Source organism: Diuraphis noxia, unplaced genomic scaffold (assembly GCF_037042655.1).
Source record: "Diuraphis noxia isolate RWA-SAM2 unplaced genomic scaffold, SU_Dnox_SAM2 contig0005, whole genome shotgun sequence".
Taxonomy (NCBI): domain Eukaryota; kingdom Metazoa; phylum Arthropoda; class Insecta; order Hemiptera; family Aphididae; genus Diuraphis; species Diuraphis noxia.
In genome coordinates this window covers 25,815,198-25,867,929 of record NW_028301715.1, presented here as the reverse complement: position 1 = coordinate 25,867,929, position 52,732 = coordinate 25,815,198, and the positions used below count along the sequence as shown (strand labels likewise).

General features: G+C 30.6%; 1 protein-coding gene across 1 annotated transcript; it reads right to left on the bottom strand.

The window, feature by feature from the left end:
- Nucleotides 1-1,933: 1,933 nt before the first annotated feature.
- Nucleotides 1,934-52,383, bottom strand: LOC149055130 (uncharacterized). The gene is made up of 3 exons (XM_089229301.1): nt 51,221-52,383; nt 14,123-14,360; nt 1,934-5,067 (listed from the first exon to the last, which is right to left on the bottom strand). The coding sequence occupies exons 1-3, from the start codon at nt 51,855-51,857 to the stop codon at nt 4,821-4,823; spliced, it is 1,122 nt and encodes a 373-aa protein (XP_089085427.1). The 5' UTR covers nt 51,858-52,383; the 3' UTR covers nt 1,934-4,820.
- Nucleotides 52,384-52,732: the final 349 nt, after the last annotated feature.

The following is a 52,732-nucleotide window of genomic DNA, read 5'->3' as shown; positions in this document are numbered from 1 at the left end:
GTGGTCGTTGTATTATCCATATTATTCCGCCGCCACTCCTTGTCTTGCCCGCCTGTCGAGCAGAAAATGTCAAAGAATTAAAATACTAAAAAAAAAAAACATATAAAATACACCCGTTTCAAAAATAAGTGTAATAATATTATATGTAGGTATTGCCTAATAGATATTAAGTATGTATTTACGATACTCCTACTACTGTGCGTATATACGGTTTTATATATACGTGTTATGTATTATATATATATATGTGTGTGTGTGTGTGTGTGTATATGATAATTTTTATACCTAATACTTACTATATTTATCGTGAAGACTGAAGGTTGACGATGATTTATCGATCCATTTATGTTGCACCTAAAGTCTAACCGAATATCATTCGATTCGTTAAACCACAACTATATATACATCGAACCGTTTTTATTTTAATCCTTTGTCGTCGTTACTCTGTCTCGGCCGTCATCGACGACGTTCTGCGCTGCTGCACGAATAAGAATTTTTAATATATATATAAATATTTATACTATATAAAATTAAGTTAACTCGATCGTTTATTATAAAATATTATATTATGCTAATATACGTCGCGTCGCAGGATTAACGAAAAATAAGAATGATATTAACAATTCTAATTTTAATAAATAATAATAACGCTTTTAAAAAGATTATATAGAACTTGTCATGTATACTTCAGTATGTATCTGTTTAGTCGGACTTAAGTACGCTAATGTGTTATTACTTATTACAGAATCATCCTGTTTTTCAGTCATATATTATGTGCTTGATGTAGCTGGTGAGTGGTGACTGGTGTCCTGAGGCCTGTCAGTGATTAAAATAATAAGTAGTAAAAACTATACCTATATAATTCATTAAAGTCCTTATAACCCTTAGTTCAGAGTTACTATTACTTCACAATATCAAAGTAATGAGAAGTTATACCGTCCTGTTATTAATATTACATTCGTTTTAAAGCTGTTCATGCAAATTACATATAGTAGAGCGAACATTTCGTGCGTCGAAGAGACTTTAACGTTCAGCCATGCGAGCGGGATCGTAATATTAAAACATATTATACAAATCAAATTAGCCGTAAATGCTTGAAATTGATAAAATATTCAAACGTATAATGATATAGATAAAATATTTATAACTCTTGATTTATTACTCAAACTTAAATTGATAAGGGCATCATTATTGAAGTTTTTTACTTTCGTAGAATATATGATATGTATTTATACTTTTCACCTTGATGTATCATTGCAAACATATTTAAATGTTTGGGATCGTGAATTATGATTGCAAATTGACTAAGAGAATATTTTAATTTATACAAATAAACGTCAATAATGAACCATATACACTGAAATTATAATACTTACAATTTACCATACTTAATACTTACTTATTATTTTTATTTCGATGCGTCAATATATAATTATTATGTTTTTAGGAAAATATTCTATTTTGGGTGTAAAAAATCTGAAAATTATTTTCGCAAACAAATGGTGATTTTGTGAACACGGTTCAAAACACTGCACCTACCTATATAAATTAGTCGTTAAGCTTAAAAACAAACCAAAATCCGACCATGAAGAAAACGACACACTAACAGATGGAATAGACTTTGTGTAGAATTATATGCAAGTACATACTCGTAAATCGTAATATTAAACCACAAATGTTATACGTTATACGTAGGTATACGTTGTCACATATAAGTATATATATTATATACCTAGTAAATACGCGCGATATCAAAAAAAAACCTTTAATGTTATTATATATATAAACATTATACATATAATATATTATACGTATATATGTATATAGTTTATTAAGCACAATGATGGTTGAATAGTATCCCGAGACAGTAAAAATGTACAAATCAATATATATGCGCGACGGTCTTTTACAAAAAAAAAAACTCATAGGTATGTAACATTTACAACAATTATATATTATTATAAATAATATTATGTAATAATAATATGATATACTAATAAATGACATATTCAGCACGAAATGTATACCTATATGGTTATATGTATATATAAATGATAAGACTATATAATAAAATATGACTAAAGCTACCTATATTATAATATGTATATATATCTATCTACTTAATAACTTTAAAAAACGAAACACTGCACCACTTCCAACATAATATTATTATTATATGGCTGCATAGTGCATATATATTATAGGTAATATAATATAATCGCGTTTCACTCGAAGACGATTATTATTACAAGTCATTGATATATCTACGTATGTTTAGGTATATATAATATTATAAAGAATAATATTGTGTACTTAATGTATATTGATCAAGCGATATTACATAAAACATAAAATATACTATATTACTATGACACGATAATATAATAATAGATAATATTATTATATTATTATTTTATACATTAATTTTTTTTATTATTTTATTCAAATGAAAATTACAATGATCTGGTCCAATGGCAAATTAAGAGTCATAAATTATGTTGATTTATTTATTTTTTCGTCCATTCATCGCGTATCAAATTATATAGTTATATATATTTTATACATGATTTATATTTATATGTATAGTACTACAGTGCGAGAACTTCTTAAAAAACGAAAATGAAATTTATGTAAAGAATAAAACGAAACATTATTATATACCTATTTACGTAATGCCACTTTTATTCATTTATGTATATATACCTAATATAATATCTAACATTGCACGCTTACAAATTACAAATAAAAATTTATAATTTACATAAATAATAATATTACTACCTATATATAAATAAATACATATTACAATAATAAAATTAATAATAATAATACGATCGTAATAGTAATGAGTAATACGTTAATGCGTCATATTGTGTACATTAAAATGTCATGCGACTACCAGTACAAAATAATAATCATTTTATTTACTAATATATATCATCATAATAATATATGCATTGAACATTTCTCGAAAAATTACACAGACATGCATACTAACAACTATTATTATTATTATTATTATTATTATAATCATGACATTCGTCTGACACGGCAGGTTATTGTATACATTATTCGAATACAGTGTTACCTTAATAATATAAAATTTAAATAATTAAATATAGATATTTATCTGATTAACAGCCCATCTCCTGTACAAGGGATACAAAGTACCTATATTATGATACAAATGAGATCGGAACTAATCCTTTAGGCACTAGTTTCGTGTGTTTTTAATTTGAAATGATCGATAAACCGATATTATAGGTTGCATATTGTATTTCATTCAGTAGTTTTCCGAAACATATTAGCACTATTACCACTTTGTTCTATAATGACCCGTGTATTCTAATAAAATAAAATAAAATAAAAAATAAAATAATATGCAAAGGTATATATAAACATAATATGCACTGGCCTAAATGTCTTAAACTTTCCCTATCTATATATATGACTGTATAATGAAAACATAATATAGCGATCGGAATCATGCTATATACGGCTCGAAGATGCGATGATGTCCCAACTACTATTACACTGAAATCTGTATTGTAAATGTCATCGTTAAATCAATTTTAAAACTTCGGACTAGCTCTAGCAACACTTTAATTGAAAACACGTTGGCCAATAAAATCTTTCCAAAACTTGTGAGATGAACTTGTGTATAATATATAACGTCATATTATACCCGAATACCACTAATAATAAGAATGATAATAATAATAATAATAATAATAATAATAATAATAATATGTAGGTACACGCGAGAAACGTCGGAGACAAATAATTATAATATGTGAAATAAAATGTCATATTATTTTAAAACGATAAAAGTTACAGTGATGTTCAAATTAAAAATACATAATAAATACATTATATAATGGCATGGGCATGGTGTATACGAAAATATACTGATAATAATATAATATTACCTATACTTATTATTATACTTTAAAGTTTATACGACGTGCACTACATGATATTAATAAGAATAAAGCGATGATACAATGCCTGCTATCACGTACTCTGTATAAAATATACACGCACATAAATATATATAATATTATGAATGTACATGCATATTACAATACTTTAGGTTTATGGTTTTGCGTCGTATATGATGTGCATCACATGATTCGTTCAACGCACACTGCACAGCGGCTGTACATGCGATCCACACATCATTACATCAACACTCGTTTGCAACATATAATTATTATGCGTATAAAATAATAAATTTGTACAGGGTGATTATTATATTTATATTATCGCTGGAAATAAAAGGATTTCTTTTTTAAATGTATTTAAATTTTAAACATGATGAATTTTTTTTTTTTTTTTTTCGTAACGTTTAAGAACAAACTTTTTTACATTTTTCTAGATTGATTTCTTGTATTTCCCGAGATTAGCGATAAAAGCATCTCGTGTCTAATATTTTGTATAGCATACGACGCATAGAATAAAATCATCACTAAAAAATACGAAACCTCTGTACACGGTTTTAATAGGTAATAATGTATATATTAACATGATACAATGACTAAATTACTATCACACGCTTGTACGTAAAATATTATTCAACATATAATATTAATATTTGTATTCATCCAACTCAATATCGGAACGATCATTTTGGTGTACACACGCATTAGTATATAATATCATAGCACGTCACGACGTTCGTATAGGTAACGTATAGGACGTTCGTATATCAAAACGTAATATTAGTACGGGGCGTGTCGCGAGGACTTAGGAATCTGAGTACACGTGATCGCGACGACGACGAAAAACGAAAACCACCGCGTGCGGTCCGATAGGTCCGTTCAGCACATTGGCGAAGCGACCGGAGGCTGCGACAAGGCAAAGTGACCTGGTGGCGGTTGAGGCGCCACGGGTGAGCCACCGACGCCGCCGGGCCCGCCGCCGCTTGGCGACATGGCGGCCGGAGACCAGGCCTGCAGGCCCTGCAGCGCGCCCAGACGTACGCCGCCGTCTCGGTCGTCCATCATGGACTGCATCATTTTCGTGGCCATCTGCCTCTGAGCTTCCCGTTCCTCCATCATATGACGTCTGCGAAAAACGCGAAAAAAAAATTATTATTTTCATTAATTGAAAATATTATTCTAATATGAAATAATCACTCATTCTCAATGTAGGTAAACATTATTTTATATTATTGCGAGGTAGAAATCATAAATTTTTTTTTGTAGGTAGACAGTAGCGTAGGTGCTATTATTGTTACGAATATTTTAATGCTGCAGTGGTGCACATTACATAGGAACATAATAACTGTAGGTAATTTTAAATCTTCTTAAACATTATATATACATATATATAGTATAGAGTAGGCATGTGTATTATAATCAGTAGGTAATATATTATAAATGTTAAACTCAATATTCCCATTAGCAATTCGTGCGTATATATAGCTGACGTGTATTTATTTTAAAAATGTGTGTGTCATATTTAGTTGGTTACGAATAGACAATGTTATAATTTGAGCACGGGTACCGGTACATGTATTATTTGTGTATAATTTATACACTAATAATATAAGATAAAGATAATACATAATATAAATTTATAACTTTTATCCGTGATCCATCATTCTATCATTAAACCCTTTTCCTGTTACTAAATTTTAGTTTTTTCACTTCCAATGGAAAACCTGTAATGACACTGAAAATGTTTAAACTGAACTATTATAGAGGCGAATTTATCTAAATGCGCTCAAGCGTCTGACTACCAGTTTAATACGGTGGCAGTATAGACACAGACGTGTGACTGTTTAATAGGAAAATCAACTCAAATGGTATACAAGTCAAAGTCTAAGTTTATTCACTGTATAATGCAGAATGATTTTTTTCTTTTTATCACGTAATGTACAAATATCAATTACTATTAAGTAGGTACCTACTACCTATACCTACCTAATGAATAATAAATACTTAGACCTATATGTTTTGTACATTTCTTCTTTAAACTATTATAGCCGTATTTGTTACCCCTTTGATATGTTACAACTTTAAACAAATAAACATTAGGTATATTACACGATTATATTTATAAGATTTGATATTTGGCTATACCACCGACTAGAGGTATATTCTATACGACGCTAAAAACAGGTATAAAATCTATTTTGCGCACGATTAATAATAATAAAGCTGTGGCAAAGTGCACAATGCATGAATAATCGAGAACCATAAACGAGCCCCCAAATGTATATGTGAATACTCGTGATTTGTGGTGTCGTGGAGTGGGTGGGTCCACCTCGGTGTATAGGGTAGGTACCTATATATTATTTTGTTATGCATAATATACGATATTTCTATGTTGCCCGTCGCGTCGACAAACAGATGACACCTCTGACAGCTGTGAAAATCACTATTTGCACTATATTGGCCTATAACGCATTGCGTACATATTATATCTATATATATGTACATTGTATAATGTTGATATATATATATTATATAATATTATAGTGTTTCCACGAAAAGGGGAGCACATAAACGCGTGTGTGCGAGAGCGCCGAAAGTTGACAGTTAAAAAGCCGGTCTGAATAATTCAGCTGTTTTTAAAACGCAGTTTAAGCGGATTTCTGCAACGGTCCGTGCAGCGCAGGACACGATTCCGCCGTCGCCTCGAGTCCGATAAAATATTCAGCGCGTTTGGCCGCGACCCGTCGGCATGCAAGATTTCCGCATCCGCAGAGTCCGTTAAGTCCGTTTATATAGCTACTTAAATTAAATTTATTTAAGGGCTTATTGCAGGACTCCTGAGTGTGTTCTACATATATCGTACCACGGTCTTAAACAGTTTGACATTTACAGCTCAGCACTCGCAGTCAATAGTAAATTGTCACGTTTTTCACGATACGAAATAAAATAATATATTATTATGTAATAATTAATTGGTATAAATTATTAGGTAAGTATAAAGTGTTACAAACCCCTCATAATATGCGCTCTTTTATTGTAAAATTATTCTGAACTACGAATAGGTAGTTCTCACTAAATACAATTGTTTATTGAAATATAAATTTAAAATAAAGTATCGCTATTATAACAATATTTTGACAATCTTTTAGAAGAATATAATTTACAAACAGCAAAATCACGGAGTCAAAAGTCAGAGTCGTGGAGACTACAGGAAAGCTATATTTATAAAAATGTGTATTGAACTCTAACCCGGTCTAAAAGTTTATATTCGTTAACGCCTAACGGCCAATGGGATAAGCACTTAAGACATAATAATGATGATTCTAAAACAAACAATAACATAATACTATAATAGTATAATAATTTTGCATGAACCCGTCCAATTGTTGGTCACTATCGTGTCGTATATTAATAAAATAGTAATAAGGTAGGTACAGTATATAATTTAATATTGTATAATTCAAATCATTCCATGGAATTTTTTTCTTTATATTATAATTTTTGTCTTATAATAACGTGTACCTATAGTAAAACTATGGAAATGTACCTATTCATTTTTTTCCCAACTGTTTGACGATTATACTGAATTTTAAAAATCTATTTCCGATAAGCCTGCAAATATGTCCACATATATTATAATAATAATGGTAATAAGTAGGAGAATCGTAAAACAATTTAAAATCCAAAATTACATTGTTGATACGTGTGTATAATTTAATAATAAAAAAAAATTATTATAATACTATAAATATACAATCGAAGCCGAACTGACGCAAGTAAACATAAATTAAAATCCTACACTCACCATATAATATATTATAACGGCTATCTCTCTCTCTTTTCTGTCTCTTCGATACGTGTTTATTACGTACGGCGGCGTGTCCTTAAGTAAAGTCTTATAAACGATTTCATTTCCATATACGTTATATTGCGTGTATGAACGTTTTTCGCATATCCCGTAAATATTCGATTGACTCATAATTCTTTTTTATCAAACAACAGACGCCGCTGTGTTAAACGGAGTAGGAAAGACGAAAAAATATAATCTTTCTATATTATAAAACCGGCGCAGTGCGAAGGCGTAGGCGTCGGCGGCATGTTGGTATGATCATGTACGCGTACGAACGAAACTTCAATTCATACATAAACCACACATTTCAAAATGACGCTTCCAATTGAGAATACCTATCATGATATTATTTTATATTATGTTATTAAATTATTATAGTCATTGTAGCAATAAACATCGATCATTTCGTATTATAACGTCGATATATACGCGCCGCGGAAATCCGGGTTTTTTATTACACAAACTACACAATAATAATAATTATGCTGCAAACCCGACAATGAATTTATTGAATCGTGACATAAATTCACTGCAAAAAAAAAAAATAAAAATATATTTTAAAAAACATTGTATAATTATTATACATTTCGAGATTGTATAATAGGTTTTCAATGAACGAATTTTGTAAGTCAATTCACGCAGTTTTATTCAGGGTTTGAGTATGGCTAAAAAAAATGAAAAAAAAACACCAACAATAGGTATTTATTATTTAATAATAATAATAATAATAATAATAATAACGTGAATTTCTTAAGAATAGAAATATTTAAAAAGTCGATAGACAATCAGAAGCAATTAAGTTGTCGACCAGTAGTTAGGTATAACTGAAAACACGTGACATTGGGTTTATTAAAAACTATATGCGATGGGTATAGGCTGTAATATTATAGGGCACTATATATATCCTACATAGGTACGATTACTAATGGAAAAATTAAAAGTGTTATTAAACATAAAGTTGTACACAGTAAATGTATATGGAAAAAATAAAACTTTTTACATGAATGTTAATAAATTATCTCCCTGACAATACAATGTATAATATATTGTTATGATGCATTAACTCTAGTTATATTGAGAATTTAGTCATTTATAAATTGCACATCTGGTAAAGTACATACTAACATACTAATAAATAGTATGATACTATTATATATTATACTGCCCGGCGCCCGCTAAAATTGGGTAGGTTAGGTTATGTGTCAATGTATATGGATATACGGGCAAGTATAAATTTGTTTTATACATTCACGTAAGTTGTAAATACTAACTGTACCCTACCGTTTAACATTCCAATTTAGATACTTATATATAAATTCATTCGCTTTTAGCAGCATGCTGTCATTTTCCGTCAAGTAAACTTTTATCTCAGTAAATGCTGTTAAACTTTAAAACAAGACGTGCGTTATTGTTTAATATGTACATTACACACACACACATGGCGATTATACATATTATTATTATTAACTATGAGGTTTAATAAATTTGCAGTTTCACGATGAAACCACCATCATAATTATAATAATATATATACGAGCATACCTACGTGTAATTTTAATACCGTGGTATCGCGCGTGGTAATAATAATTACAGTAAGTACTTTTTAGAAATACTTTATAATACGACCCCGTAAGGCATTATTAGTAGATGCAGCAGCACAGCAACAGAAATAACTATCCTTCTTTATACGTGCAGTCGATTTAATTTAAAAAATAAACTTAAACAAATTACTATTATGTTATATTCTTATTTCGTTTTGTTGTTAGATTAATAAATTAATAAATCATTATCGAACGATCACGAAAGAATCTATTATATTATAAAATTCTTATACTACTTCCAAACTCACGATGAAGTCTACGTAATATTGAAAATTGATACAATAACATTAGGTTTAAGTATATATTACGCATAACTTTCTATCGTCTTGCCGTCTTGTGTATATCAACAAAAAATGAAAAGAAAAAAAAAACAATAAAATAATTATGACAGAGTTCGTGGAGCGTGTTTTGTCTGCCAGATTTAATCAGCATTGTATACGTTTCGATAATTTTTTTTCGATCACAATAATACATTTTATACATTATAAATTATAATATACAACCCCATATACATTCGCACAACCTTCGATAAACTGTTATCATTTATCATACAACACATATGATATTATAATCGCCCGTTGTCCGAGGTATGCCTGTATCAGGTACCTAAATTTAAGTCGATAATATTATAACTAACTGAATACATCTATTATAGATAAATACTCGTACGTCACATTATTATTATCCGTATTCCGTTGCTGAACACACTAAATCCCAATCACAGATATAAAATATAGACAAGACAACTAATCCATCACCATACATTTTATTTATAACATTACGTTTATTTCGTTAAAATCTAAGTCTTTTGTTTTTCGTAAAATTATATTATTAACAGAGCTTGTTATAGGCGCGTCGTTAAATTACATTAATACCTGTACGTATATAAGTACTAATATAATTTATAATACGCGCGTTAATGTCCAAATTTCAATGTGTCCTTATAATCCGTCAGCGGTCTCGCTCTGCGACCCAAACGATGAGAAGAGACGGTGCGAGTGAAAGAAACGATTGCCGCCGCACGACTACGGTTGGTGACGGACGGACAGCGCGGGTAAGCGGTCGGTCCGGGTGGCGCTACGTCGGATTTCGTCGTCCCGTCGTGTGGCGCCGCCGTCCGCGCTTATCGCACACACGTCTCGCCACCGTCGGCCCTTTTTAGTTCCGTCTCTACCGAGAAAAAATAAAACAGGTTCATACGGGACATACACCGCGTACAGGTAGGTATGTAACAATTATACACGTGCCGTGTACGGTTGTGTCGTAAATTATGTGTTTACGTCTTAAATGAATAGCGTTTGTTTGTACTCGGACACTTGGGGCATAATGATTAGATGGGCTCTGCAGCGGTCGTCATTAATGTGAAAGCGTGTGTAGTCTCGAATATCGTAATATAGGAGATGATCGTGACAAATTTGAACGCAAAAACAAAATGGATTTTAATAAAAACATAAAATAAATGATAATAAATATGATGTAATTTACATGACAATATTATATTCAGATCAGTGCAGGTGCAGCGTCTATCGAGTTTTCGAATGAAAGGGAATAGTGAAACCTTTAACGTTTCAGAACACCATCACAACTGCCTACCATCAAAGACATAGTAGAGTTCAAATAAAATCTGAAAACAATTTATATTTCTGCAACAATCGATTGTTCGACAGCAATAATAACAGTCAAAAATATAATCTACCGCCTATCACATATTATATACAAGTTAATGCTTGAAAACAAAATCACCGGTTTTCTATGTTTTGTTGTAATGACATTCGAAAATCACCTGCAGTGCCTGTAATATTATCAAACTTAGAACGACAAATGGACACGTCCACGCGTTTTACGGTGTTATGGTCCAATCGCCTTAAACCGTAAACTACTGCAGGAGCAGTATTGGAATACTAGACCACAATCTAATGTGTACTGCAATCGATGAAAAATACAAAAAATCTAGTCCGTCATGTCGCGATGATCTCCTCCCGCTACAGACACACGACCACTGCTGCACTCGTAGTCGTCAGAGCGGTAGTTTTATATACATTACGCCTCTGCGGGTACAGTGATGACGGATGCAGCTGCATAATATAGGTACATATTATTGTGAAAGTAGTGGGCGAGCGCCAGCCGCTTGCTCGGGGGAGGCAAAACAAACAAACAAGTCCATTTGTCTATTTACTCTTGTACGGCGGCGGTAGTAAAAACGGCGGTAAGTGTACACTGACCATATAATTTGATATTATAATAATATTATCGTAAGTATTTACCTCGCGCGGCGCCCTACAACTTAATACCTACGTATTAGATATTATATACATACAAAATATTTGAATGCAATACGACTGTAAAGAGGTGGTACATATGTATATAATATAATATTATGTTCATAAAATAGTATATATATAATACATTGAACCGCCGCGTGTTTGCGCGTTCCGTTTGCATATATGTATTATAATATATAATACGTAAATATAATATTATGTGTAAGTATTATAGTAGGTAGTAAGTATATAACTGAAATATACGTATAATATGTACATCATAAAGAAGAATATTGGTAGATATATATACCCGATATATGGGACATAGATACACGAACGGGCGCGGGGCAACTGGTTCGCCCGTGTTATCCACTGGGGGCGCCACCGATTACACGGAATATGCATTAACCGCGTCGGCTCGGATAACATGTGTAATTAAAAAAAAAAAAAAACAAACAGAGAAGTAAAGAAGTAAAAATTGTATATTAAAACCACTTAATAGTGGCCCGAAAAGGTGACAGGAATTTTAAAAGCTTCTAATGGACTGGTTGTTTTTTTTTATTCTCGTTTTACCTCTCCCGCCGTCGTCTTTTTTATCACATTTTGTCGCCGAATGAATTATATTATAACGTTTTGTTTGGCGCGACGCCGACCGATTTGTCACAATAATATATACATACTACTATAATATTATGTATTATATACCGGAACGTATACTGATAATATTATACAGTTAATTTCCACGTCGTCATCGAAATCAAGCGAACGGCATAATATTATAATATTATATCATTATTGAAAAATCATTTAATATGAGAGTATTGCAATAACCCATACGAATTTTATTTTTATTTTTTGGTCTCGCATCTCATTAAACGCTGCACATTATAAAAAATTTAAAACTAATATTGTGTAAATATCAAAAATCAAGTTTTGTTTTCGCGCCGTTATTGTCCGTGTGCGCGTAACCGGCATGACTGCAATATTTATTTTAATATTATATCACTATAAAATATATAGTGTGACACTTCGGGTGCGATAATAGTTTATTATTATTATTATTATTATACGACGATTTCGTGCCTTATACCAGCGTTGTATAACATAATGTTGTTAAGGAGGACTGTCGATCGAACGCGTTTGTATATTATTAATATCGGAAAAGGGGTCGTTGACAGCGCAAGCAGTGTGTACGGGGGGAGAATTCACATCATAATATCATTATTATTATTATTATTATTTTACGCGCGTGGACGTGGAAACGATAAACTGGTCTTGTATATTATATTTTATCAGTGCGAGTAATACGCGCGTACGTGTGCTTTTAAGTCGTCCGTATCTGTATAATATATTTTAACATAAAAGTACGTTTTTCGAAGCCGCCGCCTCGATTTTATAACATATTATTACGTACGTACGTACGTTTTACGAGTCGTAATAATGGACCTATATATTATTATTAGGTATATGTGTATAATGGAGTAATTATAATGAACGACAAATTATTGTTTTATATCGTATAATATATATCTGTATATTATAATATAGGTATAGTTGGCGCTTAACTACTTTTGATCTCACTGCACCGAAATATTTATCCGGCAAACATAAAATGTAACAGGTATACCATTTTACATAAAATGTAACAGGTATACCATTTTTAACCAACATTTAAAAATTATAAAAATTCAACACCCTGCACCAAGCATAATATTGTACAATATTGTTTTGATCAAATTGTTATACGCTGAATGACAATCAATATTAACCGGTTTATTTTTTGACTTCAGGAAACTATATATTATATTGTAATATTTTAAGTTACGTTTTTTTATGTACAATGTGAAATTTCATGTTGCCCGTTAGACATAATTATAAGGCTTGAGTTGTGGTCCACTCCATTCGTTTACTCTATTACTGTTTAATATCTCATATTATTATTTTATTAACTTTTAACTGAAAGTTATAATAGGATATTATTTTCTATAAATAAATTACATTTTCAGAAATGTACTCTGATTACAGTTGTATAATATTAAAAATAAACATAAGTTGTAACCAGTGACGGTCATGTGGCCGATTTTTTAACATATAGGTGCATAATATTTGATAATTGAAAACATATGGTTAATATTTATCATTTTATATCTACAGCTTAATAGCTATAATAAATATTGAAAAAAGGTCATGAGAGAAATCTATCCCTTTCATCCTCTCGTTTGATCAGCACCACTGGCTGGAGTCATTAAAATATTGAAACTCCTAGCGATTGAAAATTGTAAAAATCAGATTTCTATTGTAAAAATTTGATAAAAAGTTCTAACCGTACAAAATAACAAAATGATCCATAAGAATATTTGTGTGCCTATAGTAAAACGCACGAATGTTTGACAATATATTGTCGACACGTTGGATTTGAACGAATGTTATGGAATAAGTCAACAAAACAAATACAAAACGTATTCTTACCTCCATTTGGTACGTCTGTTTTGGAACCACGTTTTGACCTGCGCGTCGGTCATCTTGAGCGATTTCGCTAGGGCCGCGCGGTCGACAGATGAGAGGTATCTGTGCTTGTTGAACTTCTCCTCGAGCTGTGAAATCTGACTGCGCGTGAATGAAGTGCGTGGCTTTTTCCTCTTGGGGGGAGTCCGGTTCTGGTACGGATGTCCAATGCGTCGGGTGCCCAAAAGTCCACCAGCACAACCTATGACACAAAAAAAATCATAATATTATTATAAGCTCATTATTTCTATTTATAAACGCATTGCACTTAAACGTGGTCTTATTTTAGTTTATTTTATTTTAATATACAGTAGTATGGCTAGCTAAAATACATATTAAATATAGTGTGTTAAATATTCAACACTGCCTATGCAAACGATAACATTTAAAAACAATAAATAAAGAATAAACACAAAAATATATAATATAATATAATCATATAAGATATACGTAATGTCTAAAAAACTAAATTCAAAATCAAATCACTTATCAATATCAAACTGTACATATATATTAATATATTATGAATATTTATGATGCATAATATAAATAATCATTATTTATTTACATGTTCGCAACAAAATTTCGTTTGACTCTAATATCGCTCTCATAGGCGTGTCTAGACCTTTGACGCAGAGGGTGCAACCTGGTGCGAACCCAAGGGACTAATGGGCCATAGTCCTCTTTTTTGAACAATTTTTCTTAATTCATGGTGCCACTTTAAATCGCAGAGGGTGCAGGTGCATACCCTGCACCCCCCGTGGACACGCCTATGATCACTCTATAAATTGTATTTAGTGTTTTAAAATGCATCGACTAATGAATATTTTTAAGGAAAATTAATTTATGCATTTATAATAACTTCTACATAGAAAAAAGTTATTACTGACAAAATTACTATTCCAAATTTTGAAACAAAAGAAAGACATAGTTAAGATAGATACCTCATAAAATATATGTGCACAATATCTATAAATATAGAACCCGTCAGTTGGTGTCTGATACTGATGATTAAAAAAAAAAAAGATGAGTGAGAGTTATATTTCGGTGTAGGTATATATTTAGACCAGTGCTGTACCCATGATTTGTTTTGTTTTGTTTTTTTTTTTTTTGTTGGGGGCGGGTCTTAAACAGTGAATAATTTAAAAACATATATATACACATAGTATTTAATGTATTATGCATTCAATATATTAATGTAAATTGTCACAATTTAAAATCTAAACGCCTTTCCTTTTTCGACGCAAACATATTTAAAATAGTATCCGTATCAATTTATATGTCTCTGTGTATATTCATAAGTGCTAACCCGTTTAATCTTGCCACCGGTAGAGTTTCTTATTTCTCTATTATCATGAGTGAAAACCATAGACCTTAATATACTAAAAGATCGTCAACATTATTACTATCATATGAACCCATTACGCATTACTAAAAAAAAATATCTTTCCTGAGATTTCGGGGAGGGCTTAAGCCCAAAAGCCCACATCCTAGATACGGCATACAGCATACACATTATTCTAAACCGATAGGTATACTGTAGTCAGTATTACAGCGCAGAAACATATTATCAACATAATCTTAATAATAATTACAGATTAATATAATATTACCTAATAAAACTAGAGCGATAATGTAATTATTACAACAATAGATCAGAGTGGAATACAGACTATTATTATAATTAAATTATACTGATTGTAACATCATGATATGTTGTGGGTCTGTTACGTTACTATTGTACATAATATGATATTACTATATTTATATGCCATGTGAAGGTGCAGGTATAAAAACCGATCACTTCGCTTTCCAAAATATAATAATGTTTCAAAATATATAATCATATTGCATTGCGTTAGAAGTTGATGTCAAACAAATACGCAATACGAATCATATTATGATGTACGAATATTATACGATGCCAATGCGAATAAATTACCGATTGAAATTTTTGGATAGATACTAAATGTCTGTTATAGGAGACAATTAGATGGTCAATTTAAGTATCCTTAATGCCTTATTGACATAAATAATAAAATTAATCAATATCAGTCAGTATTTTTGTCGTTAACACATATATATTATTACGACAACGTTATCAAAATCATGTTAAAACTTAAGACAGTATATAAGTATACTGTTATAATGTATTAATGCCACAAAATTATCTAATATATATTGGGTCTGAAGGGGAGGCACGCGTTCATATCATTATTATTGTTGCAGTTTGTTTTCCTAGTATCGCCAGCGCGCGGCTTTTTGAAGCCCCGCCATTCATCCACCGTCATCGTAGAAACTTTGTAAGCTTGTGTGACATTTAATCTCGTAAAATGCTTATTTCTTTCTACTGGAATTTCGATTTTTTTTATTCATTATATTTAAGTTGTGTTCAAAACTTGATAAATTACTCAACTTTACCGCGCTTGTATACAATGTGATGGGGGGGGGGGGGGGGAAGTGAAGGGAGAAACTAAAACGATAGTTGCAATCCCGTAGAGATTTCCGGGAATATATCGGGTTTATAAAGAGTCCCGTAAAACAAAAAAATAGGGTAGGTAGGTATAGGCATATTATTGTAAACGCATAATACATTGGTAATTATATGAAAAAGAAAAAGTTTTACTTTAAACGTGTTTTCCGCGTACGTCATCATTATTCATTATCATACGATATACAGGGTGATTGATTTATCAAACAACACTCATTATTTAAAAAAGTATTTACTTTTTTCAAAAATTTGTTTACATGGTTTCAAGTTGTTAAAAAACCGACGTTTTTATTAAAAAAGTTTAGACAAGCGGAGTAGTGGACAAACATTTTGCGGGGTAACTCCGTACCACTCCACTCTGCCAATCTAAACTTTAAATACTTATAACTCATAAACTATTATCCCTAAATTCGATTTTTATGAATCGAAATACTTAGAAAAATATTCTGCTTTGGAATATGAAATTAAAACTCTATGTTGTCATTAAAAAAAGTAAAAACTTAAAAATGATAAGGATAAAAAATATTTGAAAATATAAATTTTTAGTAAAAAAGTTGGTTTTTTAACAACTTGAAACTATGTAGAAAAATATTTTGAAAAATGTCAATACTTTTTTTAATAAATGAGTGTTTGATGAAAGAATCACCCTGTATATATATAGGTTATAGGTTAGGTTACTATATACTGCTGTATTCGGTATTAGAGTATACTTATGGCCATTATAGTATGATGGTGAGCACTTTACGGTCTTTACGTAATACATTTAATTACTTATCCAATGATGTATCTACTATCTACATATATAATATATATATATATATATTATAACGTATTAGTTATTGATTAACTATAGGTTAGATTATTCAAATTCTATATATTATGTTATTTCAACGATTATAATCCTGTTATTTCTATGAAAGTATGGTAGGTAATAATAATCGTATATACGTATATTATCGTATTTATGCATAGGTTAGATATACTTGAAAAATACTAGTGTTTTATACCACATACATTGTAAAATAATATCCTTTAATTTTGATTAAGAATTTATCGATGGTCAAAATCAATTTAATTTCCATTCAAAAATTAAACCTGGTTGTATGCTTTATTCATAATGTTAAATTGACCATATTATGTTACCATAATAATCAAGGGTCTGACAAAACATTTTTGCGGACCCTATAAAATATTAGTATTCCTATCACAATTTAAAATTAAAAAAATTGCAAATAAATATCAACAGAAGCCCTGCCCTACCCTTGTATGGCCCTGATAATAATTATAATAATAATAATGAAAAACCCAAATGATGATTTTAAGTCCAACAATGTCTCTTGTGGTGCTTATATACTTTTTATATTTATTTAGGTATTGATAAATAATGCACTGCACATGTATCACTATTATAATAAAATCAAAAAATATTGTCCGACAACATCATATAATATAGAAATGCTCATAAATAAAATATAATACACAGCCGCCCAAGGTTAATTTCTTAATTAATTAATATTATATATATATTATTATATACGTGAAAGATAATGATATATAATTTTGAGAATAAAACGAATTAAATAATATTTTGTGTATAATATAGCCATAGTTACCCATACGTTTTGTTATTTGTTATCAAATAACAGGTTTTTTTTTATAGTTTCATTGTATATATAGTTTCAATGACATTAGAAACCAATTATTGTACCAATCGAATTTGAACGATTATTACTTATTAGTCATTAAATATATATATATATATATTGTGTTCATTATGTTTTGGCCGAACATTTATTTTTATATCATCGATTATCGATGAAATGTTTACGAGCAAAACGATTAGACACTAAATATATAACATTGTTAATAGTCACGATAAAAAGTGTCTTTACGTAATAGGAACCAATATAATATTATATTTAATGTGAAACAAAAAAGTTTGGTAATATAACTGATATAGCTATAGCATGTATAAGAGTATTAAAAATATATAATATGTACTTATACAAATTCTCACGAGTCACGATTTTGTATAATGTATAATATTACAGTCGGAACTGCGAACTCGGATATACCTTAATATACTGTGATTAAACTACTGCCAGCTGGGAACCAGTTTGAACATTAAATGCAGCCATTACTTTTTTACTGGACTTTTCTTCTAATATTATAAAATATGACATATAAACAGTATATAATTTAGACACAATACAGCGTATAAAATATACACGAATGTTTTCTAGGTATAATATTATGTATATAGAAAACAACCATGACTATACATAATAGTTTGAATACAAAAATAACACATAATAATATATATCATAATAAATATTAATTACATGTAATGTACAGACTGTACAGTGCACTTTTTAGTATGCATGCGATATACATAATATTATGATAGTATAGTTATCATAAAGTATTAACCAATAAGTATATGTATAATACTATTAATAATCTTGTAGTATAGTATACGTATGCATTACAGGATGTTAATCAGAAAATTCACTTAGCACCACTCAATGAGTTATTAGAGAGGTTTTCAAGCTATACCGTATCTTTACTTAAGCTTTTTATAATATAATTATGAATTATAATAAATAATACAGGTAATTACAACAACAATGAATCAGTGGCGTCATTTTTTTTTTTGGGGGGGGGGGTGTGGCAAGGTGGGCATTTGCCCCCCCCCCTTGTCATTAGCGGGCTACTATCGGGCCGGTCGACTTCGCCGGCCCGGGCCGGGTATATGGTGCTAGTTTTGGGCCACAAGCCCGCAAAAATGATTCATAACATCATAACATTCATGTCATTGCTAAATAGAATATAACCATGATTCGTGGCTCCTACTAACACGTAAATAATTATAAGGTATCTGACATCTGTATTCTGTATGTGCAGTGGTGGACTGGACGAGTGGGATACCGGATTTCCCGCCTTCCCTGTAGGCCGCTACTCGTATAAAATATTTACTTATTAATATTATTGTGAAATAATAAATTAAAATGTTATCGTCGTTATCGAATAACGGAATAACTAATAAGTAATAAGTAATAAGTATATTATATTTTTAAACATAAAAATCCAAATTTCTGATTAATTTAAAATGCTGGAGGCGGGGCCCACGGTTAGAAATTCCCCTTGGAATATGTCATCATATAGTAGCTAATAGCATTGAGCATATATTAATTACTCAATGCTAAATACTAATAGGTAATATAGGGTATCCCTCTACATATTATATTTTATATACCTATATATTAATTAGTCATTGTTATCTTTCAAAAAAAATGTGTTATTTATGCCTAAAGTAACCACAGTTATCACAGATAACTAACTAGTATGTATATAATTGTGTAAGATGTAAGAAGACTGTTTGTACTGAGATAAAACTGTAATTGTTAGCGAGTGGTTTTTTTTTAAATTATGGCCTATGGGCTGGTCAAAATTTTTGCCCCCCCCCCCCTTTCAAAACCTGAAATGACGCCACTGCAATGAATAGGGGATTGTCCCATCGCTAATAATTGTTGATGTAATTGTAATCAATAAACGATGGGAGTTAGAGGAGAAGTAATGGTAACCTTCTCTGGCTCTTGATACAAAAGAAAAATAAATGGTAATTACAACAAAGACTGTAGTTTATCAATAATATTATGTTATTGTTATATTAAATAATGTATCAAAATTAAATTATTTAATACACAAATGTTGAAATGTATTAAGACATTAAGTGACATTTAAAAACCCTAAAAAAAGTAATTTAATAATAATAACTTCTTCTTATCAAAAAAAACTTGTTACAAAAATCAAATTTAAAAAAAAAACGTATACGATACTATTATAAATATAATATTATACTTACCTACACACGGTAATATACCTTCATGAATTTCTATGAACAAGAAAGCGGGTAAGCGAATAACGCTATCTGTTATGGATTAGGAGTCTATTTAGAGTCACTGTAATGAATGTGATAAATTTAAATGCAATTGTATACAAAAAATGATTCTGAGTGAAGGCGAATATTCCTATAAGTAAATTAAATGATATTAGATCGATTACAGTAATTTATTTTACTATTATGCATACGCCTATTATAGTACTGCAGCATAGCTAGGTTAATTTAATTTATACCAAAAAAATTTAATTTTAAAATGTCTTTGCGTGTAAACCTTATGAAATTTAATTATGTATTTTGATATTTTTAAATTATGTATAACATAATAACTAAAATCGTTATTTATGGTTTTAATAAGTAATTTCTATTGCAAATTTTGAAGTTCAAATGTGTGTAAGAAATAACCATGTTTATACATTTGTTATGGTTACAGTATGAACTATTTATGAGAATGTTGTAAATTTTCAATCTTAAAATATAAAAATTTAATATTTAATAATTTATAACAATACAAAAAAATTTTAAATTGTCGAGATTTTGATCAATTTTACGACTAAATATTTATAAAAATAAATCATGCCTATGGGTCTTTAATATACTTTTCAACTGCTATTATAACAACTTATAAGGAATAAACCTAAACGTATTTAATATTCGAACTTTTTAGCTCAACGAATATATTTTAATGACGTAAATAGAAAAAAAAAAACTAAAAACATTTTTTTTTGCCGAACAAAAATGTATCTTCTATATTATAGAATCTATAATATGTAATCTATCTTCATCGATTAAAACATTTAAATATTCATATTTATTAGTTTATTTCATATTATACACATATATTTTACTCGCATACTATTGTAGATAGTAGATAGCTATATAAGAATATGATTTATATAATATAATAAGTATTTATATACAAGGATTTTTTTTCATCACAGTGCTATATCTACTTATAAAGTGCATTGGCGGCAGGAAAGACCTACAGAAATATTGTTATATATACACACACCATATATATACTATTTAATATAATATAAATCCAGCCGAGCAGCAGCCGTTATTACTATAAAACTGCACGTATCTACTTCATATAATCATGCATGTATATATATAAAGTATATTATCGTATATTTATGAGATATACTTGACAAATACTAGTATATTTTTACTGTAAACGTATATAAATATAATATACTTATATAAACCTCACGAATATATAAGAGTAAAACTTATATAAAGAGTTTATTCTTCGCATATTATTTTAGAAAATACATACATAGGATTCCACTCCCTCGAAAATAGTGTCGAATAAAATATATGTACGTATAATAATCGTAACAACAATAATATATATGCACGACGAACCTATATATAATATATAATATACATATTATATTATAATAGGGGTGGTAAATTTTGACTGTACATGTCCGTTACATAAAATATGAATATATTTATATACTTATTACATAGTATATACATATTACGCTATACGATGTTTATATATATATACTAATATAGACTACTCCGGCCACATATATACTGTGTGTGTATATAAATGCGTATATCCATGTTCTATATACGTGTGTATTATACGACGTTTGTGCGAGATTGGGAGAATCGGTTGCGGTTTTTACGACCACCCGTCGTATTTAAATAACTCGCCGTTTGGCCCCTCCTCGCGCAAAAAAACAACCGTAAACCATAGTTTTTACGCGCACGCGGCCGCTACATTACATACACACGCGACTGTGCCTTTGCATATAATATATATAAAAGCGTTCGTATATTTATACTCATGACACTCATGTACACTTGAATATGAATTGTATAAAAATATATTTTTGTACGCATGTACCTACACAGGGACGGGATAGATATACTGGCCTACACCCTCAGACGAGCACATACAGATACGATAATATTATATTGTGTTCTACGGCCAACTCACGCGCGAAATCGTCATCGGGGCACTTATATAGACAATATAATACTTAAGCGCGAAATATTTTGACCAGAGTAAATATTATTTACATGCAGTTAATAGGCGGATTTATGTTTTTCTTTATTTTAGCACGATATATAGTTAAATAAAATAAATGTTTTAGTATAAACGCTCCGCATATTTGTAGCAGACGTTTACAAAATTTATTAAATACCTGAATACTGAGCTGATTACATAAATATACGCATTCTTAACATATTATCCATAACGAACCGTTTCTATTATCTATTACCTATGCCTACTTATTATAAGTACGAGTGGTGTATATAATATATATAAGGAGTACATAATATACTTAATGAGTTCGCGGAGTATAAGTGTTACACCTAATTAACTAGGTAGGTATACCTGCAGCATTTCATAACTTATCAATTAAATTGGGTAAATGCTTATGTAAAAAATCTAATATAATATTCTATGTTCAGGCATCTATGTGTATAAGTATAATATGCATTGTAATAAATTACACCAAAATTTTGCTTAGGATTGTAAAATTAAAATTATAAAAAAATTAAAAATTTAGACCCGAAAAAGTACAGCTATTATAAGTAAAAATTCAAACAACAATAAACCCATATATTAGTCGGTACAACGGTACCTATGTGTACCTATATTGACGACGATCTTATTATTTTATTGAAGAAGGTACAAAAATTGATTAATGAAATGACGGTTAGTGGACTGTTGCAGGAAGCAGCTGCCAGCTGGTTAGGACTTATGGAAGTCGCCGTGGCCGTGGGTATGGACGTTATGTCGTAAATGCCTACTTATAATATATCATAAGAATACTTTACGTTTGGCGGAATTGCTGTGTGCTTGTAGAGGAAAAAAAATAAAATCAGTCGCGTGCACTAACGGTAGGATGGCGAGGCGGGGCAACGCGTTCGTAGGACTATACGAACGGCTTTGACGTACCGCACGAGTGCCCGAGGGGCGGACTCCGCCGACCCCGCCTAGGACGACGGTCGCGACCCACGACACACACATATATAATGTTTAATGTATACGCATTATAATACACATCATAATTATATTACTATGCCGGTATGTCCGCTGAGTGACTCCTCGGCCGAGGGTTAGGTTGGCGGTGATAGAACGTAGTTTGCGGTGTATGGTTGGAGTAGTTGCAACGAGGGGATGCGATTGCTATCGTATTCTGATATATATCATAGAGTTGTGCTGTAGATACATATATGATAAGCAAACACTTATAATGGGTAGAATATTTTATGTAGTGTAGGTATGTATAATGAGATATTATTATATCATTATTTATTACACATAATAAGTATCAAATAACATATAATCCACGAGGTCCGGATCATTAAATGTCAGAGAAACTAAGATTTCGAATTTTCTCAAATTGTACTTAATATATGTATAAATATTAAAATCAATTGAAACAAATTGTATGAATATCATCAGATTGTACACCGACGAATTTTAAGAATGATGTATATGATAATGTTTTATAAAACATGCGTATACGCATCAGCAAATCAGTTTGCCTACGAAATATTATTTGTGTCAGGATATTTGGATCACGTTGTTGGATATTTAAATAAATAATATATTAATATATATATATATAGGTAAGATTATGAGGTTTCATTAAATATATATATATATATATATTTTAGTGACACCACGCCGGCCAAAATTATCAATCACAGTTTTATATCTGACTCACTGCAGATACAAAAAGTGTGTCATCTCCGCGCGTTTTAGATATATTAACATAGAACTTTTCATGTGACAGCCGATGGCCATATAGTATCCTGCACGGTACTGCAAAGTCACCTGCAGTCCGAATATAGGTTATATTACTGTTCGATATCATTGAGGGATAACACTGACATAATAATATAACAATAATCATTGAAACATGAACAGTATAACAGTATTACGTGAAACGTGACATATTATTTATATTGTATATTATGTTTAGAAGGTCAAATTATATATTTCCTTATTCATAATATATATATATATCGTGTCTAACAAATATAATATGATGTATACAATAATAATAAAGTAATACTGACCCCATCATACGATGAATTTTATTACAATAATATTATAATAATGTTTTAGCTTAGTTATATTAATAACATTTAAATTTAAATGTTTTTACAATATATTTTTATTATTGTAAAGTTAATATTAAATCAAAAATATTGTGGTAATGTTTTGATTTAGGTGTTTTATAATATTTTAAATTGAACTTCATCAGAATTTTATAAAAATGTTGATAATTTTTTTTAATATTTTTAGTTGGATGAATTTTTAATATTCAAATTTGAATTTGTAGCTATGATTGTGAAAATATTCAATTAATAATTTAAATTTATATTATTTTATGGTTTATTTTTGAACGTGATTCCGACTATTTCGGATTGATCAATTTTTTTTCAAGACATTTTGATGCATCAACTTGTATTGTAAACTCAAAATTGGATTAAATTAGAGCCAGTGGCGGCGCCAGGGGTGGGCCCGGGCCCACCATAAAAAGTCTCGGCCCCCCCCCCTGTGGCCCACTCAAAAAATTAAATTTAATCATACTAGAATACTAAAAAATATCTCATGAATAAATCAAAATATGAAAATATAAAGTCATAATATGGCGTGAACAACATTTTGAATGGGTTAAAAACTATGCACTATGCTTTCAAGCCTCATAAATAACGTGTATTTTCCAGAGGCTGAATACGAAAATAATAAGTTATACTTACTAGTTATTATTAAATATTAATCAAGGTTATTAATAATTTTGTTGAAAATTCCATGAACAACGGGATTAGATTATTAACCAACTACCTATGATAAAGAAAATACAAGGGAAAGCATTCTATTTTTATATACTTTTACATGAATATATATTTTGTTAGGAAATAAATACTATTAATACATATTTACAAATCATTGTTTTAGTAAGTTAACACGATGAAGTGTAAAAAGAATTGAAAAATTGGAAGTTGACCCTCCCCCCTCCCCCCTCTGCGCAATTGCCCGCCATATATTATATATAAGTATCAAGTCAACAATTTGGCCCTCCCTAAAATATTTGGGCCCCAGCCAGGCCCACCTGGAATTAAAATTCTGGCGCCACCACTGATTAAAGCTGTAGGTATAATAGGTTAAAATAAGGTACTTACATTAAACCCGCAAAAATGCAGTGACACGAAGAATAAAACATATAAAATATGTGTATATGGCTGAGAATCATAGCAAATGATTGCGGACTGCTTGCGTATATATAGTAGATAGTAGATATAATAGGTACGTATGCCACATGCGTGTAACCGGAAACCACTACTATTTCATACCACTTATACCAGCGTTTTACATATCATTATTATATACATTATACCGGTACGTATTTATGCAATGTATTATAGATATGGCGTCGTTAAGTTAACTATTTAACTTATGTATATAGTTGCACAGGGTGCGATTTCAAGTATTGGAAATGTGCTGTACCTTTTTATTGCGGCGATTGCAGATGTCGTGCGATCGTGTTGTTGCGTGGTACATATTTTAACACAGACCAAATAGGTATACAGAAAAAATAAGCACTGACAGAGATAATGGCAGAGAGAGAAAGAAATACAAAGAAAGAGGATCGGCAGCAGTCTTTTTCGTGTGTGTCTCAATAAATGCACGAAAAATACTAGTTTGGTGGACTTATAGAAGTTAATATTTTATAACAAGAAGATATGGGGCATCCCCGTGCCGATTTTTCACGAGCATGCGACAAATTGTTTTCGAACAACCAATTCACAGAAACAATGTCCTCTCCAATTGACGGCCTCAGCTGCGACGAGCTTCTATTTCGTATCTATTTTTCTTTCGGGTGTATTACACCGATACGTCATCGCGTCCGACTATAGTGTTCTTTTTATCTCTTTGTCACGGCTTGGTTTATACAATATATACGAGCATAAAATCATTTTTATAATAACACAATATGTGCGTAATGGATCATATAGGTTTGTGTAAGTACGTATCCCCTCCTTCTCCAACCGACTAAAATCCATGAAAAAAAAATGGCGCTGAATTCCCTCTCTACTCCGTTCAATTCCACTCATGACTCGTACACCAACACCAATAAAAATACGCATGCGCCTCGTATATACACACATCATACAATTATTATTATAACGACATTATACTACATTGATATTGTTCAACTTTAAATAATATACTTAGATGATATATATATATCATTATACGAATTATGTTATATTCTTATAGACTGCATTATTATACCAACATGTGAATAAGACGGTGACCGAGTAAGTATTTATATTATAAAATTATGTTCAGAGCAAACGTATTGATTTGGCAATTGGCAAACTTAAGAAGAATTTATGAATACAATACGATACACTATAACATTATATAGTATATACATATTATATATATGTCTACGACGGAAATTAATATAATTTTTCGTAAAACATCATCGTCGCGCATCAATCTTTCTGTATCCACGGGGCATTCAAAACTATGTCAAGGTGAGATCAAACGAGCCGAGGTCTTTATTATAACATTATCATGGGTTGGGATGAGATAGAGCTGCATGCAGGGTCGTTGTTATCACGATTCGCATTGTTTCCAGCTCCATAACCATGACAATGTTACATTGTTACTAATAATTGTCACCCCTCGGTGTGATAAAATATTTGTTACATATATATTATAATAATAAAATAATAATAATGTTATTGCACAGCCGCAAATTATAGTGTACCTATTATAATACAAGTAATACAACGTTAATCGTTATGCATTATTTTGCATTCCTATATACACTCGCGCGTTAAAGCATCGTATTCGTATATTAGATAATATACGATGTATGATATATGATCATATATATAAGAAACAATAATTTTCACAGGTTAAATAGGTGTGGTTTAGGAAGCGTTAAAGTGCGATTGTTAATGGACAATCATATGGTTAGGTATATTCGTATATTATACTTATATTGTATGTATATATACCTACACACCGTTACGACGACTGAACTTGAATTCGACGATGAATTCGGTATGCACATATTCTACAACAAGTGATTAAAATTTGTTTCATCGAAATCTGTGAAAAATTTCTGGGCACAGTAGGTATAATATTTTTAAACATAATAATTATAATAATATACTCTAACCGAACTTTTCGTTCTTAATATTAAACTATAATTTATCTCATTGTAGGTGTGATGAATTTTTATAGAGAGAGGAAACTACAGCCTATTTTATTTCTGGGACACAACACATACAAATTCTAAAAATGTAATTTTAACGGGATAGATGTCTAAAAAACACTCGTGTAGGAGACTGTTGCTCACTAAGCCCTCCATTCTACGCCTATGTAATCTTATGCATGATTTCTACGCAATTTTTATTTTTTTTAATTGAGCCTCAACAACAATAAGGTGTATTGGCTTTAAGCATTAATATTTTTTTACACAAGAATAGAGCTTAACAATAACAATATATACATAACAATAATAATAGTATGAAAAAAATGATTGAAATATATCTAGATTAAATTAGTTAGTAAAGTTTAGTTTGTTTTGAATAATTAATTAATTTTTCACTGTTGATTGACTGAGGACTATTAGAGCTTCTTCCAGGTTGTCTTCTATGTTGAGCTTAGTTCTGATGTCGGTGAATTTATGGCAGTGGCATATTAGATGTTCAACCGTGGAAGTTTCACCGCAAGTTTGACATTGGTCAGGTTGCAATTTTTTTATAATTATCAAATTTATCTATTATATCAAGTCTAAGCAATATGTTTAAGAGCTTGGGTTTTTTGAAATACTACCACGAGCTGAATGCATAATGAGTTACGTTTACGTATGTACCTACATAAATAATATCGTAGTATCCTATAATTAATAATATTGTACCTAATCGTGTCATTCTTGCTTTGCTGATAAAATAATACTGACGATGTTCATTAAGTACAAATAAAATCCATGACTAGTTTTGTATAATATTTTGGTAATATACCAGACTAAACATTGGGGCGATTGTAAACTCCACCGATTTACAGGTAATCGATTTTAGGGTTGGATTTATAGCATGTAAATTCCACCGATACGTATTTTTGAACTGAAAGCACGTAAATTCCATATAAAAATCCAAATATACATCTCTTTACAAAAGCTCTATTAGATATTTAATTATTATTAAATTATTTTTTTAATATTGTGTAAAATAAGATATAAGTATCTGAATATAATATATATAAATAATAAATCCTTACATAAATTATGTAGGTACGCGTATTACTTACGTAATGTTAATAATTATATATTTTTCTATTATTTCTATTTGATTTTTATAATTATTGTATTTAAATACAATAGATATAATATTATAATTAGGGCCCGGATTTAAATATACTCAAAACCAAACAAATATGCTCTAAAAATTAGCCAAAAATGTCCTCAAAAAATGACCTTAAAAATGCCATTTATATTAATTTTTTTATACGATTTGTTATTTTAATTTGGAATTTATTATTAAAATATATTTATTACTTTATTGAAAAAAAAAAAATGAAAAATTGACTTGGTACTGCTATGAAAAAACATACCGGTGGAGTTTACATTTTTTTTTCAGGTAAAATAAACGTACCGGTGGAATTTACATGAAAAAAGGTCTAAAAAGGTCGCAATCGGTGAAGTTTACATGCGCCCAAACATTGAACTCTATCCTTATTGTATATATAAGTACTATATAAGTAATACCGTCAAACCGATTTTAATAGGTTTATACACTATACACAACATTATATAATACAACGCTCAGAATATAAAGGAATATATTATTTTGTCCTATATTTCAGACAAAACTTGAATAGTTTTTAATGAATTTCAAACGTGATGATGAAATCAAAGTTGAAATTAATCATAGCTGAGTAAATAGAATTTGTAATGATTGCTCGAAAAAAAAAAAACAAATTTAGCCTTGATGTGTCGTAACCTCAAACACCCACATAGCGCATGTATATAGGTACAATAGGTACATATATACATAATACATTATAGTATATTATAATTTGAAATGCATCAGAAAAAAAAATAGAATATAGACAAACGATTATTGATCGATCTGAAGAAACACATTTCGAAATGATTTATATTATGAATATGTTATAGGTACTATTGTTTTCTATGTTATAAAGATATTATAATTTATAATCAGAATTGTTGTGAATACTCGTATTTGTGCTTAAAAATTTACGACAAGTCGATGAAAAAAGTTAATTACTTATAATAAGTAGGTAGGTGCCTATTATTGGTACTGATATGTACATACATTTATATGTCCTGGTAAGTAGTTATTAATATTAACAATTTGTTTGATTTATCATTTGTAATAATTTATAATCAACATAATTATTCTATATATACTAATACTTATACACATATAGCCTATATTGCATTGTATAATAATTAATTAATAAAGTATAAATCGTTATTCTCGATATTCATATACACTTATACCAAGTATTCCGTAAGATTTCTGACAAAAAGATAAATTGCAGTATACGATCTTTACGATCTTTATTAAAATATAGGCAATTTATAATGAAAACTTTTCTGAAGCTCACAATTATCAGCAAATTAACGCACCGTTAACACTGCAGCTGTTACCTATACATACATGCCTTCATAAATATCATAAGTACGCTACCTATATACTAAATAGTAAATATTATTGTTAATTAAGGTTTTTTCATTAATTATTAATTAACCAATTACTATATTAATAATAATAATAATAATAATAATAATACATCTCATTATTTTTCTGGTAATGTATAAACTAATTATACATGTAATAAAATATATACACAAAATACGTATTTGATGAGTAAATAATGATAGTAAATAGAAGAATAAAAGGTACGACTACTGCGTGCGTATTTGTATATATGATACCCAGATAATATTATGTTATTACTTATTATCATATTCATATAAGCCACAAGCACGTTCACTTTTGTCGATCACGCATAATTTAACATAAAGAAATGACGTACAAGAGTTCACCTACCTGTAGACGCGTGCGTAAATAATATTACCTATAAAATGATACCTAATAATAATTGTTGTATTGAACGATCTATGCAATAACCATGCGTCTAGCAGCACTCGTATCGTAATCGAAATAATGAAATTCGTCTCGTGTACTAGTCTATCGATCGAAGAAAGAAAAAAAATTGCATTTTGTAGCTGCATGATGGCCAAATACATATTATATTATAATATCGTTTTCGACGTGACGGCGTCCGCTGCAGCTATACCAGCTATTACAAAACGAAACGATAAGCAGGGTCGAACGTCAGAGGTGTTTGTGCAGTACAATATTATAATATTTATAAAGCGATGGCAATAGAGGGGCTGAAAAGACGTGTAAAATATACAGTGGTAATTTAGGGCGTAAAGAGGTAGGGAGGGCTGAGAAGGGTGAGAAACGACGACGACAGAGGACGAGTCGATGCATGGGAGCAAGAGGGGCAAACGTTATAATAATTGAAATCCGCGGCCGTATATTATGCGCCCACCATGGTGAAACCCATTAAAATTACCAACTAATTATTATTATTATTATATAATATTTTAACACGCAGATAGGGATGGGGGGGGGGGTTTGAAGTTTTCGGTTAATTTATCCGACACGGCCAACGAAAAGCCTTTCCACCAACGCCGCTGACTCCAGCAACGTGATGTATATACTATACACACCACCCACGCCTCATCATCTCCGTCCTATTTATTTGCCCTAAGTCGTATATAATAATAATATCCGTATCGTATAATAACGTTCAGATGTTGCGGAAACGACTACGACGACGACGACGATGGCGACGAGAGCTTAATCGAATTATATTATATACAACGAGCTCTCTCTCTCTCTCTCTCTCACTCTCTCTATCTTCGTCTCTAGCAATTGCGCTTTAAATAATGATATATAAACGCAGCGCGACGTCCCACAAAAACCGATGTTCTTCAGGCAATCAGGCAGAGGTGGAGTGGTAAGGTGCGTCGGCATGACACGTGAGAGGGTGAGGTAGCGGTGGAGGCCGTCAAATCGTTTTGGAAATTCGTCCGGTAACGAATTAACTTCCGGCCGGCGGGGCAACAAAACCCGTCGGGGAGGCCCGCTCGAGCGGCGGTGCGGGCGTTAAGACTAACGCGCGCGTCGTATACGACATATATATTATATATAAATAGGACTTTTGTCGGGACTGAGGCTGCCTACCGGATGATTAATTATTCCGGAGCTAAACGGATTAAACACATCAGGCTGTTGCAGCAATACGAGTTACCACCCGTTGCTCGCTCTCTTTTTCTCTTTATCTCCTCTTTCCCTCACTAACACGCAACTCCAAAAGCAGCTCTTCACCACTTCTTCTCTTAATAAAACATCGCGAAAACAATGTTAATTGGCTTTGAAAAATTAAATGTTCGCCTTCGTCCGCCGGAATCAAGTTATTCGACGGATTCGCCACCACTGCCAGTCTGCCACACTTAATTTGTATACGCGTATAATATATATATATATATATATATATATATATATATATATATATATAACTGTTACGTTAGCCTGGTACCGCTAATCAAAATCGTGAATTTACGTACTATAATTAAATTATATATTATAACAGATTCATTTCACAAGTCCAACGTCCTTGAAATCAATTTTTTTAATGCGAATTTGATCATCTATATACTGGATTAATTTGAGGTGTCGGACAATATTGCACGACGTTAACAAAGTAAAACACTATCTAACATAATAATGAGGGACTTTCATATCGTTTGAATTAATTTAATCTGTAGAATAGTTGAATACATTACACAATTAGTATAACGATCCGTATATTTTAAAAATATTTATATCACAGATATATATATATATGCATCATACTATTCCATGATTTTGAAATTATGTGCCTGTTTGATATATGCCCAATTATTTTTAAATAATATCTGTAATTTTAGTTTTATAAGTAGTAAGGTAGGTAAATTTAAAAACTTTATAAAAAACTTAAAAAGTTCTTCAAAATTACTTTCAAGCTATATGATATAGGTACTACATGTATCGTTATAGTTATATTATATCATATTATTATAGTTATATTGTCATTGTTTTATTATTCATTGTTATAGGTGATTCATTAATTTAAAAAAACAATTTTTAAAGTTATATAATATGTTTAAATGTAGTAATAACTGTACTGAATAATTTACACATAGGTGTATAAAACAAATTGATGTACTATATTATAGACTTTCTAGATGCATTTCAATTAAGATAAAGTTATTTTTATAAATATTATATGTTTTTACACACACACACACACACACACACACACACACACACACACGATATACTTGTAACAACTAACAGCGCGCGACTTGTCGATACATAAATATATTCAGAGGCATCAAACTATATATTTTTTATCGTTTTACACTTTTACTCGTTTTCAATTGCAAAAAATCCATACCTAAATGCGCACGCGTCCGTCTTGATTTACCTGATCACATTTACATTTTAAATGAGGAAACAGATTTACAAGCGTATTTATATATCTATAACAAATGAATGAACAAACGAATGAAGACAAAACTACAGTCCTACACATACACAAAATACACTTACTAATACACGAACCCACCTAAACACACATGCAATAACGTCTAAAATAATAATTATGCAATTGTTTATATGGAGCGTATTTCGTTATCGTTGTAGTTCATGACTGATTAAATTAAACATAAAGCACTATGTATAAATAATAAATATACATATAATATTAATTATACCTATACCTACTTAGTGTACAAAAATTATTAGGTAATATATAATAGATACATTTTAATATTTATCTATCTTCCTCAAACTATTTGAACGATATTATTATAACTTTATCCATCCATTGTGGCTAGCCTTACTTTTGTTATTGTTTATTTTCGTATATATATTGTCAATATAAAAATAATTGTTCATGTAATTAATAAATAATAATTATTGACCATAATGATGAATTTCGGAATAATTAAAACAAAATTTAAAATGCCATTGTAAAAATAAAAGGTTAAATGTTAATCTTTTATCTTTTATATCGTTTTAAAAATATACCAAATTAATAAAATATTATGTGCTTGCAGCATAATAGGATGAGTGATGTATGCAGCGTAAACGATCCTTTTTGAAATTAATTATTCATTTCTTCGATAACGGCTGTGCGCACCTATAATGTACGCCGATCAATTAGAAGAGCATATATAGGTTCACCGGTTATTAAAATTATACTTATAATTTACCACATGAATATTTATGAGGGTTTTTTTCGTGGCTCATTTTTTTCTCCAAATTTCACAGCTAGCTCGTTGTCTATACAGGTGATTCTTTTAAGTGGGTACACTAATTATCTCGAAAAGTATTTCCTTTTTTCAAAATATTTTTTTACATGGTTTCAAGTTGTTAAAAAACCAACGTTTTTATTAAAAAATTATATTTTTAAATATTTTTTATCCTTATCATTTTTTAAGTTTTTTACTTTTTTGAATGACAACATAGAGTTTTAATTTCATATTCCAAAGCAAAATATTTTTCTAAGTATTTCGATTCATAAAAATCGAATTTAGGGCTAGTAGTTTTTGAGTTATAAGTATTTAAATTTTAGATTGTCAGAGTGGTGTGGTACGGGGTTACCCCGCAAAATGTTTGTCCACTACTCCGCTTGTCTAAACTATAAATACATATAACTCAAAAACTACTAGTCCTAAATTCGATTTTTATGAATCAAAATACTTAGAAAAATATTCTGCTTTGGAATATGAAATTAACACTCTATGTTGTCATTCAAAAAAGTAAAAACCTTAAAAAATGATAAGGATAAAAAATGTTTAAAAATATAATTTTTTATAAAAAACGTTGGTTTTTTAACAACTTGAAACCATGTAAAAAAATATTTCGAAAAAAGTAAATACGAGATAATTAGTGTACCCACTTAAAAGAATCACCCTGTATAATATTATTTCATACAAGAATATTAATATAATATATACATTGACTATACATATTATGCAATGGGATTATTTTAACACATCACGTAATCACGTGACAATAAGCCGATATATAGCTATATGTATTAGGGAGTTATCGGGACCATTTGTAAATCACTTTGTAAATTAACAATCAAGCATTCGAAATTTGACGTAATATTAATAAAATAAAAACTATTTGTTTTACGTTTTATGTAGGTATACGTCCATCACAAAAAATTTAAAAAAAATAACGTTATAATAAATTACTCAGACGTAACCTTTTTCTTTGTTTTTTTTTATTTTTATGACGACAAAAGAAAACGCTAATTGACCTAGCCAGATAATAAAATAATGTGAGGTTCATGCTTAAAAAAAATTACCTCCATTAGCTATATATACATATTACATGTACACAATACGAGCGTATATTATGCCACATATAATTTCATTACGTCACGATCTATAATTTATATAATATATTATGTATCTGCGAAGAGATATTATTATAATTGGTCGTATACACGGCGCTTGACTAATTAAACGACGTACCTATAGTTAACGAAAACGAAGACGACAATCCGTTATAATAATTAGTATATAGTTATATTATTATTATTATTATACCATTGTATTATATGAGCAGGAGTGCAGCACTGCAGTGTTGGCGACCGCGTATACTCTATATAGGTTATAGGTTAGGTATACATATATAATATTAGATGATAATATACAATTTCCATATAATTATTTCGATATTTTTGGAACGGAGGAGTGAAAAAAAATTATCTTTGGCGCCACAAAATGAATAATCTGATACGCCCTACACTGTATAGCTGGTACATAATATAATATGCGTGTGCGCCCAGCTAGGGTAGCATTCATTGTACGTATAAGGTATCCACCGCGCACGCGTAATGATATTATTTTGTACATACGAATACACGATACACCTATATATTATGAATCTTGTATAATATATAAGTATATAGGACCTATATTATAGGTAGTGAGCAACGGTAGCCGGAAACGTTATAATTCGACCACGCGGTGACACGAAAAATAATAGGATTTATTTTTTTTGGACGCGTTTTTCTTTACTATATATATTATAATATGTTACTTGTTATGGTTAATATAGTTACTCGCCATAACTACTAAGTCTTCGTGATTGCGTGTGCACGCGATTCATCCCTATATCATTATATAATACCTATACCTTTTCAATATATTATACCACATATAATACACCAGCTAAACCTATTACTAGATATACTACCTATATACTGCAGGCTACTGTTGCACGTGTGCAAGCGAAGATTGTGCGTATATAGTTTTACGATTATATTTAAGCATTAATAAATTACACAAAAATGGACCGGTTATAATATAACCTATTGCACCTCGAAGACACCACGCAGATGACACTCATCACGGAAGGTCGTCGTAAGTACGCACGCAGCCGCACCGAGGCTAGGCGTCGGAAACATCAAAAGGTCGTTAAATTATAGTAGGCAAGTACCTGTTAAACGATTCGAAAAATGTAATATGGGTCTATGTACGAGATTGAATTAATGGCTGAATTGATGTACGTACGTTTATTGCTGATAGTTCTAGTAAGACGTCTCTTATAGCTATGTATATATTCACTGTGTCACTGTGACGTGAGCATATTGCAAGGTATAAGCCCAAAATCTGTGTTATGAAATCGGCACGAACCACATAGGACGTATAATAGGTGTAACCTAACCTAACCTGTGTATAGATGTCAAAAATATTATTTTATTGTCATTCGAGAACCTTATACTGCACCTATAGTGTTCTATATATGACACAAAATTAGAACGACCTAGCTCATGTTAATAATACCTGAGCGATGTTTTAAATGTTGTACATATTTAACAAAACAATTCATTGTATAGGTAATACGTAATACGATTTGCTTACATCAGTTATAAAATAATACAACCACTATAATACACACCTCTACATCGGTATAAGTACCACTTGTGTGGTGTGTAATTTATATCTCTATGACTCTATAGATAATATATATTACTGCAGCAGCGCGACTCGACGTATATTGGTTTCGCCCAGTCCATTGATCAAGTTCCGGTCGGTTTTCGCGAATCATTAATTTCCCGTGAGCGTTTGACGTCAAAACCGCTTTCACGTCACGACCATAATAAATCCGCTGATGGATGGTAAAATGATGATACGACCCGCCGCTATATATTATTATTATTAATTATTATTTATATAATACGACTGTAATACCACCGCGGCACTGTGGCAGCGAATTTGTGGACAAGAGTTTTATTTTATTTTATTTTTCAGTTGTTTTATATAGACGTATTATACATTTTATTTAAACTATCTAAGTAATATAATTTGTATACTACTAATATTATACAGCAGCGTTTAATGTTTACTGCAAAAGGCCCTCCAGGTGCGGAAAAGAAAAAAAGCAACGTAATCTTGCACCGCGTGATGGTATTAAATGCGTATATATATATATATATATATAGATATTTACGCTTCGCCTACTTAATTTTAATTGGTCATTACACCGTTTCATATTTTTAAGACGTTTCGTATTATTTTTTTTACCGGTTTTAATAAAAACGTTTTTCGCATTTCCCGCAGCTCTCCTTAATGTAATTGCTCGGTTATATTGTTATACATGTATATTCGCGCATGCACCCTATCACCGAACGTATAGAGGGGTGCGGATTAACGACAGCCATTACACGAGTTTAAAGAAAGGAGGATAAAAAATAATAATAAAAAAACACGAGTAAAATATTACGTTAATTTAAAAATAAATCGTCTAATTTCAACATCGCCGTGGCAAGATGTTATGGGGTAGGGGGGGGGGACTACAGAGCGTTTATATTATAATATCGCTGTAGGCACAACATATTATTATATACTGCACCGGCGTGGCGGTGGTGTATACGATAAATACCTGCCTTAATAATAATAAAATGAGTTCTCATGTTATAATTTTATTTATAATATATATAAAGCCATTTTGATGTGTGTCGTCAATATACGTACAAGCGCGTGCAGTTTAATAATATAATAATATTACATAAACTTTCCGGCCATGTTTTGTGCACTCGGGATCGATAAACAACAACGGTGGTGGAGGCGGTGGCTGTGATGGCGGTTGTTGTGGCGGTGGCGGAACGATATTATTATAATTCAAACGGTATATTATATTATAAACATAATAATTTATATACACTACTGCCACGATATTATTCCCACTGCGTATAGGTACTTTTGCCTTAAATGCACTGCGTATGTGTATAAATATAGTTATCATTTCCGAGGGTGAAGGGAGGAGCGTAATAAAAACGATACGCGTATATACCAATGCGGAAATCATGACCTCCTCTCCCTCCCTGCCTTCCGATTTTAAGTTCACTCTAGTAAACCTGTATACATATACGATACAATATCATATAATAATTTTATTTGTATATTAAAAACACGCCTTATTAAATATAAATAATACGACCACGAGCGGTCCCACACGGTATAAATTCACAGAATGCACAAAATCCGTGTAAAAATTTAATAATGCTAAAACTACCGTCGATGCGTGTGCGTTTGTCACTCGCTCTGTAGCAGTGTGCACGCGGTAGAGAGTTACCCTCTCCCACTGCTGATTTAGGCAGATCCTCCAAGCTATTGTGGTTTTCGTCTCATATATAGGTACATATAATATACGTATAAGTATGTACAGCTAGCAGGATGGGACATTATAGTCCACCCACCCACCCACAGTGCGGACGGCTATCTGTATGATTGACTGATTGCAGAAATAAAAACCAAAGTGGCAAAGTGCAATAAAGTTCTAGTTACCTATATAACTTGTATTTAATTTTAAAGTTGATTTATAACTACGTTTTTAGTATTGTTGAAAATCTCACCGTAATATATAAAATATATAAATAACTGCAGAATACATAAGTTTGTTATAAAAAAAAAAAGAAAATTCGTAATTCAGGTAGTCTTATAACATGGCTTTCATCATATACATATAAGAAAATCATTTCGAGTATCAAAATATTATATCTTAATAACGTCTCCGTGATAAGATGAATACACTCTGCTGTAAGTTAATTGTATAATATTTGAACAAGTATATGCACATTACACAGTTTAAATTAAGGGCATGTCACGAAATAATATGATTTACAGCATGTATATAAATAATTATTATTTAGATGTATGTATGTAGCGTATAAACGAGCATAGATCGTTTAACCCAACCCTAAGTGAGAAGATGGAGATGAAATCCCCCGGCGGCCTACTACCTTGGATGTTGTGGGTGAGAGAGAAAACATATTATCCGTCTTGATCTCGTCAGGCTGCCGGGAAAGCGTCGGTGCGGGATTCGTGTGGTATAAGGGAGAAACGTAGCACCAGTGCTGCAAATGTAATATAACTACCTATAGCTACTACTTCAGTACCGAGAAAAGAGGGCTCGTGCGCGAAGGCCATCACTTTTCAGTTTTAATACTTTGCTTATATTTCGACGTGGTCGTTTGTCGGGCGCGATTATGGGGCCGGGCGGTGCAAGGTGATGGACTACGGGACACTCCCTCTAACAGCTCGCGTTCTTCTTCACGTGCACAATATTCAATAAAGCGTTTCGCATTTATAACAACGACGACGACAACGTCAAAAACTTTCATTTTATACCAGCCGTGCCGGCGGCACTACCACCACATCAAACTGTAGAAATGAGTTGCCCGCTCTATATTGTAATATGTATATGTATTACTCTCCCTCCACCCTGTGCAATCGTCCCATATACGAACGCGTTACCACCGGAAATGAAAGAGAGTACATTTTCCTCATATATATCTTTTTATTTTTTTTTTGTTTTAAAATACGTCATACTCTTTATCTACCGCCTCGACTACTATTACATATTTATGTAGGTAATATTATATTATTTAAATCTCATTTCTAGAAATAACCGACCCAAGCCGTTAATCACAACTATTACAGCAGCTATATTACGTGTGCCGATGACATTTCTATACATGTACTATTGTAAGAACAATGTTTAGTATACTTTATAATACATGACTAAATTCAGAATATTATGCTACACTGAAATATCGCACGAAACAACTTAATAGCAAAAAAAGACGTTCGGCTAATATACGCCGCGCTTCCTACGGGAACAATCAATATCAAACATATTTTAATCATTCTGGAAATGGTATAGTAGTATAGTATAAATGAAATTAATGTTAAATATAAAATATAAAAAATTGGTTGTATTTTGAGTTTCATACATAAAGAATGCTTTTAAATAAGTGTGTACCTACCTATATTCATAATATATTATGAAAAATAAATAATTACTGCAGGTAACCTTTAATAATCATATGATATTACCTAATGATAACAATAATCGTTATTACAAAATATTTAAAAATAACAATATGAACCATAACTACATCATAGTTACATACTTGTATAAACATAAATATGTCGACTACAAACAAATTTTAAATATTTCCAAAATAAAGTAAATGTATTTATTTTTTAACTTCACAATAAAAATTATATTTCATCGGGACCTTAAATAAATTAAGTTAGTTTTTTAATCACTGTAGTACAATCACTTAATTACTTTTTTTTTATTCCGATGTTAACAATATTTTGGATTTGCTAATTGATATTGATTTCTTTAAAAGACTTATGTCAATTAGTTAAAAACTAAAATAATTTAAAAAAACAGAAACAGGAGTAATGGGTTGAGCTTCATTGTGCAGGAGTGTGGCATTAAATTAAGATAATTAAATTATTAGTTGAGATCAATGACAAGTCACTGCAGATCCTTGAATATGAAATATACCTAACTATTTATTATTTAATTAGTTTTTGTTTTCTCAGAGAAAACGAAATATGAAATCATCAATAGCCACAAATGGAAAACTTAATTAGAAACATTATTATTGCCTACCTAGTTCTCATGCTTGGGTTTAGGATTTTTTTTTTTAACGTTAATGGGTTTTATAACAATAAAAATAACAATAATTTTCCACAAAAAAAATTATCTGAAAATATATGAATATAGTATGAGAGAAATAACATGAATAGATTACGATCGATTTATATATCATATTGATTAATAGCATCATTATTCTTAATTACATCAAGAATTAGGCTAATAACGTTGAGAATGAAATTGATTATATTAGGGTAGTAACATGGTTGGTGAACGAGAACGGTTTTATATCGGTGGGTTTTAATTAGGTTATATTATGTATATTTAATAAAGTATTTCTAGCCTTTGCTCTTGTTCGAAAAAAATCGTTAAATAATTTTTAAAAGCTTAAGTAATTCCCCGGGATCAAGTAATTAACCCCTCTTACAACCTTCGGACTAAAAACATTCAATATATAACTGTGTATATGAAAATTATAATATGGTATAAACGCAATCTGGATATATGTTGAGCCAATACAATGATGTATATACTATACACCATAGATTGTTATATAGCTACATACTTGATACTCAATTGTATTATAATATATATGTGCTATTTATAAGGTATTTAGTATATTTAATTATACTTACCAGACAGCATTTATAAACAGTCTTCCCTTCTTATTATGTATATAATTTATTTATAAGTACCTTACCCTTTCCCGAAGAGTTCATTTTTATTTTATTTTATTACAGACATTTTAAAATTAAAACGCTTTAATCAATGAAATATAAATGTGAAAAATTTTCTTTAGTCAAACGTTATTTTTAATCTGTGTTCAAAGTACTTTCCTCAATTTATAAAAATCTAGATAAATCTATTTTATGTGTAAAAATATATAAAAAATTAATATAACTAATAATATCGAAAGAACCAACATAATATGTACTTATTATAATATTATTTTATTTCTATAGGTACCTAGGTATTATATGATATTATTATTAATTATAAATATACAATTCTCCTTGAATTAAATTACCGTGGCACGTTTTCTATACAATTTTGAACGTTCTTGTGTTGCTTTTCCATCATATTTTTAAACGAAATGAATACATTTCGTGTTTATATTTCGAATATAATGATATTACAAAAATAATTTCATGATGTAATAACACACTTTGGATTTCATCGTTCCATAGGTGCACACAACATTATATACACGTACCATGCATATTATTTACCGACAAACGCAAGGTACTATATCCATTAATTGTATTACTGGTACCTACTTGAATACATATATAAATGTCTATACGAGTATATATATACATATATACATAGGTTCATGGCCATTTTATTATGTATTTATCGAATTGAAAATATTGCCATAATATTAAAAATTAATATTTTATACACGTATTCAAATATTTCCAGTTGTACAATCACGTATTCGAGTGATATTGGTATATGGTACTTATATATATGTACATGTTACACGTAAGAAATCAATCATACTTAAAATATATTTATTATTGGTTTTTTTTTTTTAAATTGTATTCATTTATATTATACTTAAACGAAATAATCATATACCGTCATTATTTCATTATATTTTATACTCGAATTAAATAGATATCGTGGTTAAGCTTGCGTAAATAATACTGTACATATATCTAATATTATTATAAACATGAATAACGGAACGCCCAAAATCGTCATGATGAAATTTACCTGTATTGGGGGATATATGCATGAGTAAAAGTGTAATATAGTGTTGGTATGTTTTACTGACTTCTAAAAATGTTGAAAACGTTCGATAAAAGAAGAAAAGGAAAAAACTACCCTGCTAGAATAAGAGGGTGAGTGTGCAGCAGGGTTCATAATATTCTGCGCCAAAAACGCGTTGCTTTTATTTTTTTTTCACATCAATAAGCTCACGTACGGTATATATATATATAATATATATACTGTTTGAACTGCAGTTTATGTCCCATCCATCATCTTAAAAAAAATCTTGGCAGTGATTTCCAAGAAAACCACAGATGAAATATGTTTAAAACGCGTGGGTAGATAAATAGATAAATCAAAAGTCAAATAAAATTTATTTCAACAGTGATGCATGAAAATGTGTATTTTGATTATCATAATTTTGATTAATACAAAATAATATATAAATAAAAATAAAAATAGATATTGCATATCGCTACTATATATGTATATATATATAAATATGTGTAGGTATTAGTTTCGTGTTAGATCATACGCGGTCAGTATACTAACGAATTACAAAGCAATTAAGCACTGCAGTGATATAATATTTTTAATTAACTTTGATTTACCATTAATTAACAGGAAGGAATACGATTCCGAATTTTTTTTTTTAACACGATTTCACACTTTTAATCGTTCATTGGAATACAATAGGAATTGTATGCAATGTTGTCATTTTGTCAATTTTTTTACAAACGGTGTGGTTCTACGTTTATTACGAAAAAATAGTAATCTTGATCCAGCATTACAAAAAAAAAGTAAAATATTTTAATCATGTTCTAAACTTTATACATATTATCCAGTGAGCCTACCATACACAACGTTTATAGGTAGTACATTTCATATTCTGTCGATCGTTTAAAACCACAACGTTTAAATTGCCAGTCGGAAAAGGTATATATTTTTGATTTTATACGTGTTTTGGATACGGTAAACATTTATTACGTATGTATATATATATATATATATATATACATAGGTGTGTGTGTGTATGTGTGTACATTATACATGTATATGTATATGAAAAGGATGCGGGTTACGAAAAACGAAGATATATATAAATATTATAAATGCTACTCTGCGGCTTCACCGCGTGCAGGTTGCACTCCAAGTCACACTTCTCGGATTCGCGGGTGCGTATAAAACGTCGATAAAATAAAAAATAAAATAAAATACCCCACGTCCTTTTATATAGGTAATATCTACACGAGTAAAAAATATATAAACGGCGATAAGTGCGCATAATACTGAAATATCATTTTTAAACCGTCGTAAACAACGATTATAAACGGTTATCTCCGGGCGAACCGAAGTTGATGGATGCGTTTCGAATGGGAAACCAGACAGGTTCATGCTGTTTATATACATATATAAGTATGTTATGTGTTTAGAACAAGATAGAAAGACGCCTCGCCTATATTATAATGGATAGTATAATATTATACACACGGTGTATATATTTTAGTCTAAACACACACATACATTTATATTATATACCAAGCTCACCACGAGGTTGACCAATGGAACACGTCTGTTTGAGTATTCTTAACAAGTGTTGTACGAATTGGAATAAATATATAAATATTTAGCCACGACATTATTTAATGTACCTACATACTAAATGACGTATAGTCTAAACATAAATACATACAGAGTGATTCTTATGATAGCAAACACTAACATTTTCAAAAGAAGCATTGACTTTTATCAGGCATTTTCAGAAAAGTTTAAGATAAGTATTATTACTAGCAATTAGTTCATATTAAATTTTCCTCTTATTTTCCTCCATTAACTATTTTGCTGAAAAGTTTTGATTTGGAAATATTCAAGATGTGACAGATAGAACTGACTTTTGGAATAACTTTTCTTCAAATTAATATTTTTTTGTTCTTCATTAAGTCACCCATCGCTACATGTATAGTAAATTTTTTTTATGTTTTTTTAGTATTGAAAAAAAAAATGTAATTTAATAAAAAATCGTTTGGATAAATTAAAAAAAGCATATTTACGAATCAGATTTTAAAAACAATTTTGATGGTAAAATGATTTATCTAAGTCGAGATGTTTATTTTTTTAAATTTGTTTGGTTAAATTAATTTGGAACGCAATAACTTTTTTAAAAATAATGATTTTTGATAATTTGCTGACATGAGTATATTTCTAAAAATTATTTACTTATCATATAATATCAACAATTTTTATCATACGATGAATTACCATATATATATTTTTTTTTTGTCAGGTCTTTCTGTTACACTCTGTATATTAAACTATGATAAAATGTATAATATATTATACACATAAATACCTAAATGTTTACTATCTGTCTAGTGAGAGAACATGACGATTCTGCACATCTCACCTCGAAACCGGTTTCATTATGGTCAAGTATCATGTGTAAATGCACAGAACAGATTTTCGTTGGGCCACGGAATGTTCTCTCGCTGGAACGAATTCTTTTTATTATAATTTTTAAATGGTGCAGAATTACAAACATTTTGTGGGTTTTATTCCGTAACACTTCATTTTATTTATCATCAGTATCTATAAACACTCATTATCCTAAAAATATGTATTTTATATTCGATATTTACAGTGTATGAAAAAGTAAACCAAATAATTGCTTATCGTAAAAAAATTTAAAGTTGATGGTGGTCTCATAAGAGTGCAATTAATATTAAATATACATATAGGTATAGCTAATATTATACATGCCAATCATAAATCATATTTATTATATTATATTTTAAGCTTTCCGAGAAGAAAATCATCCATAACTTAACATTTTTAAAAATTACAACGATACCATAGCGTTATAGATATAATATTACAAGCGTAAAGTTATTAAAAGAATTACACTGAATAATTTCATATATCTGTGGTCTTTTCTCGTATGATATAGTCAGATAATACGTATACCTATAATACGGTTGAACGGTTCTATTATTCGCAGTCATTAATCACTAATCTGCATGCACACTATAGTCTGGTTTTCTTACATATTAGGTATTTTCGCAGCTGTTTTTTTTTATCACTTCACGTGCGAATTTAGAATCGATGAATTTAATATTTTACACTGCGTATATAATATATGTATTTGAAACGGAATATTTGGTACCTGTGAGCAAACGGCGAACTCGCACGCGTCTGGTTGTGACCATACGTTTTTTTAGGTCGTTCCCCGCAGGGCAGGTGCAGTAACAATAACGAGATCCTACACGCGGACGCACGCGAAATACGTTTAAATTAAAAAAAAATTTTTTTCATTAAAAATGGTACAGTCAATTTAAGTTAATTCATACACAAGCTTAATACGGTGAAGCATGTATGAAAATGTGGTCGTTTTAGGGATTGTCGCCACAGCGACTCACGCATAAATTATACGTGTCGGAAAGAAAGAAAAAATAATAATAAAAAACTATATCTACCAAATTACATGGTAAACCGGGTATGTTGTTAATTGTCAATAAAAAATTATTTATAATAAACGTTAAATTGAAATTTTAAACGCATTTAAATTTGCACTAATCGATGACTTTAAATGATTGCTATATTATACCTAATATATATATACCATTAATAATTATTATAACATAGGAACTATTACTGCAGCGCCCGCAAACACATTATAAATAACGGTAAATAGACATATTTAATGATGGCTTATATTATAGACATTTAAATGTAAATCTATACATAAATATAATCTATTCAAATGTTTATACATTAAAATATTAAATATTTTAATGATTCGGTCATTAACTTGTTTTCAGATATTTTATACAACTCGCATTACGTCTTATAAGTCATCAGTTCATCACTAATTAACATAACCACGAAACAAAAATGGCTAAAATAAAAATAAGAAATGCTTAAAAAACGATGATCAATTAAACGAAAATAGCAATAAATAAATAAATATAACGGAATAACAAATAAGTTAACCTTTTTTTTTTAAAGGTTAATATATTTATAATCTGTTATCTAGAACAATGGATAAATTTGGTACATGGTAAATGTACTAAAACTAATGGCACCTCAGAAGTAAATTAACTTACTCACAAGGTTAAGTTAGATTAAAATAATGAAGTAGACTGCAAAAATCGAACATCGAATATATTATATTGTATGTTATAATATATAAAGATACAAATTTAATTATTGAAAATTCGAAGTATATTATTAATATATATATATATATATATATAATGTATACATAATGTTTGTAAATATAATGTTGAAACAATTAATTATTACATAATGATTATACTAATTAATAATTATTTGTCTTAGTACTTTTTTACTGCATTAATAATGCGTTTCAATAACCATGTTTAATAATAAACATAACCTGTTGATTGTAGTTTTTGAAAACTATTTAAATATTATTATGCTCTACCTATAGTGTATTAGGACATATACATATTACTGTGTATCTATATTAGAGTAAATACTAAATAACAATATAAATAACGTATTTTTGATGGATAGAAAATGTTTGTTGAAGTAAACACCAAAAATATATTAAATATAATATATGAATAATGAACGGTTAATTTGCTTATTTTTTTCTTCCTTTATGATTAATAATTAATTAATTATACCTATAACGTATCGTTTATAGGTTCTAGACTGCACATGTATTTGAGTTATATATAGGTGCCTTATATTATGTACACGAAAACGAAATATATTTATTCACATTTTTTAAACAAACATAACGTGGTAACAATGAACCCTATTTAAGTTATCTACATATATACAGACAGGTAGATAAAATAATATTTGTTTTATAAGAAATGATTATTTTTAAATAATATATCGATACACGTATAGAAACTATACAGAACAATTACACCTTAACAATCATTACGTTTCAAGGTGATATATAATTTTTTATGCTCTTAAAAATTATAAATGTAATATACTCACCAACTAATACATTACTATATTAATATTTTTATACTCGGTAAATGTGTCTGTTTAGGTACCTACCTACACATATTGTGTAAATTATACATACAGACAAAAAGAATCATATTTTTGATCTGTCTGCCTGTCGGTGAAAGATATATTGCCTTGTAATTATGTCCGAACTGTAGATAGACTATAATATTATAGTTTATATAATAGTAGCTAAGTATACATGCGTTTATAGTGTTTATTCATTTACCGGTGTTACTCAGAATTCCGTTTGTCGAGTAATTCGGTAGTCAATAACACGCGATCGTCCTCGAAGCGTTTTTGAGTCAGTTTTCAAAATGATATATATTTATGAAAGAAAATATTTCATTTATATGTATATATAGCCACATACATCATACATACATACGAGATCATATTAAAAATACCTGTTAGCATCTTGTAATATATTATTCCAATATGATCATATTTATAAGTATAGGCATGTCATATTAATAGTAAAACGTTTATGACAAATAAATAAAATATATTTAAAAAATAATATTTCTACTTTAATTTTTAGTGAAATGTATGGATTATAACTTTATAAGCATATAGGTATGCATAACTAATAAAGATTAATTAGAACGTATGTAGAATAAATTATGGCAATTGGTCATACAAAAAAAAAAAAAAAATTGGAAATGTGGTTCACGAAGCTATCAAAACTTACAATTTACGTTAATTAACCAGAACACTACTAGAATTTCGTAAAAAAAAAAGATAAGAAATAAACGTTTTAAATCTACATTCGCTATAAGCTACATAGCTGCAGCCTTATATGATAATTATAAGTAGCAGGTTTTTAGCGTAAATGACTTTTAGTAGCACTGCTGAACACTGAAAACGTGTTTTAGACATAAATATATATATATTTGTATATCTACTTATATTATAATTTTCCAACGAAAGTTACACGTTGTGTTAATATAATTTCAATAAGTATAGTGTACTACATAACTATGTAGACGAACAAACATGTAATATATGTGAATTATTCAACGTACTCAACTATTAATCCGAATATTATGCGTATGGTATTAACTTGTGTTTTTAACTCTATTTTATTATTTATGTATAATATATAGGCATCAGATGTAAACACGTTATAATGTATAAAGTTTAGGCCAGTTAAAAAAAAATTGTTACATTGAGCAGGTATCGCTACTGCATGGTATACCACTGATACAGCTTGGGTCTGCAGCTGATGCATTTCAAACGCCTGCAGTAATAATTAATTATAGAATAAAATAAATACTCAGAACAGTATAATGTATGAAATATAATTTAACTAAAAATACACGAGAATTCAAATATGGTAAATTTAATTATAATTATATACATATATAAATAGTAGTATGTCGGGATAGTGTTTAAAATATATATAAAATAATATGTAGATTCATGTCAACTAAATTGCCAGTCGTTGCTTAAACATAAAACGATTTTTCGTTTTGGAAATATGGTTGAAATTAAATAACTTTCGGTGAAATTGTATAGCAGTATTATCATTACAACATTCACTTATAAAAATTGAAAAAAAAGTCAAAGCTTGAGACTATTTAAAACACACTAATAATTAATATAATAACTTTCGGGGTGCGATATCAAGGTAGTGGAAAATATTTCTTATATAATTCCAACGCCGCGTAGTTAAACGCAAAAAAATACGCGAATAAAGGAAATTAATATAACAACAGCGATGAAGTTCTAAAGTGTTATAATATTTAACTATATACTGTAACTGCGATCATTAAAAGAAAATTGCGTTTTATAGAATCCGCGTCTAAAATAATTAGTCACGGCTTCAAAACTAAGTACACGGCTATTACTCTGATTGGATTATATCTACAATAAGAATGAAGAGCGGGAAGAAACTTGTGTTTTGTTGTATCGTTTTGAAATGTTTAGCTATAAATTGCGTTAAGAAAATCGTTATTATATATATATATATATATATATATATATATATAAGTAACTATATACCTACATAAATATGAATACTTTTAAATAGGTTGAGCACTGAGCGCTCTTGCATTTTTAAATTTTCCGTTGACCATTGTAGGTATGCGCGTTATATATACAATGTGGGAAAAATGAAAAACCGCAATGCCTCGCTCTGTAAATAATATAATATAGAATCTATATAACTATACCTATTGTATATACAATACTTTAATTAAATTAGTTGATTTTTATAAATAAAAAAAAAACCATGAATGTTTTTTACTCGTTATAATTATATATAGCCTTAATTTAGTCTATGACGTATATAAAACCAAAAATAATCTACTGCCTCGAAGTTTAACCGATAACTGTTATTATATTAATATATGTGTCATACCAATACAATTTTATAATATTCTATGTAATCTAATATAGGTGTACGCTCAGTTATGACATTGTCGACCCATACAAAATGATTTTGAAAAATAATACGCTAACTGACTGATTATAATTAGATTCAGACTATAATATGATCGCGCGCACGCAAAGTATAAAAAATGATTAACGGCATGTAAATTAATTAAGCCAAAACGAGATGTTCTTGCTATGCTCGTTATGCTCTCGTGTACCTATAGCACAGAAACGTGTTGAGAACGAGTAATGAGAACACGCGTATAACATGCCTACATATAAATGTGCACTGTGCAGAATAATTTGTAGGTACTTACCTATAATATATTATGCATGTACTTATATATGTTCGTACGAAAGGGTTTTGTAAGTGATGCAATTATAATACGTTTAACAAGGTTTTATTAAAATAATTTCTATACAATTTTATTTGTACATAACATGCTCTACTACATAAATAAGTAGGTAACAGAGGTAATAATACACTTATTCTATAATGTATATACGCGAATATTGGTATAGTTACATATTATGTTATTATAGCAATAGTTACTTATCATCTATATGATATGAAGCTTCACGAACATTTGATTTTTTTCATTCGTTAATTATTATTATTGTGAGTCAGAGAAAGTAGATTTATATTGTAAAATTAAATTTAAAATAATTATATTATCCACGTATATCTAAGTAATACCTATGACGTATTACAAAATGTCGGTATACACGTATAAACTATATTATACCGTCGTGAAAGTGGCATAATTATACTTATACTTATATTAAGTTGTCACAATAAACATAGTATTAATTGATCTAACTGTTGTACTTACGTAGGTATATTACTAAAAAACTGAATTAACTAAATCTAGAGTTAAAAATGAAAAAGTCCATATTGATAATGACAAAATGTATAATGTACGTTTGTATACTTTTATATATTAGGTACATAATTTACCTACATATGTAAGAAAACTCCGATAAGACTTTAACTAGCAGTGTTAACGGCATTAAACATATATATTTATTTTATTATGTAAATTTCTTGTAAATTGAATATTATAAATAAATAAATGTACTTAGGTATAGCTATAATACGGTTTTTTCGGTTTTATGTTTTAAGTTATTTTATTCGGAGAGACTGCAGCCTGCAGGTGTCAAATTTATCACTTTTAAATGAAAAACACGAATCGAGGGGAAAATAGACTTTGGTTACAAGATTTAATTTTTCAGACTCGATAAGTTGGTTTGTACAATATTCTAGTACCTACATACAGTTAGAAGTAAATCTTCTAAATTTGGGGTATACCAAGTGGACCGACCAATAATAGCTAATCTTATCCCAGTTACCTACTGCGTCTACAAACCATCTTTATACCGCAGTTTAAAAATTAAGCAACATTATAAAATATATAGTATAATTTAAGTGTGCAATGTTACAATGCTTTGTATCTAAATGGTAAATGGTTAACCTACGTTAACACTATGATAAGGTAAACATTATTATGTAAGAAAAATTACGTACCCGCTGCCAGTCGGTTCTTGTCGGCGGCGAACAGGAAAGCATTGCGCTGCATGAACGATACAGGGTCGATGGCTGCAGCAGCGGCCCAAGGTGACTGCATAGGACCCGGTGCACCACCGCCGCCGTTGGACGGGTGCGGCCGGTGCGCTGGAACCTTAATGACGCCCGCTGCTCCGGAGTACTGCAAGTACGTCTTGTCGTCGGTTGGCTTGTTGGACGCAGCGGCGGCTGCAGCGGCCGCCTGGTGCGCAGCGGCCGCAGCAGCGGCCATGTGCTGTTGTTGGTGCAGGTGGTGATGAAGCCCGAAGACGGCCGCGTGGTGATGGCCGGCTGCGTAAAGCGAGGCGAGCGCCTCCGCGGGACCGGAGACGGCGGCTGCCGTCATACCGGTGCAGGACACCGAATGTTTGGACGCCAGATCGTCTGCACCGCGACCGCCTCCGCCGCCGGCCAACAGGCGAGATATGCCGAACGTCAGGGCGCCGGGCGCCGCTGAAGTTGGCGACGATACATCTTCCTCATCTTCTTCGTCCATGCAAAGCTCCTCGTCCGATCCGCCGGAATCGACTCGGACGTCCCGATCCTCGTCCGTGGTCGTACCGTCTTCGATTGAACTACATTTGGTCTCGTCGACCATGTTGACGGCCGCAACGATGAATTCCGTTCAGATGACCGCCGTTAGCAGTGCGAACAAAAAACTACAAATCTCGACGGAGAGTAGGTATATAATATTATAGCCGCGATGAACGAGCGATCGCGATCGTTTTAAGATCTACGATTGTATATGTTGTACAGGTGGATCTTGCTATCGTTTTGCGAAAGCGGTGTTAACAACGCGATCGGCGCATTTCGGAGACTACGACGACGTCTGGAGCGGTCCCGTATTGTCGCATCGAATTCGCGACCCTGGTGCGCAAGTATGATGACTGAACCTTGCATGCGGCAATAAAAATTAATTTTCGATATTTTATCAATAATATAATATTTTTACAATCGTTCTTATTTACGTTATGTTCCGCGTCCGCACGATGAGTGTATACCAATAATATTAATTATTATAAAAAAGAAATATAATAAATCGTTGAACGCGCTTGCGTGTGCGTGCGACGATGCGTTGCGGCGCGGTTGGACACGGTGTGCGCGACGGACTGCGAGTGGCAGGCGGCGCACCACGTCGACGGCGGCAGCAGCGCCGACCACCGTCACCGCCGCCCGTCGAGATGGGCGTCCGCCGGGCACCGCCTCGGCCGCGTTCCGATTGGTGGAGGGGCGCGCGCGCGGGAAATCAGTACCCGTCGACGATGGAATGAGTGACGTAGGGTATTTAGCGGCGGAGCGGTGGTCTACGACGACGACGACGATATTAAAACCCATTTAACAACGCGTCGGGCACGATCCCCTCGCGCGCTCCTGCTGCACTTCCTCATCGGCCGCACAAAAACTCGCCTCGCCGTCCGCTCGTATAATAGCATACGTCGCGTCGTGCGTTCACGTTTACGGCGAGTGGCCGGG

Excerpts from the sequence above, each read along its gene's own strand:
- LOC149055130 (XM_089229301.1), bottom strand. The coding sequence starts at position 51,857 with ATGGTCGACGAGACCAAATGTAGTTCAATCGAAGACGGTACGACCACG. Across the intron at positions 14,361-51,220 it reads CAAGAACCGACTGGCAGCGG|GTTGTGCTGGTGGACTTTTG; the intron begins GTACGTAATTTT and ends TTTGTGTCATAG. Across the intron at positions 5,068-14,122 it reads AACAGACGTACCAAATGGAG|ACGTCATATGATGGAGGAAC; the intron begins GTAAGAATACGT and ends CGTTTTTCGCAG.